Source organism: Drosophila simulans, chromosome 2R, assembly GCF_016746395.2.
Source record: "Drosophila simulans strain w501 chromosome 2R, Prin_Dsim_3.1, whole genome shotgun sequence".
In the NCBI taxonomy this organism is placed as follows: Eukaryota; Metazoa; Arthropoda; class Insecta; order Diptera; family Drosophilidae; genus Drosophila; species Drosophila simulans.
In genome coordinates, this window is record NC_052521.2 from 2,846,008 (window position 1) to 2,918,096 (window position 72,089).

The window sequence follows — 72,089 nt, forward strand, 5'->3', positions numbered from 1 at the left end:
AAGAGCGTGTTTCATAACGAAGGGATATGGTTGTGTAATTTTCCATGAAGGTGATTCACCCTTTTTTTATAAATTTACGTCCGCCCATATGTACACGTTTGAGGAGCTGACGCTTCTCTCTAAGATTGAGGCTTACCTCAATTCCAGATCCAGTACTCAGTATCTTAAAGGACTCCGAGGCGACGATATGGTAGTCGTCAAGCAGGAGAATCTTCCATCATCTTCCATGGCTCAGCAGAATTGGTTCTGTCTCCCCTGGAGCCGATGACCACATTCGGAGCGCAGACAAGCCCGAGGTATTCAATCCTACCTGCTGCCGAGTCTGCCCGGGAATCCATCCTCTTTGGAAATACAAGAAGTTCCGCAAACTGAGTGCTAAAAGGCGCCTTCGAGCAGTACTCATTAATGCTCCAACTGCCTAGCCCATCGGCACTCAGGAGGAGACTGCCGCAGAAACTTTGGCCATGCACCTAATAACACCTACAAAGCGCACAAACCGATCACGCTCACACTTTTGAACAACTTTAAAAAATTATTTCCCATTTTGTTCCTTAATGAAAATTATAAAATTTTGCGTTCGCATTCCCACTAGCTAAGTGCCGGGTATATGATTGTCGGGGAACTCGACTATAGCCTCTTAACTGTGGTATTTTTAATACCTTCTGTAACAATTATCCTTGTTATGTTGGAGATGAAAGAGATCCAACTACCAGTTAAACATTCCTAGTACGGCGAGCTTATGCTGTCAAAGTGGACTCCACCGAACATCAAATGCCCATCCCTTGGCCCAACTCCTTTAAAAGGACAAGTTCAGTATTATAAAATTTGCTTATGAGAATCTGCCTTATGAATTAAATTATGGACTTTTAATTAACTATCCAACCTTTTATATTTTATGGTCGACCCTCTTGAATAATGCTTAATGTCTGCTATAGTTAGTCAAATTAATAAGTTATTTTCTTTCAAATGTTATCATTTATTATACGGTTGCTTGGTGGCTTTCATACAAAATATCATTTTATTTGGTTTTTAGAGTAACATTTGCAATATTATAGCCAGGGATGCCAAGCGGGATCCATACGACAAAGATTATCAATGTTGGTTGCCGATTGAACGAGTACGGAAATCTTCTTATTTTCAATGCTATCAAAATAAGATATTTTATTAAAACGCGTCATTATGATATCCACCGCTGAATTCACAATGTTTACTGAGTGCTCCATACAATTTCCCTCGGAATAACGGTCTTCAGAGCCTTCGATCAGTTTACATTCTCTGAAACCTTTTTTTTGAAGGGCTATTATTTCATCTCTTAAAATAGTTTGTAATATTGAGCATAATTTGTAATTTGGTTGAATAAAACACCGAGCTGTTGCCACAATTGCTGCAGATAAAGGTCCAGTTATTCCAAAATGTGTTATAAATTCACCAACATTCGGAGTCAGGCGAAATGGAACAGGTCTGTGTTGATTAAGCTGGCACTTATCATCATTTACATCAAACTTAAAATAAGATATGTTCATTAGTCCTGAGTCTTGATGAAGGTACATCATATCCGCATTCAGTCGAGTAAGATTCAGAGCGTGTTCGCATAGGAATGCCAAAGCCAACTGCAGGGTAAGCTGAAAAATAAATAGAACATGTTAAGAGATGTTCTTGAATTAAAAACATAACATTTAAAATAAGTATATTCTGGTGTAGGCGTAAGGTGTAGGCCACCTTAATATAAAGAAGACATCCGATATACCTGTTGTAGTGGACTTAGAAGAATAAAATATGTGCTCATGTAATACATGCGTCAATACATATGCACCCAAGAATTACGAAATCTTTCGAAACTGATCAAATCTGCAGTATTAGAAAAAAAAAGGATATTTACAAGGCCCACCTATATACTTCATATGTTGGTATGAATACCTCAAAAATTGCATTACGAGTTAGTCGGTTGCGATATTTCGGACGAAAAGCGACTTCGTGAAGCTAAAACACCAAAATCTGTTTCTTCTTAAATGTAATGCATTTGGATCGTAGCGGTTATTCAGGGTTATTCATTATATACAAGTGAAGATTCTATTTAAATTTTTAATATTTGCTCAAAAATATTTCATATTAATGTTTTGTATATGTTATGTATAGCGGAAAATGATTGAACATTTTATACTGTACTAATAAAGGGTATGTAGGGTATGTAAATTAATTAACTTTAGTCTACTGGAATATGCATGCTAATTAAGGCACCGCAAGGCAAACAGTAAAAAACCGATTCAATGTGGTCCGAGTGTACATATTGTGTACTTAAACAGATGATCCACACTCAAGAATCGGACGGACAAGCGAAATTAATAAGGCTTTGGTCATTAAGGGATCATCAAATTCCTTTGACCACATTTCAATAAAAGCAAGCACACCTCCGGCCTTATTGACAATACACGAAGGAAGGTCTTTAATACAAAAAAGGTTAATAAAAGGGGACCATGGTGGCTCCCTTTTGGGATTCCTGAGGTTACTCGTAGAATACAAGAAAGAGAAGTTTTAAAGATGACCCGCTGCGTTCTGCCATTCAGATAACTTAAAATCCAATGTAGAAGATGAACAGGTAAACCTATTAAATCAAGTTTAATTACTAGAAAATGGTTAACAGAGTCAAATGCTGTACTAAATTGTGAGAAGGAGATCGTGAGTGAGAACGCTCAGAGAAGTTGGTGAAGAGCAAACTGTGGAAGTGTCGGACAGCAAGAGGCCGGCAGGACACGGAAGGAGGAGTACTGCAAGTGAAGAGTGATCCTGGGAGTGGAGGTGAAGGACCTGGCGTGTCTTAAAGGGTCAGTGGAGTCAGTGGTCAGCAAAGGTAGTCCAAGGTCGAGCGTTGCGTTGCCTCAACCCGTGGACGATACACCTTTCCCCATAACATCCCTGGAAGCCCAGGACAAGAAAGGCAAGGTGTCGCAGGAGCAACGCGTACAATAAATCGACTTTAATCAGAACCTCTGTTTGTCCTTTGTCGTGCAATCACGGAAATCATAAATTTGGTGGGCTAACACACAAACTCTCTGAGCTCAAAAATCGATCAAGAGAGTTTCGAATATAATTAACTAGCGACAACGATAGTCGAGCAAGTCGTCAATAAAGTCATGCTGTGCAATAAGGCGAAGAATACTCAATTTTTCTTCTAGGAACCACATTTTGTATATTGGGTATATTAAAATCACCTAGCACTACCAATTGGGCCTATCGGGCAGTCTATTTGAGACGGATTTGATGCCGTGCAAAAGATTTAGGCAGTCTGGGAATTCAGAAGTCGGCGGAATGGAAAAGCACGTGTTATAAACAGATCTGTCCGCAAATGACAGCTTATATGCATATATACGCATATGAATTCTGCATAACGGGACTCGTCAAAAAGTAACTCATCTGGCGTGTAGATGGTAGACCGCCATTAAGACTCCACCTCCCCGTCTGGAGGGACGATTATGCCTGTATATTGTGTACATACCTGGGGAACTTCAGAGTTAAGTATCTCCGACTTTAACCAATTCTCTGTAAACACAATATTATGGAAGACAAAGGAAAGGCAATCCGAAATTAGCTAGCTTAGTTAGCTTGATACTCTTGCATTTTGATAGGTCACGTGTGGTCTTATTTTAATATGAGCTTTGCACTCTTTTACCACCATACTATCCGGCCAAAAATTACCAGACTATAGGGTCGAAAAAAGCTCATTAGGAATAGTTACCTTGAAAAAAGAAATCTTTTCAACTTTATATTATCGGTTTTTGTTTTGTCTTGTATATAAGAAGAAAAGAAAATGCCATAATTTTTATTATATTTGAGTAGGCTTAAACACTCTTTCCTTCACATTACTTAGCATAAATACAAGAAAATGTAAGTACTTTAAATATATTGATCGATTTGCGGCTATGCACGACCAGCTAGCCTTTTCCCTACTCCAGCTTATCTATTTAACAGCTAATCTATTGTTCCCTTACCAAAATCGAAGTCGCTTAATAACTCTTGGAGCAGAGAAGGGAAAAATAGCACCTTCTCTACACCTCGTTATTATACAAAATAAGTCGTTACCAACGTCCGAATTTCTAAAGTAATACGACTCCTAGGTAAGTCCATTTGGTTTAAAGTAACTAGCCTATAAAGCTAAAAGGTGGGGTCAATATCAAAAAGCTTTGCCCATCGTTTGCTCACAAATTTGTTTTATTTGCCCACGTCCAGTTTTCAAGATCTGAATTTTCGAAGATATCTAAATTTTTTTTATAGGAATAACATCGTTTGCCCACCCTTTAGCATTTTGAAAAAGGCTATACTAAATATAAGACATTAAAGACAATCTCGTTCTACACAAAGAATGAAGTGTTTGCCCATGTCTTATAACGCAGTAAATGTTATCATTAACAAACGTTTGCCCACCCTTGTAAAACCTTTAACAAAAACTTTACGTTTGCGCACCCTTAAAAATAACTAATTTCCTTAGCCCATCTCTTAAAAACAAATAATTTCTAATAAAAACATTTGCCCACCCTTTTAAATTTATTTTTATCGTTTGCCCACTCTTAAAAATAATTTATTTCGTTTGCCCACCTTGTAGTAGCCCGTTAGTGGAATCAAACGGATTTTAATGTTACCTATTTTGTGGCAAAACGCAGAAAACCCATGAGGTAGTAGGTACATCTGGAATTTTGGCAGCTACCGTAAGTGTTCGCAAGTCCGGTGCTTAACGCATCGGTTAAAATGCTTTCAATTTAGCGAAAGGGTGATTAAAAAACGTAAGCCAGACGTCGGAATTCGAGCACGATTACGCACATGCAGACTTCATAACGAGACCCAACCTCAGTTGAACCCGTTCTGAGCGTTCCTGCTGTGGGGGAAAAATATCAATGCAACAGCAGGAGGTTGCAACTATGGATCTCGGCCTGCTCCAAGTTAGGAGTGTGTGGAGACATGGCGAGCAGTTGGCGAGGCTTCTCGTTATCTTAGTAAGGACTGATGAAAGTTTCGCAACAAACAACCTAACCTGCAAAAATCTAAATTTGATAATCGGCTCTTAAGGGAGCTAAACTGCGTCGTGGAACTAGATTAGGGTACATTCACGCTTCATATAATCTCTTATAGTACGTCGTTAACCAACATGGGAAGACCTTCAATACAATTATGAAGACAGGGTGAGTGCATAATATGTAAGCCTGATTTTGGTTCCCGATAAGTGCAAGGCACTTATGGGTTAAGACGCGATTTCTACAAACAACAAACATACTCGTAGAAGCGCAGATAGGGGGTAATAACAATTTTCAAATGACACGCCTCACGTAAAATAAATATTAGGCATGATTATGCTATATATAGTGTAGGTGCCCATAGCTCACGGAGACGGGAATTTTAAGGGAACCCTGCCACAGGTTGTTTGGCTAGCTGATATTTGATGGAAATTCATCACAAAGGTCGTCCGTCCGAAAGAAACGAGAATAATCAGGCATTCTATAGCATTCTTTCTTGTTTCATTTATATACCCTATAAATACCACTTGATAAGTGCCGTTTGATTAATGCCGTACTAGTTGCACTTTTTGTACCATTGCTCTAAAAAATCAATATCAATCCTGATGACATTCGAATTTCACCTCGACATGTTTCAGAGAATTAAAAAACTTAGCTTAATAACCTTTTTGTACATATGTGCGCTCAGCAAATGTACAATATTTTCAAAGATTTTAGTCATAATAATAATAATGATATATATACATAATAGCATATTGCTTACCATTTTTCGGAAATGCCAAAAGTCAGTAGCCGCCAAAAATGTTTTCAAAGCCCAATGTTTTAGTAATGTTTTTGGCACCATAGTCCATTGAATTTCAGAAAATATTTCTCTCAGTAGGGTATGTGTAGTTGGAGTTCCTCGTGCCTGTACTTCAGAAAGACGATCATAATACTTAACTATTGGCATGTCGTAGTCAACCTGCATACTTTGACAGCATTTTTTAAATATTTTTAACAATGAAATACTGTTTGGATTATCTTCTGCTAATCTCATTTGTGGCGATATTGGGACAACCCTCGGTACCGTTATGTTTAGAAATCTTCGACTTGTCTCTTTTTGCTTTTCTAAATAGTAATTCAACATGCGTTTCAACTGCAGAACTCTTTCTTCTCGGCGAGCATCTCCCAAACCTGAATCAAGAACTACAAGGTACGGATATATTTTCCCGTTAGTACCTCTTATGTATAACCTACGCGCTGCCGTATTATTTTTCTGTACAATTTCCACACGCGGCATAAATCTTGCGATTCTTACATAATAATGAGATGATAAGGGAATTAACAATTCTCCAGGAAGTTCAACCTCAGCTGTCTTCTGACTAAAGTTTGATAAAAACCTACACTTGTCTTCTATCAAAAATGATGTGGGTAATTTTTTAACTTTAGTCTCAAGGACTTTTATCCATGTTTTTAGTTTCGATATCAAGTTGTGCAATTTCATGGCACCTGGTTTTGAAAAATCGAAGTCATTAGTGAATTGCTCCTTCATTTTTTGAAATACTGGATCTTGAAAAGTAACTTGGGCGCGTCGAGCAAGAGACTCCGAGGCTGCTGAATTCGAAATTGAGGAGGTTACTGATCCCGGAACATTTTCTATTCCAATGCCAAACGTAGAACCCAGCTTTTTGACAAAATGCAACGTGTGAGGGGTTATGGTTGAATGTTGAACAGTGTCCCTTTTTTCAAAGGCTATGGCATAGCATTTAATTAAGCCTTGGCGTAGTTGTCGAAGAACTTCCTCGGTCCAGCTTTCTCTAAACCAAACCATTTGGTCTACAATTCCTTCCAAGGAACTTAATATTGTTGGATGTACTTCTCTCTGTAATTGCATCACCTTAGAGCAGCGCCACATGGGCGGAGTTGCTTTAATGGGATTTATTGATGAAATGTTTCCGTGACTTGCTCCCCTTCCAAAACTTAAAGTAGTTCCATCCATGGTCTAAAAATAATAAAATAATAAAATATTTAGTTATCTTAGGGCTTAATCTTAAATAATTTAGAAAAATAAATCTTTTGGACGTTTTCAAAGCATTTATGTACATATATATATTTAATACCTACATATGTACACATTAAAACGCTGTCAGTAGGGGAATTTAAGCCAGAAATTTACTCAAACCGGTCTCTAATTTTAAAAGCTTCCTACTTGAAAACTTACGGGTAGGGTATCTGATAGTTGAGGAATTCGACCATAGCACTCTCTCTCGTGGAGAGGAATTATTACAGCTAAAAAGTTAAGATTAGGCCTACAAACCACCCAAAACGCCCACACTTTTTAATTTTTTTATTACCTGTGTACGTGTCTATCGATTTGTCACGCTCCCTTTAACTCCAACATACTGCCGTTCTCTCTTCCACTAGCTAAGTTACAGTTATCTAAAACTCTGCGAAATCGGGCTTAGCGATCTCTCTTGTTTTATTATCGATATGCCAAATACAACAAATTACGAGTTGGACACTATCGCGCGCTAAGTCCCCCCAAGATTGCCACGCGCACAATTTTAATTAATGTTATGATGTTTTTACAATTTTTTGTTGGTCTTTCCAATTTCTATCGTAGTTCCAATGATTATACCCATTACCGGTAGAGTAAAAGCAAAGACACTAGAATAACAAGATGCGTAACACCATACGATTTTTTCAGCGTGTCTCTAGAGGTGGCTCCAGGCTCTCTCGAGTTTTTGTTCGAGAGAGAAAGAGCGGAGAGCGCTACAGCAAACAGCTCTTTTCTACGCATACAGTGATAGCAGACACTTGTATGTGTGCACACGTATGCTCATGCATTGTAAATTTGACAAAATATGCCCATCACCTTAGAAGTTCAAGAGGTTCAAGAAGTTCTTAGACGTTCAATGTATTTTTGATTGAATTGTGAAAAATTCTTGTTTTGCATTGCCCTAACGTTATTATTATTTAAATATAGCTTAAAAATAGTAATAGCCGAATCTATGTACATAATATCACAAAATGAATTTCAAAAATGACTTTATATTAGAATATTTTTCATTCGAGTATTCAGCTTGCGACGCGTGAAAAATTAATAAGGCATTGATTGTTGAGTGCTTGTGACCGCACTCCGTTCCTCAAGATATGACTATGCAATAAACAGTTTTCATATTTTGATTATGCATTGTAAACACATACAAGTGTCTGCTATCACTGTATGCGAAGAAAAGAGCTGTTAGCTGTAGAGCTCTCCGCTCTCTCTCTTGAACAAAAATTCGAGAGAGCCTGGAGCCACCTCTAGAGACACGCTGAAAAAATCGTGTGCCAAAAAATCGTATAAATTAGCGTATAAAAAGCGAATAAATTAAAAATATATGCTTGTTGTCTTTTAAAGTACATAAACGATTATTGAACATACAAAAATGTACAAATTAAAAATAATATACTTACCGAGCATGAACTTTTTACAGCCTGTTCAGCAGTTTTATGTTTTTCGCGTTGTTCGATTTTTAAAGTCAAATATAAAGTCCGAATCGGGAAATATACCGCTTGAGGATAAAGGCGTCCAATCTGAATTAATTACAAAAAAAGTTAGATTATTTGTATATTTTAGAAATACATGCAGGTTAGTAAAAACTTATATTATTTTATAGAACCGTATTGCAAACAAGACTAATACCAAGATGAAAAAAAAATAAAATCACTTTTCACAAGTGTGGGCATGGCTGTTTTGGGGAGTGGGCGTGGGAATATTATATGTATAATATATATAATTTATATAGTCGGAAACGTTTCCTTATTCCTCATTCTTTTCATTACTTGTCTTGCTACTGTCTATCGATGTGATTATAAAGAATATTAATAATGCTACGGGTTATTGATTATTTGCCTATTCTCCGCGCCAAAATCGATACCATAGAAAATGGCTTGAATTCGATGCCACAATATCGCATAAATTTCGCAAACATTGCACGAATTGCACGAAAATTCTTTACTCTAACGCAATGATGTGTGGTAAAAGCCGCTGCTATATTAAACTAAACTATATTAAGTTGACTGGCGATCTTAATCCTAAAATGGAATATACATAAATGACACATACAAATGGCATTTGTTTTACTTACTTGGCTTAAGAGATTTAATATAACATCCCCTTCGAACTGTTCTAAGCAACAGAGCAACTGAGGAATCCATGGTAGCCAATAAGAGGGCGGAATGCCGGGCACATACTTTTCCAAAGTACTTATGAGGATTTTAGTACTATTATCATAAGACAGAAACCACAAAACTTTTGCAATATATTTTCGGGTTTTGCTTTCAATTTGATTTCTGCTTGCATGCAAATAACAAATTAAAGCATTGGCAGCTAATGCGATTTGCCTTTCTTTTAAAAATATTTGTTCCATATAGTCACCCCACATTGCCCAGGCTTTGGTAAGGCCATCATGAAGCTGAGCAGCAGCACTAAATGATTTTCCAGCCTCTTCTGATCTTCCTATTTGTGCTAATAATAGCCCCTTTAGAGCATAAAATTCAGCGTTCATTTCACCAGTGAAGTATTTTAAATTGGTGGACTCGATTACTTCCAGGGCTTCATTAATTTCATTTTTTCCAGATGTTGATGGCATTTGCAGGTAGCATTTAACTTGCTGCCGAATTTTCTGCAAATTTAAGAAATTATTATAGATTGGGCATAAGCAAAAGTCGGTGGGTAAAATTATATTGGCATATTGATAGAATACTTAAGTACATTATGAACGTAAAATATTAAAATATTACAAAAAGATTAATTAATAAGCCCCTTCACGTAATAAATACTTTTAATGAAATCTAGTAGACCCTCTCCGAAAAACAAATAAACAAGAGAGAATGCTATAGTCGAGTTCCCCGAATAACAGATAACCGTTGGAAAAGTTTTTTAGCAAGTCGATAGCAATTTAAGCGACTACAAAAATTATGAACATTTTTTTCAAAAATGTGGGCGTGGCAGTTTTCTGAATCTCAACCTTTCAGCTTTTATAGTTCCTAAGATCTCAACGTTCATACGGACAGACGGGCATGGCTACATCGACTCGGCTATTGATCCTGATCATATATATATCATATATATATACTTTATATAGTCGGAAACGCTTCCTTTCGCTCGTTACATACTTTTCAACGAATCTAAAATAAAAGCAAATATAGGGAATTTCTCAGAACAAAATGCTGTCGGACTATCAGCGAGCTTCCACACTCTAATTGCAGATATGAATTTGAGAACTCTAAATCTTAATTAATATATGAACTCCATATTTTTTGATTTAATTACCTGAAAACAATCCACAATCGGAACAGACGGGATTGTATATATCCTGGATAATGTCTCCTGACAAACACCAGTCAAATTGTGTTTCCGAGCTATTTTTCCAAAAGATATTATAGCTTGTGCTGATGCGTGAACTCCTAGCATTGTACTTCCTTGATCCGACTGTTGTTCTAGGTGTTGTGTTATTATTTGATAGTGATGTTGTCTCCATGTAAATATGTCGCTCCAATGCGATAAGTCATCAGAAATAATAGGTAAACGATTACGCCATGTTTTCACGATAGCTTTCATATCGTGGAGTGAATTATTGCGCGATTGAGCTAGTCCCTGGTGGATTTGACTTGCTTCATGAAGCTCCATAATTTGCTGTGATGCTTGAAGATACGGCAAATGAATATGTGAAACTATGTTCGGCAATCGACGCCACTCACGAATACATAAGCTGGATGCAATTTCAACATATCGTTCGATGTTGCCTGTTTGTCTTTCTTCTTGGTGGAGAATACTCAAATACCCTTTGTAAAGGTTGATTTTAAAGCCGTAGTGTTTCAAATAGCATTGTTCTGTTTTAGCCAGCGCGATTTTCATCAAATTCCAATCAGGTACGCGCCACGAACTTTCCAGAATCAAAAACATATTTTTGTCCTTATTAGTTTGGGCATAGTCCAGCAAAATGTCCCATTGGTTCAATTCCTTAGCACACCGCATCCAGTGATTTTCCCACAATATTAATTCACTATTAACATATGTATTAACTACGCCGTTACTTAAATCTTGTTTAAATTTGGTCATTGCTAGATCATAGGCTCCTTGGGCTTCTTCAAAAAATCCCATTTGCTCATAAGAAACAGCTATATTTGTTTCCGGGTAGTGTGCAAATTTAAGCCATAGGCCAGCCCAAAGATCTTCCTCATGCATCGAAGAATACATTTTTGAAAGTGAATCAAATATATTATTTGATTGTTGTACATCCACGTCAGAGAATTGATTTTCACCGCCATCACTATCCTTGGATTGCATTGATTGATTAACGGCCATATCTTCTAAAACAAGTATAGCTCTATGCCATAGGTTATGAGATTTGCCTAGGTAAGCTAATAAATTAGGTGGAATATATATGGGTGGCGCACATTTGGTTAAACTCTCTACAAAAGTATTTAATGTACTTGGATAGCAGTCTTTTTGATTAACGTTAGTTCCAGACGATAAAAAGGGAACCAGCTCTTTTGTAATATTACACCTTTGATCTTCAGTGAATATACTCCAAATACGTGGAAACATAGATAGCCATACGCTTTGAGCTAACTGTGTATCAATATGACATAGCTGGGATGTGGCGACAAGCATCTGGTCGGTCCTAATATTTCGGTTTGCTTCTAAAAATTCAGCTTGCTTGTAAACTAGTTCGACCAGAGTAACACGTCGATTTGGTAGTATTTGTTGACAATCTTCTTTGCGATCAGCAGTGAACTCAAGTGTTAAATCGATATCAAACACGTCGTCTTTATCATCAACAGATTGTATAATATCAAAAGATTCGGAATGAGAGGATAAGAAGGATACAAAGGAATTTTCCTGTGTTTCTGATGAATTTACTGGAATGACTGAAGTAATGCTGGGTATTTTAAATTGTTCATTTGAACATTGAATTTGCATCATTGTATTGGCTGTTAAAATAAGCAATTCAATGCATTGTTTTATCCAATAATGGGAACCAATTGTGTCCCAAGCTTGGGAACAAATTATATATAACAATCGATCGTGAAGTCTACGCCGCATTGATGAGTCTAAAATCTCAAAAAATTTGGAGCGTACGCTTGGATTTTGAAAACGTAATCCGTTTAAAAAAGCTCCCTCCAGTTTGTTTGTTAACTCAGTTTGCTTAAGGATTTCATCTCTATATATAAAATTTATGATTTCCAAGAATTGTATATTAAGCTCAGTTTCATCAGTGAATTTCTTTTCAACGTTTTGCATTAACTTTACCAGCAAGGCAGACTTTTCGCGAATAGAAGGAACTTGGGTCATAACATTTGGCTCTTTCGTTTTAATCCATTCATCGAGCATTTTAATTATACATTTTATAATTTTTACCTCCGTGCTCTTTTCAATTAGACTAACCAAAATGGTGCCTATGAAAAGTTTTCTGATTTCCACACTCATTACAAAGATCCTATTTTTGATTAATTCCAAAGACAGAACTAGGAGTTCTAAAGGTAAAGCATTTGAATCAGGAGATTGGCTAATAACAGTATTACCACCAATGGCGTTTATGTGATCCTTTGTAAGACGATTCAATACCCTTATAAACTGGACTAAAATTCGATCAATATAACTTGCATTATTTGTAGTGCACGCTTTCAAAATCATTAAGGTACCAAAAAGCGAAGAAGCATTCGGTTGTGGACTCTTTTCGTAAAATGTTAGGTTCTCAGCGATCATTTTACTAACAGCGCTATATAATAGATCGAGATCTTCATGCTTATGTTGGGCGTCAGGTGGAAAAATTCCCATTATTCGAGTCAAAAACATATGCATTAACCGCACTATTCGTGTATTTTGATGAATTATACACAAGGACAGGCCTCGCTGAACCGGTCGTATAATTGACACCAACTGATCTGGATTTAGTATAGTAGTTAAAAATGTTAGAAAATCTATTCCAGTACATATGTTGTTTAAGTTGTGATGCGGAGTTTCCACTGTAGCAAGAACTTTATCAAGCCAATTAAGCTTAATATCAAATGGTTGAGGCCAGATCTCGGGACGCATCGCCATTTTTAATAGCATAACGCACCTGAAAATAAAGTTGTTGGTTTTAATATCATAATTATGAAAAAACTTGGTTCCGTAAATTAAATCACAAGTTAAATCACAAGCAAGAGAATGCTATAGTCGACTTCCCCAAGCTATCAGATACCCGTTACTCAGCTAATGAGCTGAGCTCAGCTAAATGAGTTCGCAGATGCGAACGCTAAATTTAATAATTTTTCTGGAATATCAATAGATGTTGAATGTTTTGTATGTGTAAGGAGGGGCGTGGCCAAGCCTTTTTGGTATACCGATAAAAATTAACAAGAAAATCAATAAAACGAAGAAAAACAAAACATTTTTTTAAAATGTGTGAGTGTGGCAGTTTTGTGCGGTTTGAGGACGTTAGAATCAAACTTCAGCAGCTTCTGTATTTATGAATTGACCTCCACCATCAATTGACAACTAAGTGAATTCTGCTGAAAATACAGTACATGTTTTTATGTCAATGTCACCCCAAACCATTTAATTATTGTCCAATTCAACAGAATTTTAATTATTAATAATAATAATAAAAAAACTATTATGTAGAAAGAACATGGACGATTCTTATTTTTTGTATATAGTTGTTTGCATGAAAGAACAGCTAATTAGAAAATCTTACGAAAAACTATTACACTTGGCAGCAGATAAGTGCGTTAAGGATTTGAGCATTGGTTTCGAGCATTGAGAATTAATATTGATCATTTCATTAAGCGCCTTTCGTCAATTTCATTCAGTGCCGAAGTCTATACACAATAGAACCTTGGATAGTATTCCTAAGCCTTGTATTCCGTTTCATGCACTCCATATTTCAAAGGGAAAGCATGTCCTGGTTGATGTAAACCAATGCTAGGAAAATTAACAGAATCTTCTAGTTAGTCCGATTTGTAAAAATTACTTAATAAGGTGGAATTAATTTCATAAATAACGCAGTGTATAGAAGGACCCAAGTAGCGCCTAGTGATTTCGTTTGGAATGGAACTATAGTTGATGAGCTTTCTGAGCACTTTAATATGATAATGACAATGATCAGGATCGATACGAAGTAGTTGATATTGATAATTGCCAGATAACTCAAAATTTAGAGGCGTTTTAGAACCGACTTAGGCCTTAGATAAGTAATTTTAATGAAACACTGCTGCCATTTGTTCATAAAAAGCGTTGTCGATCTGTAGTCAGACAGTCTCTCGAAAAAGCGCCAAACACAAAGACGTGAAAGACTAAAATAGGAAAAAAAAAATTTATCGATATGCAAACCTGTTAAGCTCCGTAGATCCTAAAGGTTTGCATTAGAATTTTTATAATCAGTTCTTGAATAGCTCTGGTATAATGAACATCAAATAAATCTAATAAAAATTAAAAAATATATATATTTTTTATTATACCTAAATATTTCATTATTTAAACATTCTCAGTTTCATCACTGTTATTTTTAAAGAAAAGAAAAGAAAGAAATGAAAACTTCCTTTGAAGTTGTCTTACTCGGCGGTACAGCCACATTTTTTAAACAGTGATAAAGTGTGGCTCATTAATGGATACTTTTGCTATTAATTCAACACTTTTTAAAATATATGTACATGTATATATCTGTCGGAGTCTGATGGCCAGAATAACCCTTTTTCAACTTCCTGTGCCTCTCGGATCTTGGCCTTTCGTTTTCTCGACGACATTCTGAACTATATTCTTCAAACTTCAGTTCTACTGTACGTTTATATGTACACAATCTGCCAATTCTTTGTTTTTTTATTTATTAGTGATGAGATTGATGACATCGATTCAGTAGTGATCGTACTTAACGTTTAAATAAATTTGTGCGCGGCATTCCTGGTATGAATATAAGAAATGGGTACAACATAAATACATACCTTCGAGACAAACTTTCTCCTGGCGAAAGTATTGGCGCTTGCGGGTCATTAACCTGACATGCTAAACGTATCAAGAAATTTAAAACCGTATCACAGTAGGATTTGTCTATTGATCGCAGTATGTCATCAGGCTTAGTATGTGATCCCACTCCTGTATAAATAAAAAGTAAAATATTAAATATTTTTTTTATTATCAGTTCTTATAAGGTTATGTTGTTTGTTCCTTTCAGTACTTTATATGGATCTTTATTATGTTCATATTCATACCACTTGATACTTTTGCTAAAAAGATTATGAAATTAATAAGATTGGGGGCAAGTCAAGTAGTTAACAAATATATTGAATTTTAAATTTTTAAATTAATAACTCTTGTTACACCATTTGCTGCGTGAGTAAATATATTTTGATTTCTACATCTATCAACCCACTTTTCAAAAGTTTGGGCGTGACAGTTTTTTGCGGTTTCTGGGCTTTAGAGTGGGCGTGGCAACATGGGTCAACAAACTTGCGCTGCGTATTTGTCTCTAGAATCACTATGCTGAATCTCAACCATCTAGCTTTTATAGTTCCTAAGATCTCGACGTTCATAAAGGGACAGACGGACATGGCTAGATCGACTCAGCTATTGATCCTGATCAAAAATATATATACTTTATAGCCGGAACGTTTTCTTCTGCCGGTTACATGATTTTCAACGAATCTATTATACCCTTTTACTCTACGAGTAACGGGTACAAATATCCAAAAATTTTTCAAAAATATGGCCGTGGCAGTTTTGAGTGGTTTTAGGGCATTGGAGTGGGCAAAAAGTTACTTGGCAAATCGATAATTTTTTTACTTTCCTTGGACTGTTGTTTCTCTTATAATATCGAATGACTTTTTTCGAGTTTCAACAAAATCGATCCCTGATCGTTTTACTGAGCTTTCCTGTATTAACTCCTCTTCGGTTCCATCTGTTTTAGTTTCTCGATCATCCTTAATACGATGAAGCTCCCATTTTATAATAACTTCTGCTAAGTCCACGGCAAGTTTTTTATGTTCGATAGATGCAGTAGGAGGAAACCCAAGGCGCTGCATATAGTTAATCAAGTGTTGCACTAGTTGATGTCGAACCGGAAAATACACCTGCAATAAAAATTAACTAATTACACTGTTGTTTAAAAAAAAAAACAATTTTTTTCATACTTTATAATGACGAATAATGAGCTGCAAAATATGAAATAACTGCTGCATAGCGTGACCTTCTTCAACTATAATTTTTTTTGTCCAGTGTGTTAGCATAGTATTTCCATCCTCCATTCGCAACGGCATAGCTGGCGTTAGAACATCAAGTGCCTGCTTAACAATAGATCTGGCCTCTAATGCATGTCCTTTCAGCAAGGAATGAAATACTTGTAAAACTATTTTCTTGTGGATGGCCAATCTTGCGATTATATGCGAAAGTAATAAGTGACCGTGGTATCGTGCAGTAGGGTCCACTGAACTTTTACTCAGCAAACAGGGCCAGGCAAAGGTCATGAGGCGCCTAAGCTTGTTACCTTGGCGCTTATTATTAGCATCTCCGTCATGTATGTGCTGAGATGCACGTTCTACCAATAAGCATGCTAGTTGTAACAGAGCAATTCTTACTGCATCATCATATTGTTTATCTGGGTCAAAGACCTTATTGATAAAAACGGACACAATATTTTTTTCATCTTCTTGATACGGGGTCGGAGGAGCCCCAATTAGTTTATTTCCTTCACCTTTATCAAAACTTACAGCAAAACAGGGTATTATGACTGCTGTAATTATTTTAGCTTTTAGCTCTTCTGAAAAAAAGCTGTTATTGAAGTTTTCAACAAAGTAAAAGAATGCGTTTCGTTTCCAGTTAACTGTAAAACTTTGTGCTACCGTGTGTTGCAAGAAGTCTCGCAGGAAATAGACATCCGGTATAAATCGAAAGCATAAAGCCCTTAATAGTTGAAACAGCAGTTCAATGTCATTTGTATTGTTAGAAAAATAATGCAAAAGTATTTTTCCAATCAAATGCCATAAATCACATAGAACGTCTTCAGAGCTTAATGTACTTAAATAATTCTGCCAACAATTTTTAAGGGCGTCAACAATATCTTGTCGTGTTGGTATCCATTGATCGTCTGATTCCATTAATGTAAAAATGATTAAAACGGCTTGGTGCTGAATCTCATATTTGAGTGCTTCTGGAAATTCTGTCTGTGTATTTAAATAATGTATTAAATTATTATACCGACTACTTTTAATAACTGCTCGAAATGATACTCCCGTTTCGTGTTTCAACAAGTATATAAAAAGACGATTCCATTGCGGATCTATCATAAGAGATTCCGTTAAAAATAAATCCACTGTTTCTGTTGGAAATCGTTGAAGAAACTTAATTAGGGCTTCTCGATATGGACTCGATGCCTCAATCATTAGGTTTTTCTCGGTTTTTAAGACAAGTTGGCACAGCTTTTCAATGTATTTTACTGATGCTGATATATAGAAGAACATTTCGATTAGTATGACAATTTTCTGTTCATATTCTCCGCCTTTCGATGATGCAAAAAAATTAACGTTTGGACTTGTGGATTTGTATTCACTAACAAATATTTCCATAATTTTAGAGCAATGTTGCAAAATTTGCTCGCTTAACTTCTCATTGAACATTTGAGGAAAGATCTGAGTAAAGTAAGATAGGCGTTTTATTGCTGGTATTGATAAATTTCTGTGGTCGCCCAATTTTAAGAGCAGTGGGCGCATTGCAGATTGTATCTGAAAAAAATATAAAAATGTTATTATTCATAAATGATAAATGTAAAGAAGAATGCCTTAAAGCAGAATAATACACGATTTCTTTTATCACCCGGAGAGCACAAATAGCGGTGATCATATACAAAAAAAACTAGAGAAAACAAGAAAGAATGTTAAAATCGAGTTCTCCGACTTTGTTGATATTGATCATATACGTTATGAGGAATTGGATAATTCTGTACAAATGCAGAGATCAGTTTGGAGAAAGAGAGTTTGGATACAGTTTGTAAAAAATGAACCTATTTAAGCTTAGCTCAGCAATAGTTGTTAAAACCGTTTCAGATTTTTAAGAATTAGGGAAACTAGACTATTTGGTAACATTTAATTCAATCTTTCGCTTTTATCATTGGTTGCCATAAACGATAACATTTTATAAGGTTGTGATGTCTATTGTGAAATTGGCAATATTTCAAATATCCCAAAAATGCATACCTTTTCTTTTTCCAGAGTAACTCCAGTTATAAAATGCTTCATGCAAAGAAACGCAGTTGTCTGAAGTTCTGATTTATCACTTTCCATTACTTTAAAAATTATATTTATTATTTTTTCTTTGTATCCGATATCACTTATATAGTGGCATGCTGCTAAAGCTCGCAACGCACTAGTCCTAAGTGGTATAAGATTCGGAACGTTTTTGTAACAGTCCAACTTTGCTAATGTGGCATCTTCGGCTTCACTTAGTGTTAGTAACTCGTGAAAAAATAATTTGTGGTAGGTATTCGTCAAATCTGAAAATTATCAAATAAAATCGCAGGTTAGAAAGAATTTTAAACTTGGTCTTCATACAAGAAAACTCAGAATTAAGTTAATTATTTGCAAAGTGCAAATAAATACAAGAGATAATGCTACAGTCGAGTTACCCGACTATCAGATACTCGTTACTCAGCGCGGGATTTTTTTTTTTTTTGCAAATCGATAGAAATATACAAGACTAATAAAAATGTGAAAAAATATCAACCTACTTTTAAAAAGTGTGGGCGTGGTAGTTTTGTGCGGTTTGTGGGCGTTCGAGTGGGTGAGGCAACACATGGGTCAAAAAACTTGCGCTGCGTTTTTGTCTTTAGAATCTGTATGCTTTCTAGCTTCTATAGTTCCTGAGAACTAGACGGACAGACGGACAGGGCTAGATCAAGAATATATTTACTATATATTGTCGGAAACGCTTTGAACGAATCTGCTATACCCTTATACTCGACGAGTAACAGGTATAAATATTAAAAACCAAAATCCTTTTTACGAAATTAATTTAGCTTACCAATTGTAAAAAGTCGTGGCTCCAAAGTTGTGCAGAATGTATTGCCATCCATAAGTCCGATTTGCGCATTTGCAGGTTGATGTCTCAATAAATGCTTCTTTGGCGGTATAATGTCAGCGAGAACGTCTTTATGCGGATCCATAACTTCGGAAACGGTTTTGGATTGTATTGTGCCAATATGCTTAAGTAGTATCATAGATTCTTCTCTAACAATGGTATTAGGGCTTGTGATGTGCCGCACTAGTTCGTGAATAACTTCATAAGTGGCTTTGACTTGTAAATCTTTTAGATCTATATTTTTATAACAGTCGTTTATTGGCGTTAAACAAATTTCCAACATGCTTTTCATATAACTTTTTGTTATTTCAATAGCACCATTAGAAACATCTCCCTCTAGGTCCATTAATACAAACATAAAAGCTTTTAAAAAATTAAAGAGATTTTGAAAGAGGGCTCGCAAAGACATATGTTTGCATAAAAATTGAATAGCTTGGCAACCGCCTACTTTTGAGTACCATGGCCGATCATAGCATAAGGATACCATTTTTTCAGCTAGATACTGTATTATGGGCAATTTACACGCTCTGTCTTTATTACCCATAATATTTGTTGCAGTTTCAAGTATAATACCCATACAAGCTATTCCGGGTTTGCATAACTCCTTTTCTTCATGACCCATGCAAGAGGCCAAAGCATCTATTAATATCATGGGGTCAATTCCATGCGTGGCTTGGTAGCCCTTTTGTGGAAAAGGTCCGGCCTGTTGTGCAATAGCTACCATAGTATAATGCCTGACAACAGCAGCCATTACTGGGCACACTGAATCACGCAAGTCCTTTGTTGCTGATGCAACCAACATACCTATGAGGGCTGTCTGATGAGTTTCTCGTACAGTTTCGTTTCCGACTTTATGTTGAAACGTAGACCAATTCATAATTTTATTTTCAACAAAATCTACATGTGTAAAAAGTTTCAGGAGCATATGTTTTTCATCATCCAAACTAATAAAAGCAGCTAAGAAGCACCTGATTACTTCCCAACTTTGCCTCCTATAAAACTGGTCTGTGGAATTTGATCCCAATGCTCGAAAGGCGGACTTAATCGCCTCATCGACTGGAAAATCTATTGGCGTTTCGTATTCCTGAAAATAAGTTACGATGGAAATGGTAGGCTTGTCGTTTACAATATACGACAAAGCTTGTGGCTCCACCATCATTTTTCGATTGCCGCCACCAAATTTTCCTAGAACGCGAAAGGCAACCAAGGCGGCGTTATCCTGATTTCTTAAAGTTTTCCACAGTGCTTGCATTAATGCAGCTCTTACTGGTTGTATATGATCATACAAAAAGTCTGGTTGCAAATTGTCAACGCAAAGCTCTAAAGTTCGCAGGCCCTAAAAAAATTTGTGGAAATTAAATATTTTTCGTTAAAATTTCAAAATATTTGTTCGATTTTTGAATTTTCCTGATTATGTTCCATTATTAAAAAAACAAGCATATACATAGAAAATGGAATAAAATAAAACAAAAGAGAAAACGTTATAGTTGAGTTCTCCAACTATCAGATATCCGTTACTCAGCTAATGGAAATGCAAACGCGGTTCTTATTAGCTAAAAAGACACTCTTAAAGCAATCAATACTATCTTTTTTTTATTTTTTAATCTTACTAATATTTATTTATATTTATATATTTCCGCGTTTACTCTACTCTTTTCTATAACGCATCTATCTTCTCGCTAATCGAGCCGTACAATACACGACAGCGCGCCTCGGTTGGTCGGTTGGTTGGGTAGAAAGTGTAAGCAAGGGACTCGCGCGCAAAAAAAAAAATAAAAAAATAATATAATATAATATAATAAAGGGGCTTGGTGGATGACAGTTTCCATACACCAAGCTCTATTCGCTTGCCGAAGCTTAGCCAGGTCTTTCGAGATGTTCAAGGCTGTATAGACTCAGAGATCGGAAATTATATTTTCAAAAGGTCGCTCAAAAGGTTTGTTAACGTTAAGAACGACTTTCGATATGTAACCGGACTATTAATTGAAGCTCTGTTTAATTAATTAACGTTTAAACCTCTAATAGAAATTATATATAGAATCATCATATAAAAAAATAAATCGATAAAAAGTGTTTTTATAGTGATATTACTTCTGGCTACACATCCAAAATGAAATGTTATACATGTATATATTTAATGATATATTTGGATCAGACTTTTTTTTAACTGTAATGAGTGTTAATCCAGTCTGGAGTATATGAATTTATTTGTCATTGGTTAAACTATTAAAAAAACATTACCACAAATAAACTAGTATCGGTTATAGAACTGAATCTTGTAATAGGGTTTATTTACCCTACCCTACCAAACCTACACCTACCTAGCCCTACATTTCAACCATTCCATATTTAATGAGCTTTCATAAAAAATGTTTTCAATATGGAATTTTCTAATTTGAATGCCGAAATCAAAATTTTAAATTATTATACCTGTCGTGTCTCCAAGCCGCATTGTTATGTGAAAGCATGCCAACGTTGGAGACATAGTTCAACTTTACTGCACCTGTGCAGCAATATCATCGTTATCTATGTAGTTCTCCCCTTCCGCAATCTATCTCTTTGTCTAGTCACATTTGTTGGAAATTATGAAGACCATAGAAAGAATTCTTGATTGGGATCAACAGCCGAGTCGATCTGGCCATGCCCGTGTGTCCGTCCGTTCGCATAAATTTGAGATCTCAGGAACTACAAAATCAAGAATGTTGAGATTAAGCATGCGACGCAGCTCAAGTTTGATTACTCATTTTGCATGCGCAAAAACCACCCAAAACTGCCACGCATACACTTTTGGTAAATGGTGTGTTTTTTTCACTTTATTATCAATTCTTGTAAATTTTTATCGATTTGCAAAAAACAAATTTATGCCACGCCCACTTAACGCCAAAACTTCCACACTTTTGAAAAATGTTTTGATTTTCCTTCGATTTATTGTATGTCTTTTAAATGTATATCAGTATACCAAAAACACTTTGGCCGCGCATCTCCTTACACTTACAATGTAAAAAACATTTTTTTTCATATTATTCCTCAATATCTAATAATCGCTTTCACATTTCCACTAGCTAAGCAACGGTCGAGAAACTCGACTATAGCGGTATCAAAACATAATGAAAAAATAATTGTAAATTTAAAGGCATATGTAATTACCTGACTTATTAACGTAGGAGATCCGTTTAACGCAGAAACTAAAGGGTCCATTAACATTGGTAAATAGGGCAGTAAAGATGACAAGCGGACCGGAACTGTAAGGCAGAGTTCCACGAAAAGATCTCGCATGTGCTGTTTATGAAATCCACTCTGCAGGCGATTTAATCCTTCTAAAAGGTTTGGTAAAAGTGGCAGAAACTCTTGGTATAATAGGTCATGGCTTCCTCCTCCAATCGATCTAAACAATGCCCTCAGAAGTAAAAAGTAGTTATACGGCTCTTCCGATATCAAAGCCAATTCCATGGATCGATTGACTATTTTATGGAGATGTGGACGCAACATCTGTTCATTTTCGACCGGAAAAAGACTTACGCTGCCGAATACCAACTTGAATAACCGCAGATACAAGTTGGAGCGTTCCAAGTTGGATCCCATTTCTTCCATTTTGTTCAATAGATATTCCACTAGCACAGTGGCAAACAGAGGTGAAGTAGTAGGATTTGCTAAAAAGGAGTTCGCTATCACTTGTAAGGACTGATTTTTGTAGATCCTTTCCACCAAGAAATTAATTGTAGTTGAAAATATTTCTTGAAAGTTTTGGGAGTGCATCATTAAAAACTGTTGAATAAATAAAAAGAAGCAATTAGTAAATATAATTAAAATAATGTAAGCTTAGCTTTGGTTATCATAGAAAAAGGACCCTTGCTAAGAGCTTATATATATAATCGAATGCTTACTCGTCAAGGCTTTGGAGCTTTTAGAATCAAATACAAACTATACAAACAACGCAAACTATAATTTTAAAAACATTAATCGTTAATTAAAACTCCAACCAGAGGTAATGCTAAAGTTGAGTTCCCCGACTATCAGATACCGACAGCTAGTGTAAGTGGCATATAGATAAATGTTGGAGAATATATGGAGAAAATTTGAAATTTACAAGACTATTATTGGAGGAATAGTCTTGTAAACGGCATACTACAGAGGCTATGCTGTCTATAAGGAGCTAAAGAGTCACATGCGACGAGCGATAGCTTCGCGTCAACCAAACGCGTCATTCAACGCCAGACGTAGTTTTCGCCAAAGCAGCCAGATTAAGTGCATCTCCTACTCCGAAGCTTTACAAACAGCCATGGAAAAACCACTCCAGCCACACTCAGAAAACGCTCAGCATGCCCCAGAGGGCTTTGTCCGCAGTGCTGTTTGGTGTTGTTTAGTTATGGTCGGAATCGCTTCCTTCTGCCTGTTACATACTTTTAAACGAATCTAGTATACCTAGTATATAGGTATAGGTATAGGTATATCTAGTATATCTAGTATATTTTACTCTACAATTACCGGGTATAAAAATACCGGCTCTCAGACTATCTGACTATGCTTTATGTCTACTGTTACAAGAACCATTTAAACCGTTTTTAGTTCCAGTTCGCACTGGACCCGAAATAGTTTTATAAATTCGTTAAAACTAAGAGCAAAGCTATTTCGTACCCTTCATCGCTATTTTTTGAAAATAATACGGTAACATCGGATCCGGCAGTAGCCGATCTATTCGCCAAGTTCTTTTAAACAACGTATTCTACGTTACCTCATTCCGAACAGACATACTCTTATGCGGTATCTAAGTCGAATCTAATATCCCACCAAACCGAAGCTCAATACTTTACGATCTTCAGCGTGTTAAGCCAGTCTATTCTGTGTGCTGTGTGCGCAGATTCTGTGCGGAAGCCTTGGGAAGGTCTCTTCTTAAAATGTTTACCTTATCTCTGAAATCTTCACAGTTCATGGAAAGCGTCCTTTCTGATTCGTCTCTACACAAGAGGTAATAGATTGGATGCAAGCAATTACAGAGGAATCTGTAAATCGTCGCCTATCCCAAGTTTTATTTTAAATGCAGCACCTTTGCAGGTAATCTCACAAATAGGTGTCCCACACGGGAGCCAAGCCAATTTGGTCCGCTTAATCTTAACTCATTTATTAACGACCTTCCCTTAGTAATAAAACATTCAAGTGAACTTCTGTACGCAGACGATGTTAAATTATGCATTTCTTGTCATTTAGACTTACAATCCGATCTACAGGGTGCGGCAGCAAACGGACCAACAGGGCCAGATCGACTCGACTAATGATCCTGATCAAGAATATATATACTTTATATATACACGGACGGACTGGCAAACGGACCTACAAGGCCAGATCGCCTCGACTAATGATCCTGATCAAGAATGTATATACTTTATATGGGCGGGATCGTTTCCTTCAACCTGTTTCATATTTTTCAGCGAATCTAGTATACCATTTTACTAAACGAGTAACGGGTATAAAAACTTCATTTGCTTCAATATTTGGAGCCAAGGGAAAATATTATCACATTTGACCACCTACCAATAAATGTTAAAAAAATTTCCAAGCTAAATGTATTCCGTTGTATTACTTACTATGCCACTAAAGTGCTCCAAGACTTCTTTTTCTTCTTTACTTCTCGAAATCAATCCAGAAGTTCTCTGTTGATTTGGATTAACGTTTATAGTGTATATATCTAAAGCCTCCATCGCATAGTAAACCAAGTCGATGTAAGAACATACAATTTCAGGTCCAAAAATTTTTTCATGGCTGGCAAGAATTGTGTCAGTTAGCTGAAACTTTATACAAAAATATTAAAAAAAAAAACGAACCAAATGAATTCTTTTACCTTTGAGTTAAAAAAACCCCAAGTTATTGTTTTTACTCCACCAACAAGAGTTTTTACTAAGCTTCGAAATTCAGCGACATTTACGGAATAAATCCATTGTGATCCAGATGCAGATACTTGGATGTTGGATATGTCCTAAAATAACATAGCTCACTTAGTATGATTTCCATCACATTCATTAATACGTACGTCTTTTAGATCTGGCGCGTTAATTTGTGACATGGAAACGTTGCCAGATGAATTTACTATGGCTCCAGAAATTGAGTGTCCTTTGCTTTAAAGAAGAAAAAAAAGGCCAACAAAGGTTAGTACATTGAATAAACAGGATCTGTTGTCCCTATGAACGTGATGAAAAAGCTAGTAAGTTTGTGAAGCGTACCGCGCACAACAAAAGAAAAATAATGAATGTAACCAACAAACATAAAAACAAGAGAGAATGCAATAGTCGAGCTCCCCGACTATCAGGTACCTGTTACTCAGCTAGTGTGAATGCGAACGCGAAATTTCATAATTTTTCTGAAAAATCGATAGATATTGGGGAATAAAATGAGAAAAAATTTAAAAATTGTTCAAAAGTGTGGGCGTGGCCGGTTGTCGGCTTTAGGGCGTTAAAGTGGGCATGGCCAAATAATAAAATTATAAAAATTTCGAAAAATGGTTAGAGTAGTGCGCTACGTCTTTTTCTCTAGAATCTGTATGCTGAATCTCAACCTTCTAGCTTTTATAGTTCTAGAGATCTAGACGTTCATACGGACAGACGGTTAGTCGGACGGACAGACAGAAATGGCTAGATCGACTTGGCTATCGATCCTGATCAAGAATATATACGCTTTATATAGTCGGAAACGCTTCCTCCTGCCTGCTACATACTTTTCAGCGAATCTAGTATACCCTTTTACTCTACGACGGTAGAGTAGAACGACCAAATGTTGCACAGCAGGGCTGGGAAGCGCAGGAAGCCTGAGTACATAAACCTTGCCAACGGATCCAGACAAAGGACGATGGGAATGTTCGAGGCGAGAATCCGATTTGGAGGAAAAGCATTCACAGTATTGTCCCTAGTACTGGAGAAGGTTACAGCTGGGAATAGATTCCCTGACGGGACACAGCGATCTGAGATGCGCAAATCTGCAGATAACAGGGGGTGGTTAGGACGAACAGAAGGAGAACCAAGAAGAAGTGGACGAGCCGTGGACAAACAAAGACCAGTATTCGAGAACATAAACAGGGTTAGCAACACAAGGTATACCTTCAGGATGACAAACCAATAAAGCTCAAGTAGAGTAGTTGTAAAGAAGAAGAACGCCGAGTGGAGAATTAGCATAGACTATCGCTTATTGAACGACAGAACAGAAAAAGATGCCTACCCAGTACCTAGTATGAACTTCATTCTGGAACCACTAAGAGAGGCAAAGTTCATAAGCACCAAAGATCTGAAATCGGTATATTGGCAGATCCCGATGGAAAAGGATACTCGGCAGTACACAGCATTCACGGTACCAGGCCGCGGTCTATTTCAATGGAAGGTAATTTGCAAACGGACGCCAGTGATTTTGGTATAGGGGCGGTCTGTCTTGACGCAAGACGGGGATAACGGAGAGGTGTAGGTGTAACGGAGGTATTGCGCGACGCAAAGCGAAGAGACATGGAAAACAAGACAAGCGAACCGGAGTATCGACTATAAGCGGACAGGCTGTATAAACTGAGCGGAGCCGAGAACGACCTACAACCATACAGGCTGTGCAGGGGAGGCGATCCAACAACTACTCACGGAGAACCACAGCACTGCAGAAACGGGACACTTGGGCACGTCAAAAACACGTACAGATTGCAAGATTGCAAAGAACCCTGGGAAACAATATGCGTGAATTTCGTTGGGCCGCTACCCAGAACAAAACACGGGAATACAGCCCTCTTGGTGATCGTCGACAAGTTTTCGAGATGGCTGGAACTGGCGGCAAGAAGGCAGGCCACGGCAGATGCGTTCCTACGGGTATTCCAGAAAAGGATAATCTCGTCCGCAATGGAGAAATGGAACGGACGAACCGAACGGTGAAGACGATGTTAGCGAACTGAGGAGCAAAGAAAGTGGGACGAGCATGTACCAGAGCGGCTGCTGGCATACAATAGCAGTACATCAGAAGCCACACAGTTTAGCCCAGAACAGTTGATATTCGCGAGGGAGCTAAGGTCACTAGGCACGATATTCGACAAGGTGACAGATGGCTCGGGGCTTATGGAGAATACTGTAGATGGAAACGGATGCAGGGAGTGCAGAAGGAGGCCATGGGACATATGGAAGAAGCGTCACAGCAGCCGAAAAACACATTACAATCTGCGGAAGCGATATTGATTGGCCGAGCTGGTCTGCTGCAAAACAGAGTAGATAAGCAGGAGAAGCTACAGCAATATATTTGCAGAGCGACAATAGAGAAAGGAAATGGCGGCATTCGTTGTGTGAAATTTAGCAGAGACAGCCGCAACAGTGAAGAAAAGGCGAAATTGGTTTGAAAGAAACCAAAACGTTGTAATAATAACGTTGTAAGTTTCAATTGTTAACTGTAATATCAATATTTTATTATTATAATATATATCTAAGTTTACATTTATATATAATTTATAAATTAAAGAACCAAAACAGACAGAAGAAAAACTTTGAACTTATGTTTTCAATTTTTCAACTTTATTGCACAGATATTTGAGACCATATTCAGCTCGACCAATTCGATTGACACCATTTGTCAAATGCGGCGGAGAAATTCAATGCAAAATTGGCACCAAAGTATGACGGACCCTAGAAGGTAATATGATTTACTTCACAAGTGACCATTGCGGTCAAGGACCCAACAACCAAGAAAACAAAGCGCGTGTACATCGAGGACACAAAATCATACTAAGGGTCAAATGGAGCATAACCGCAGCAATAAGCTCCGGAAGGAAATTGGAAGACAAACAGTGCGGGAAATGAAAAAAGTTTTTAGTCACGGTTTAGTTTCATGAACTGAAACGTTGTGTCTAAAAGGATGGAAGAGTGTGACGCGTACCGCGCACAACAAAAGAAAAACAAGAAAGAATGTAATACTATAATTCCCCGACTATCAGATACCGAGCTATCAGGAATACGAGCGTGAAATTTCATAAATTTCTGGGATATCGATAGATAATTGGGAATAAAATAAGAAATCATTTAAAAATTGTTTAAAACTGTTGTGTGACCGTTTTGAAGATGTGGCCAAGGTTTTTTTTTTGGAATACCGAAAGAAATTGGGAAGAATAAAACGAATAAAAATTTAAACATTTTTCAAAAGTGTGAGCGTGTCAGTTTTGAGCCGTTTGTGGGCGTTAGAAAAGGCGTGGCAGCATTGGGCAAAAAACCTTCGCTGCGTCTATGTCTCTAGAATCTGTATGAGTTCTAGCTTTTATAGTTCCTGCGATCTCAACGTTTATACGGACAGGACAGACAGATGGACCAGGCCAGAACGACTCGCCTTTTACTCCTCATAAATATATACATACATATATAAAAAATGATTAAAAACGCTTCTCACTACATATCAGAAACTATTTAACAAATGTTACTAAAAAAGTATAATAAAAGCTTAAAGATATAAAGTTTTAACTTTTCCGATTTTTTTTTAAATAATTGCTGTTCATTTTTTATCCAATAGGGACGCTCGAACTTTGAAAGCTCATTGGGGTCATGTTGTTTGAGTGACAGATGTCAATTGATGTGTGTTATATTCATTTAGTCCTCAAAAACCAACATGGCAGGTGTCGAGCAGCACGTGCAAATCATAAAATTGTTTTATGAAAATGGGTCTTCAGTTCGATCAAAGTTTCGCGCACTTCGCCATAATGCGTTGCGTTAATGTAATAAGAACAAAATTTCGAAAAATTTATTCAGGTACATTTTTTTTATTTCAAAGATTAAGCGCCCCAATGAAAACCCATTTTAATCAAAACAATTTTCTAAAAAGTAAAAATGCCAGTAGAAAATGGCGGTTACCAAAAAAAATTTTTTATAAAGGTTTTTCAAATATTCTCAATTGTTTGTTTTTTTAGCCAAATTTTAGGAAAAGCTAAGCTAAATAAATGAATTCGACCATTTCTCGAAAACGGTTACGACTACTTGCTATTTTGTTATTGTAATGTCTTTGGTAATAACAAAGAAACCAGAATAACAAGTTGCGTACCGGCCATACATTGGTTTGTCACTATGCAGCGACTTTTTTGGTGACGGCCAAAATTGTTCTCTGTCCACTCGCTTACGCTGAGAGCGTAAGAAGTCTAAAAATAGAATTTGCTTGCTTGTGTGTGTAAAAACGATAGACGAGAACGTGTGTATGTGTGCGTACTTGTGCTAGAAGACGATTTTCGGGCCGAAATCAATTCTGATCGAAGAAACGAATTTACATATTTGGAATTTTGGCCAATTTCGTAGCAACATGATATTTCGTTTATTTTGTCAAATTTACAATGCACACGAATGCTCAGTGTGCACACATGCAGTTGTCTGTCATCACTGTATGCGTAAAAAACGAGCTGTTCGCTGTAGATCTCTCCGCTCTTTCGCTCTTCAACAAAAATTTGAGAGACTGGAGCCACCTCTAGAGCCACGGCAAAAAAAGCGTGTGCCAAAAAATCGTATGGCGTTACGCATCTTGTTATTCTAGTGTCTTTGGTAATAGGGTATACTAGATGCGCTGAAAAGTTTGTAAAAGGTAGAAGAAGAGTTGTTCGACTACATAAAGTATATGTCGCATCATTATTAGTCTTATTTTTATTTTCTATGTTCCATCTCTAATAAATAAAATTAGTATCGAGCTGTTCTTGTCTTCGTTTCTTTTTGATCGCTGTTCGCTGTGTTCCGTTATGCGAGTTTAACGGATTTTGCTCTGTTCTACATAGCCTCGGTTCGACGATGCGTTAGAGTGAGACAAATGCTTGTCCTGTGGTGAGTTCGGACCAGCATGTATCAAGCGAGATAGAGCGATGTTGAAAAGTACGCGGGTCACTTATGTTTGAAAACTCCGAGAAGACAGACGCGTGAATATGTCGCAACCGAGGAAATGTACGACTCGCGGGCGGTGCGCGGCAACAGAGGACCCCGAAATAGTTAACTTCCCGACATCAGAAGTGGGATCGCCTCAGCCCCAAGCCATCACTGATGATCGCCTGTCCACAATTTTAGAAATGCAGCATCGTAATCTATTGGAAATTGTAAATGCCGTGAGGGGCTCGCAGACTACAAAAGTAGTTGTACTACCCAAGTTCAACCCTGAGTCCGCCGGTTCAAGTGCAGCCACTTGGTGCTCTACAGTGGACCTTATTGTAGGAGAAAATCCTCTGGGTGGCAGTGCTTTGCTCATGGCCTTAACCAAATCATTGGAGGGCAGTGCTTCTAATTGGCTGTCACAAATTTGTTTCGCCGGAATGACTTGGAGCCAATTCCAAGAAATGTTCCTTCAGCAGTATGAAGGCAATGAGACGCCAGCAGCAACAGTCTTTAATGTATTAAACGGGCGGCCAAACGACGGCGAATGTCTTGCGCTGTATGGTAGCCGATTAATAACAACACTTATGGCAAAATGGAAGTCTATGACCGCAGAAGAAATTGCAGTGTCCGTTGCCCTGGCACATGCTGCAAATATAGATGGTAGGCTGCAACGCACTGTGTTCACAACTACTGTCAAAACACGCAACGAGTTGCAGAACGAGCTAAGAGCGTTTTCGTATGGCAAGAGGAAGGACCATCCCATCCCAGAAAATTCTACCAGCAAAAGAGCTCGCCTACACCCAAATGTTAAGTGCCACTTTTGTGGAAAAATTGGCCACAAGATAGCTGACTGCCGCTCCATGAAAAACAACTTAAAGAATCAACAAGGATCTAGTTCGAGTATTGGGCGCTTATCTGACTCTAAACCTGGGTCAATTACTTGCTATAGATGTGGAAACCAGGGGCATATGGCGTCAGCTTGCCCTGCAAGACAATCGTTGTCAAACCAAACTAAAGCCGACGAGAAGCGTGTCAACGTGTGTCGAGCCAATTGGGACATTGATATCATCTGGTGAGTCGTATCCATTTTATTTCGACTCTGGAGCCGAATGCTCACTTGTAAGAGAATCTGTGTCCACCCAACTCTCGGGCACACGAATTAACAACATTGTAGTTTTAAAGGGTATCGGAAATAATACTGTTACCAGTACATTACAAATTTTGTCAAACGTAACAATAAGTGGTTACTGTCTCGAAGTGCTTTTTCACGTAATTCTTAATGATTGCATTAATTATAATATTATAATTGGACGTGAAATTTTAAGTCAGGGATTTAGTGCTACTATAACAATAGATAAAATAGAGTTATGTAAAACAAGGTCTGTGCAAACCCTATCTGCTTTGAGTAGTAGTTTTAGTCTTGAAAATGTTAATACCGAATTGTGTGGCGAGGATAGGAAAATCTTGGTAAATCTTTTGAATGAATTCTGTGACTCATTTATAGACGGTTTTCCCAAAAATCGTGTTACAACTGGCGAATTAGAAGTACGCTTAATTGATCCAATAAAAACTGTACACAGACGACCGTACCGACTTAGTATAGAGGAAAAACAAATTGTCCGAAACAAGGTTAATGAGCTGCTGTTAGCTAACATCATCCGTCCTAGCAGCTCACCGTTCGCCAGTCCAGTTTTACTCGTTAAAAAGAAAAATGGTTCTGATCGTCTTTGCGTGGATTACCGCGAACTAAATACAAACACAGTTGCAGAGAAATATCCCTTACCACTAATTAGTGACCAAATATCTAGGTTGCGTGGAGCAAGTTTCTTTAGTTGCTTGGATATGGCCAGCGGGTTTCATCAGATACCTATTCACGCAAATTCAATTGAGCGCACGGCTTTTGTGACACCTGACGGCCAATTCGAATTTCTAACTATGCCCTTCGGGTTAAAGAATGCCCCATCCGTGTTCCAGCGTGCAGTTATGAAAGCTTTGGGTGAGCTTGCCCACTCTTACGTTATCGTTTATATGGACGATATAATGATTATCGCAGAAACAAAAGAAGAAGCTTTTGTAAGGTTAAGGACAGTTTTGAAAATATTATCGCAGGCTGGGTTTTCTTTTAATATCGGAAAATGTTCATTCCTGAAATCTTGCGTTGAATATCTGGGGTTTGTGGTAAAAGACGGCGAAATAAGACCAAATCCATCTAAGATAAAAGCATTAGTCGCTTTACCTCCTCCGCAGTCTGTTACCCAAGTAAGACAATTTATTGGCCTAGCCTCTTATTTTAGGCAGTTTGTGCCAAAGTTTTCAGAAATCATGAAACCCTTATATAGACTGACCTGCAAAAACAAAATATTTGAATGGAAACTTGAACACGAACAAATTCGTCAAAAAGTCACTAAATTGCTTACAGATGAGCCCGTCCTTGTTATCTTCGATCCTCGGCATCCCATTGAACTGCATACAGATGCCAGTATGGATGGCTACGGAGCAATTCTACTCCACAAAATAGATAATAAACGTCGTGTAGTTGAGTATTACAGCAAACAAACATCCTTGACGGAATCTCGATATCATTCGTACGAGCTTGAAACTTTAGCTGTGTATAACTCCATGAGACACTTTCGTCACTATTTACATGGGCGACGATTTGTTGTTTTTACAGACTGTAATTCCCTAAAAGCTACTCGCAACAAGACTGAACTAACGCCGAGAGTACACCGTTGGTGGGCATATATGCAGTCCTTCGACTTTGACATAGAATATAGACCTGGTGCCAAAATGGCACATGTTGATTTCTTGTCACGCAATCCACTGCCAACTGCTCGGGTTATTACTGGTGAGGAAGAAAAACATGTTCTATTGGCCAAAATAACGGACAACTGGTTACTTGCAGAACAACAAAAGGATTCAGAGATTTCCACGATTATTGTTAAAATACAGAACAATGAATTGGGTGAGAGCTTGGCAAAAAGTTATGAATTACGCTCGAAAATGCTTTTTCGCAAAATCCAAAGGAACGGTAAAACTCGTTGCCTGCCAGTTGTCCCCAGATCATTCAGATGGTCAGTAGTGAACCATGTCCATGAAGCAGTTGTACATCTTGGGTGGGAAAAGACTTTAGACAAAATGTACGAATTTTACTGGTTTGAGAACATGGCCAAATATGTTCGTAAGTTCGTTGATAATTGCATTACGTGTAAGTTAACTAAGCCTCCGTCAGGAAAATTGCCAATCGAACTCCACCCCATACCAAAAGTAGAAATTCCATGGCACACGATCCATATAGATATTACGGGAAAATTAAGCGGCAAGAGGGATCAAAAGGAATATATTATCGTTCTGATTGACGCGTTTACAAAGTTTGTTTGTTTGCACCACACGGTAAACATTAATAGTGAGAGTTGTATAGACGCCTTGAAGGCGTCAATCTCCGTATTCGGTGTACCAACACGAATCATTGCAGATCAGGGTAAATGCTTTACAGGCTCTTGTTTCAGTGAATTCTGTTCCATGCAAAAAATTCAACTACACTTAATTGCAACAGGGGCTAGTCGTGCCAATGGACAGGTAGTACGCGTTATGAGTGTGCTTAAACGCATGCTTACGGCTGTAGAGAGCAGCCATCGTTCTTGGCAAGATGCCTTAGGAGAGATACAACTAGCTATAAATTGTACTACAAATCGCATAACGAAAGCCAGTCCTCTTGAATTACTAATCGGAAAAGAATGTAGACCATTTAATATGTTACCAATATGCGAACAAGTTAATAAAGTCGATGTAAATATTATAAGAAATATCGCGAGAGAAAATATTAAGAAGAACGCCTTGTATGAAAAAACTAGATTCGATAAGCACAAAGCCAAATTTGATAACTTTAGTGTTGGCGATTATGTTTTACTCAAGAACGAAGAAAGGCACCAAACAAAATTAGACCAAAAATATAAAGGACCTTTCCTCGTGACAGAGGTACTTGAGGGAGATCGTTATATTTTAAAATCTTTAACTAATAAGCGGACTTATAAGTACCCACATGAAGCTTTGCGCAGTATGCCAACAGAGGAGATCCCCAAAGAGTTAGATCTATGTGACGATCAAGAAAACGTTGAAAGAGACGTTAGAAATCCCTTGGTGGATTCCAATGTGGATGAAAACGTTGAAAGAGACGTTAGAAATCCCTTGGTGGATTCCAATGTGGATGAAAACGTTGAAAGAGACGTTAGAAATCCGTTGGTGGATGCCAATGTGAACGAAAAGTTACTAAGTTGTTTGAAGACTCAAGTGAATGAGAGGCATTGATGGATTTCAATGCGAGATTAGGAACACATGCAACGTCGCCAAGTTGCCAGTGCTAGTAGGTACACGTGTTACTGTGTTGACTTATTTGATGTCTGGTGACTGGCGGCGTGGCGGGTTGAATTGTCCTAGTGTGTTGCTAATAATAACAAACGATCTTCTTGGTACTTCTGTCACTCGAGTTGGTCGATAACAAGAAAAATAAAATTAAAAAAAAAAAAAAAAAAAAGAGAACCTTTACTAATACTCTGAATTACGTTTAATGTTATCTTTCTAGATTAAGCTTGTTTAATTTCAAAACTTATATTACACACGAGGACGTGTGCTGGTCAGGAAGGCCGTGTCGCATCATTATTAGTCTTATTTTTATTTTCTATGTTCCATCTCTAATAAACATGTCATCTCTAATAAATAAAATTCGTATCGAGCTGTTCTTGTCTTCGTTTCTTTTTGATCGCTGTTCGCTGTGTTCCGTTATGCGAGTTTAACGGATTTTGCTCTGTTCTACATAGCCTCGGTTCGACGATGCGTTAGAGTGAGACAAATGCTTGTCCTGTGGTGAGTTCGGACCAGCATGTATCAAGCGAGATAGAGCGATATTGAAATGTACACGAGTCACTTATGTTTGAAAACTCTGAGAAAGCAGACGCGTGAATATGTCGCAACCGAGGAAGTGTACGACTCGCGGGCGGAGCGCGGCAACAGAGGACCCCGAAATAGTTAACTTCCCGACATATATATATTCTTGATCAGGATCAAAAAGCCGAGTCGATCCAGCCAAGCCCGACCGGCTTTGCTTTTGAGTAGTAAGCAGACCAATTGTCAGGGAACTCACATGCTGTTTAAGTTTTTTGCTTAACCTATTTGCACTTATATTACTTCATTTCTAAAACTCATTTAAATCCTTTCAAAAATTAATAGATAAATACCTTACTGTCAACCTTAGAAAACAATGATCGCACCACTATGGATTTACGATGTATTTCTTAGGCTACTGTAAAAATATATGCACCGACTTACCACTTTTGAATTATTAATGGCAGCTGAATTTTTGCTATAGTTTCAAATTTTTTTACAAACACTTTTAACAGTTTTGAGAGTAACGCTTTTGATCTTTGGGGCTCTGTTTCACTGTGATGTCGTAAACAATCAACGAGATTTAACAAAAGCTTGCAAGACATGGTTTGTATTCCCACAGCAAGTGATTCATCATGAACATTTTTTGAAAACAGATTCACTGCTTTTATTAAAACGTCTATATTTAGGCTTTGGCGAACGTGGTGAGCTAGGTCAGCTAAAGTTGAATACGCCAATGGCCGAATAGAATCCAATGTAACTCCTTTTCCAATAAGCAAATCCTCATCAAACAATTGTTCGATTGATGGAATAAATTCTAAAAAAAAGTTTAAAAGTAAAGAAAACAGTAAGAATTCGATTGCATCAAATGGTTTAAGAATCAGCGAAACATTTAAAATTAAATTTTTACCACCATTGAAAGAGTAATAGAAGGTAACATAAGTTTGGATAAGTTTCCGCAGAATTAACAGCTCTTTCTTGGGTTTTTCTATGCATTGTATATTGTATAACAGCTGGCAGCGTAGGTCATTCTTTTGTACTCACTTTTCGTTTCTTTATCGCTAAGCATAGATTTCGGCGAACTTTTTCGCAGTCAAATACCTCTTTTGTTGTAGCCGCTACTCTTAGCGCAAATTCGCAAGAAATCAAATTTATAATTAAAAAAAAAAACAGGCTGAGTTTTAATTGGATAATTAAGATGCCAAACAGCTAACAGTACTTGTGTTATATAAATTTGTAATATTAGGAAAATCTAATTTTGAAAACAAAGAGAGAATGTTTTAGTCGAGTTTGTTAGATACCCGTTACTCAGCTAGTGGGAAAGCGAACGGGAAATTTCATAATTTTTCTGAGATTTCGATATATATTGGAGAATGAGAAAAATTCAAAAATTGTTCAAAATTGTGGGCGTGGCAAAAAGTGTTTTGGCAATTTAAAAGACTTATTATAAATTTATAGAAAAATATCGAAAAGGGTTTCAAAATATGGGCGTGGCAGTTTTGGGTTGTTTTAGGGTGTTAGATTGAGCGTGGCAAAAGGTTTTTTGCGAATCGATAAAAATTTACAAGACTAATACAAATATGAAAAAATATCAAAACATTTTACATATGTGTGGTCGTGGCAGTTTTTGGGCGGTTTGTGGGCGTGGCAACATGGGTCAACAAACTGGAGCTGCGTCTATGTCTGTGGTGTCTGCATACTTTATCTCAACCTTCTAGCTCTTATACTTTCTAAGATCCCGACGTTTATATGGACGGACATGGCCAGATCGACTCGGCTATTGATCCTGATCAAGAATATATAAACTTTATATAGTCGGAAACGCTTCCTTTTGACTGTTACACACTTTTCAACAAACTATACCAAACTAGTATACCCTTTTACTCTACGAGTAACGGGTATTAAAATATAGTTCATTTGAGATCGAACTATAAAAGAGACAAAGGCGCAGTGCAAGCGCCCATACTTTTAAACAATTTTAAAATTTGTTTTCATTTTATTCCCCAATATCTATGGATATCTTAGAATGATGAAATTTCGCATTCACCTCCTGTTTTAATTATGCAACTTTTATTTTAAAACTTACTTTGACGTAAATCTGTAGCAAATATATGACGGGCAGCAATTAAAAGTTCTTTTCTGAGATGAGCAGCTTCCTTGGGACAATTTTTCATTAGGTTGAGCATTCCGCTGGTTACAGATAATGAACTAGCTATTACCACTTCCTAAAATAACACAAAATAAGTAAGATATATTAAAATAAATTATTTTATTAACTATTTACTATCGAAATATAAATTAGTGCCGTCCGCAGTCTATGTAGAGAGGAAGCCCACGAGAGACTGCTTCATTCATAAACACGAAGCATGAAAGAAAGCTAGCCGAAGTTATTTACCCTTGCAGCAAAAAAATACACTTATAATAATGTATACCGTAAAAACAGTATTTCTTACTATTATTTTCAATAAATTTTCAGTTGGGCATGAAGGACATGGATATAACTGATTATGAATTGCATTCTTTTTATATGACCCCAAATGTATCCTGTAACAAACTGATTTTTCTATTTTTGCTCGCTACGAATTGCAACGGCTAGCTCAGAGAGTTTGTGCGTTCGTCCCACCAAATTTATGATTTGTGTGATTGCCCGACCGAGGAAAAGCGGATGGTTCTTATTATAATCGATTTATTCTACTGTTTTATGCCTGACTCCTCCTCCTGATCTCGCTGCTCCTGTGGCGTTTCTCCTGGAACGCCTTGCCTTCGGCCCGGCCGGGATTATGTTATGGGTCAGGGTGTATCGTCCACGGGCGAGGCAACGCTCGGCCTGGGACCACCTTTGCCAACCACTGACTCCACTGTCCGTTTTGGAGCACGCCAAGACCTTGTCGTCTCCTGTGGAAGACCTTCTGCCGGCTGAAATGGGTTTAGGATGTTATGGGTCAGGGTGTATCGTCCACGGGCGAGGCAACACTCGGCCTGGGACCACCTTTGCTGACCACTGACTCCACTGACCCTTTCAGACACGCCAGGATCTTCTCCTCCACTTCCAGGATCACTCTTCCCTTGCAGTGCTCGTCCTTCACTTCCTGCGGTCCACTTGCTGCCCGACGCTTCCACTGTTTATTCTTTCCCTACTTATCCGCCCGTTCTCACTCCCGAACCCCTTTTTTAACGCACCATCTCACTACTTCCTTTCACGCGCGGTCTGGTTGACTAAATCCACTCCTCCGCCTTCAGACTCCGTTCCGACTACGCAACTGCGCGGCCGCGTCCTGACCGCGCGACTCTCCTCGACTATTCGTGTGTTGTGACTGACTGGTACAAGGGTACAAGTTCCAACTCATGTGCATCATTGTGCATGTCCCGTTACCGGTCGACCTCCGTCCCCTTGGCCTGCTCGAGTCCCGGGTCCGTTAGCGGTACCGTTAGTTCACGGTCCCACCGCTTTGCCGGGGTTCAAGGTCCAGCGCGGTACCGTTTGACCTGACCGCCCTTGACTCTTTCTGCATCGCAGCCGTCTTCGCTGTTGTTGGCCACACCCCGGCACCCAAATTTGTGAGGACTTTTAAGACTCCTCACAATCCTGTGCTGCTCTAAAATCAATTACAAAGAACAGTATAACTGCCGTGATCTTAAAATCAAAGGCCTAACCAAACCATTAAAAAAAACAGTTTGCGTTGACTTTTTCCGTCAATCGGATTTTAGTAGGTCTATACCTACGGCAGGTCTATACTATACGAGAGCGCTTAAAAAAATTTAACGGAAAACGCTCAAAAAAGAAACAAGCATAGTGAAATGAAACGAAGTTTGGTGTTCGCGTTCAGCTCCCATATCGAAAGTCTATATCACCAGATATGGGTGGTTCCGAAGAGGAAGTGTGAGGAGTATGAAAACCCATCATCGAGGCGTTGGAAAGTCTAATATTTCGTTTACTGTCAGATATTTGCCATGCGTATTACAAGGCCCCTATACTTCATCTGGGCAGTAACTAAGAGGGTATCCACCCAGCGAGGATACGGAAGAGGGCAAGGACCTGGCCCGGTCAGAAGGGTCTAGAGTCATGGGCTGGTGTCTTGCGACAGGAGCTGTCGCGGGTGTTGGAAAAGCTGGTTCTGGGAAGTGCTTTGGTTCGACCTAACAGAGGATAACCTTGCGGCCCCGCCACCATAACATCCTAGGTCACATTCAAGCCGGTGCAACGCGGTACGACGAAGGAATGACGGCACGACGCAGAAACCGAGTATTCTAATCCAAACCGAGTGTTAAACTTAAAACCCTGTTTTCTCCTGAGTCGGGAAATCAAAATTCTCTGAGCTAGCCGTTGCAAGTCGTAGAGAACAGAACCGGACGGTAACGTTTAATGGAAGCTGTACGTCTTTCCTGGCGATACGAGACCTACAACATATTGCAGCTGAACCTTCCGATGGCGGTCATTCGTAGGAGGCTGATGCGTCCATTTGCTGTGTTTGCTGCGATCATTCATGCGAGAACTTTCGTTTAGGACCTAGGCGATGATTTGATAGCTGCAATTTATGTGCGAGTTAAGATGGGGCACAAAATCATAGCTTAACTAGGCAATGCTTGTAAAATCTGTGTGTCTCTCAGGGCTTCAGATATGCGGGAGGTGGGCACTGTTCTCTTAAGTATGATAATGATCACCTTTAACCCACAATTTTAGACAGACTCCATCATTGTTTTGGTAAGCAATGCCAAGTCAGATTGTCGCTGGGTAACAAGGCCAGCCTGGAGACGACAATCGCTGCATTCACAGAGGTTAAGAAACGGTTACATGTTCAGGCCGAACAACATTCAGCTGTGCTGCATTATGTCTTTTGCTTTCGAATGATTATCCAGACAGACGGACATTGCCACTTCGACTTGGCTATTGATCCTGATCAAGAATATATATACTTTATATGGCCGGAAACGCTTCCTTATACATGATACATGCTTTTCAATGAATTTGGAATATACCCTTTTGCTCTACGAGTAACAGGTATAATTTAAATGTATACATTTAACATTTACATAAATAATATTAATTTACCTGAAATATTCGGACAATGTACGCCAAAAATGACAGAGTTTTAATTTGTGCACCCATGAATTCTACATATATTTCTTTCTGAGGAGAATTTCTGAAAAGATAGTTTTGAAAAACGGATTACATTGAAGCCAAAAATGTTTTTTTTAATATTTTTAATATTTCTTTCATAAATATTTTACCTTAAATGCTAAATGAACTATTTGGTATTTTGGAAATATGTATTTTAAAGAATAAATGTTTTAAAAATAAATTTTAGTTTATTCAACCTACCATAGTTTATTTGTTTAAAACTTTGGCTCCACCTTCGATTTCGATCGATAGAAATTTGAAAGACTAATTAATATATGAAATCTTAATCTTCTAGTTTTTATAGTTTCTGAGATCTCGACGTTAATACGAACGGACAGACATACAGATGGACAGACGGACGGACAGGGTCAGAACACCTCGCCTATTGATCCTGATCAAGAATATACATACGTTATATGGTCGAAAACGCTTCCTGTTACATACTTTTCAACGAATTTAGTATACCCGCTTACGGGTATAATTTGTAAGGATGCTAATAACGGGCCAGGATAAATACTCAGCCAGTCCAGGATCCTCCACAGAAAATATTTATTTTGTGAGACAGAATAAAAGGGGCCTATCTAGGTCTCCATTCCGGTAAGGTGCGTATTCACGGGGTGAGAAGGTGCGAAGCGCTGCGAGGAAGGAGTCTCATCATTAAGACAGCTGCGTATTTGCGGGGCCGTTTCCTTTTCTAGTTATACTAACAACTATATAGTGACGTATTCACATAATTAGCACTGTCCAAAGAAATAAGAATGTGCTGAGTGGCAAAAACCACACAATCCACACCAACTCATTGTATACAATCAATATACCCAGCGGGCGATCTCGCTCCAGAAATAATGTCTTTCTAGACGTGAAGCAAGCGTTTGACAAGGTGTGGCATGAGGGCCTTCTATACAAGATGAAAGCTCTCCTTCCTGCTCCCTACTATGCCATCCTGAGATCGTTCATCTCTAATCGGACGTTCGACGTTGCAGTGCGTGATGCTCGATCCAGCCTGGAAGAGATTCACGCAGGAGTTCCACAGGGAAGTGTTCTTGGGCTCTTCCCGCAAACAACGCCGAAGTCCCCCCGGCTCAGCTGCTCCTGGCAACTTACGCCGATGACACTGCCATGCTGGCGTCTCATCCCTCACTGCAAACTGCCTCCAACGCAGTCCAGGAATAGCTGCACACAATCGAAAAATGGACTGCCAAATGGAATGTGGCCATTAACTCCTCAAAGTCAGCCTGTGTAACTTTTTCCCTGCGACCCGGAACCTGCACAGATCTGACCTTCGATGGAAGCCCTATCACCAATGCTAGTTCGCACTGCTACCTAGGAGTTCATCTAGATCGGAGACTGACCTGGAGGGCCCACATCACGTCGGTCAAATCTAAGTCACTGGCGAAGCTAAAAAAGCTCGACTGGCTCTTCCACTCCAGCAAACTTCAAATGAGCTCTAAGGCTCTTTTAATCAAAGCCATTCTCGCTCCAACGTGGAGTTATGCCATCCAGGTGTGGGGAACTGCCGCCAAATCCCAGCTTAATAGGCTCCGTGTGGTCCAGTCGAGAGCTGCACGTCACGCATCTGGGCTCCCCTGGTACGTGACGAACATGGTCATCGAAAGAGATATGAAAGTTACCCTTCTTGGGGATCAGATTAATTTCCACAGCAGCCGTTATGCCGACAGGCTTATGGCCCACCCGAACCGACTAGCAACTATCCTAGCTGATCCCATCTCCCTCCGAAGACTGAAGAGGGTACACCCCAGCGATCTCCTTACCCGGAGGATAACATAACATATTAAATTTTAAGTAATTGATAACTAGTCTAGATCTTCCTTTCTTTTGTACTTTATAATTAAGATACCACTTGGTCTCATTTATATTTATCACACATTAGGTTAAGTTCAGAGGAATTACTGAACGATTCCTTTTGAAACCTTAATAAATAGTAACATACTTGAAAAAAAAAAAAAAGAGACTTTTTCTCGATTTATCGAACATTAATTACTGAAACACATAATCTGATGCTCACAGTCACAATTGTTAAGTCAAATGTTATTGTTCTGCAATGCGAGAGATTTATATTAAATGGTATGTATATAAAGTTGAACGTTTACCTTCTTATCATGCTCAGGATTAAATTGAAAGTAATTTCAGTGGGAAATTTAAAAATTTCCTAGACTTCTGAAATTTATTTGGAAAAAATCAGAACGCGCACACAAACTCACAAATCCATCCCCACTTAATATTGCCGTCCGCATCTCGGAAATTTCCGGTTGTGAAAAAAATTGTATAGCGTAGAAATTGAAACATAGAAACTTCACATTACTCAGATTCGGAAGCTAAGGGCAGAGTGGTTCCGTTTTATTGCTTTCTCGGAAATGAATTGAACACCGACGGCACCATGAGCTGGGTGCATTATCGCCCTAGTACTACACCGAAAGCTGGAATATCCACCCTAAACGAATCCCAATGTGGGAATTTATTGCCAGGCAATCAGGTAGGTTAGGTAAAATATCAATTAAGCGTAGGTTCGTCTTCTTTGCAACAAAATTCTGGGACTCACTTTATTATTGTCAGAGAATAAAAACCAGACCTGGTCTTAGGTACTCCAAGAGAAGAGTGGATTACGTGGCTATTAAGCATAGAGCCCACCCAATAATAGAAAAATAGAAAAATAGAAAAATAGAAACCCCCCGAAAAAAAAAAAAAAAAATAATGTAAACAAAAGGGCAGTATAAGAAAGATTTTTGTCACTAATATATAGTCTTAAGCTGAGATCAAAAGAATACGAGAAAACTATTTCTTTGATAATTCTGTATTTCTGAGCGTCTTCGTGCATATGCACGTGAAAAAACTCGTTTCTGAAATTTAGTTTGGTAAAAATGACTTTTCAGAAAGTTTATCAATAAGTTCGTCTATTAGAGGGGTAGTTTGATTATAAACACATTTTTCTTTTCTTAACTAGAACAATTGGTAATGCATATTCTGACTCGTTTGCACGTATAATCCCGTCTTTTATGTAATCGTCTAACAAATTCCGATGTTACATTTTCTCTGCGTATGATAATCGTCTTGGAGGGTAGTTGAATGGTTTCGTTTCGTCAAAATTGAGTCGATTGATGGGACTTCTGTACGTTTTGCCTTCACACTTCTCGTATTCAATTGATAGTATTTCTAACTCAAAGTTGTCGTCATATTAAGTACATGTCTTGCTCTCATTTCCACAATTTCGTTCAAATTTTACGTATTTCGTATTATTTAATTTTTAGTTATTATTCATTACTCTGTCATCTTCAAATATGCTAACAAGATCATTTGAGCAATAATTTTCCGAATCTCTATTTGAACAATCCTTTTCTGAAAATCGATCATTTGAACAATCTTTTTCACAATTTCTATCATTTGCTACATAATTTTCTCAATTATTATTATTTTAACAATAATTTTTCTTACTATCTTAAAGTTACAAATGTTTAAAAAATCTCGTCCCAAAACTGTTCCTTATGCCATTGATCTGTTTGTCACAATTAATAACTCAAAATGTAGTATTTCTTCATGGATAATGACATAACATAATATTTTTCCAATTATATATAAAGGGGTAACGTTTAAGCCAACGTAATTTGTAGGAATCTTTTCATTTCACTTAATGTCTTCTTTTTTTTTTGATTTAGTCGATTCATTGTCTATCCGAATCTGTGTAGCCAGCACCGTTTTTTCTTTGACGTATTTGGAAAAATCTTCTGACGGTTTCCATTTGCACTTTTGAAACTTGGGTCGAGATATTATTTATTGAGCATGGTCCTTTAACTTGGACATCACCAGCATGCGAATTACATCGTAACCTAGCTTAAACATCGTTGTGACCGCGTTGAGCTGTGCGATCCATGTGTTGACATTAAGTTTGTTGTTAGAAGCACCGTCGAATATCGGAACCATTTCCTTGGCCATTGCTAGCAACGTTTGCTTATTTGGAACTGCTTCCTCCGATTTGCCATCTTCGCCAGCGATAACACGATCTTGTGTGGCACTATTGTATTGATTTGGCAGCAATGTTTCGATCTAATGGGGAGCATTTTTTCGATCCTATGTGGCAGCATTGATGCGATCCGATGTGGCAGCTTTGATTTCGAGCACATTAAAATTTCCTCGCTTACAAACTCCCAATCGCGGTGGTTGTTAACTGATGAATGCATGGCACCGTCATTAGCATTCATGTTTGGAGCGTTGGTGTTGTTTTTGCGGCTTGACGGCGCAACTCCGGCGGCGACGTTTTCGATCCTGTTACTTGCGCTTTCCATGTCGTCGTCTGGAGCTAATTCACCGACGTTGTTGTGCTCCAAATCATTGTTAGTACAATGACTTCCAATTCACCAATCGGCGGACAACCTCCTCGGGCTTCAGGGGGCAACCCGTTCAAACGAGCCTCAAGAGTGGCCTTATTACCGCTTTTCTGCATATTTCGTTTTTCTAACCAATTGCGCAGTTTCGAAGCCCTATAATCGTCTGCACCGATTTTTTCCATTTGATAAAATGTACTATTTTAATATTTTTTTGTTTACTGTTTTTCCTTTTCTGAAATTGTAGGAGACGATAAATGCGTCAAACCGCTTCTCTATCCACGAAGTGTTCTTTATTCTTTTCATTCCATTCCATTCTTAGCCTATTACTTATGTCTATTGGTGTGTCGGTTGCTGATCCCGCAACAAAGTGAATCGGTAGTTTTTACAGTTAAATGTGACTCAATCGGTAACTGCCACAAGAACCTGTGTGTCCTTAACCAAATAACTAAACCAAAATACTTCATCAGTTTATACGCCAGCAATGTTAACTACAATAAAGAATGGTATGACATTTAAACTGTTCAAAAATGACGACGAATTGCCCAGCAAGAAGGCAAGACCCAATTTCCAAAATAAACAAAATATACCAAATACAAACTCACTAAACTCATGTATTGATACCAATACTAATATAAATAAAAACAAAAACTCTCACCACAATCAAATATTCGTTACCCCCTTTAATCCATTCATAAATCCCACGAAGATAAAAAAGACCAAACATAAACAACGAGACGCCTTATAAACAACCTCTTCCGTATAGACAACAGCAAAACAGCAAAAACAGAAGGTGTAGACGTGACAGTTTTGGGTGGTTTTAGGGCGTTAGAGCGGGCGTTGCAAAAAGCTTTTTGGCCGCGGCAAAAAGTTTTTTGCAAATCGATAGAAATTTACTTAATTTAATCTAAGTCGAATCTAATATTTTGCCCCACTATAAACGAAAGCTCACTACTTAACGATCTTCAGCGTGTTGAACCTGTCTATTCGCCAGGTCCCGACGGAATCCCTGGCTGTGTGCTCAGATTCTGTGCAGATGCCTTGTGCAAGCCCCCACTGAAGCTGTTTACCATATCTCTGGAATCTTCACAATTCCCTCATATATGGAAGGAGTCCTTTGTGATTCCTCTTCACAAAAAAGGTAGCAAACTGCATGCAAGCAATTACAGAGGAATCTCTAAATTGTCGGCTATCCCAAAACCTTTTGAAAATGTTATCACTCCTCATTTGCAGCACCTTTGTAGATCAATCATATCAACGTGTCAACACGGGTTTATGAAACGCAGATCAACAACCACTAACCTCTTGGAGCTAACTTCTTTCGTAATACAGGGTTTCAAACATAATCTTCAAACAGATGTCATCTACACTGATTTTAGTAAAGCATTTGACTCTGTTAATCATTACCTTCTAATAAGGAAATTAGGTTTCCCTGTTGATCTTCTAAATTGGATTTCAAGCTATATGAATGGCAGGACGCAACAGGTCCTCTTTGAAAATTCTTTATCTTGTATTCTCCAAATCACATCTGGCAAAGACACTAGATTAAAAAGATGCGTAACACCATACGATTTTTTCAGCGTGTCTCTAGAGGTCTCCAGGCTCTCTTGAATTTTTGTTCAAGAGAGAAAGAGCGGAGAGCTCTACAGCGAACAGCTCTTTTCTACGCATACAGTGATAGCAGACACTTGTATGTGTGCACACGTATGCTCATGCTTTGTAAATTTGACGAAATATGCCCTTCACTTTAGAAGTTCTTAGATTTTAAATCTATATTATATTTGATCAATTGGCACCATTCGAAAAATTCTTGTTTTGCATTGCCGTTATTATTATTTAAATAAAGCTTAGAAATAGTAATAGCCAAATCATAATATCACGAAAAAAATTTCAAAAATGATTTTATATTAGAATATTTGTCATTAGAGTATTCAGCTTGCGACGTGTGAAAAATTAATAAGGCAATGATTGTTGAGTGCTTGTGTCCGCACTTCGTGTCTCAAGATATGACTTTTGCAACAAACTATTTTAGAAATTTTTATTACGTAAATTTTTAATATTTCGGAAAACTAAAGGCACCATGTGATTTTTTTTTTTAATATTTGTAAAATACACATTAAAGTTTTTGAAATATTTTTAAAAATAATAAAAAACAATGTTGTATAAAAAATTGTATTGTTGAGCATTAAGTGCACAAATAAAACTAGTGCTTTCTCATTATTGTTTTATGTAAATAATGAATGTTATATGTATATATTACACATAATTAATTACTAACATAAATATAAATATGAAAAGGGTAGCTAATTCGAGCGGCGATTTTAACAAACTAATTTAAAAAACTTTAAAATTATAATAGTTAGGGCGTGAATTATTAATTTTAATTTTTTTCATCATATTGCCAAAACTGCAAATATGTAAATTCGTTTCTTCGATCAGAATTGATTTCGACCCGAAAATCGTCTTCTAGCACAACACGCACACATATACGCGTTCTCGTCTCTTGTTTTCACACAAGCAAGTAAATTCTATTTTTAGATTTCTTATGCTCTCAGCGTAAGCGAGCGGAAAGAGAGCAAATTTGGCCTTCACCAAAAAAATCGGTGCATAGTGCCAAACGAATGTATGGCCGTTACCATCTTGTTATTCTAGTGTCTTTGCATCTAGTGTCCCGCAAGGGAGCCACCTTGGTCCGCTTCTTTTCACCTTATTTATTAACGACCTCCCCTTAGTAATAAAACTTCGCGTGTACTTATGTGCGCAGACGATGTTAAATTATGGCTCCAGCGCAAGGACATTTCGAGCCATTTGAACTTACAATCCGATCTAGACAGCTTTTAAATATGGTGCCGTTTTGCTGATCCTAACACGACCAAAACCTTAATCCGTCCGATTCTTTAGTATGGACCACATGTCTGGAGTCCTCAATACGTAGTTTACTCATACCACATTGAACCGGTCCAAAAAAAACTTACTGCCTAGCGGCGCCTACATTGGGATGCAAACCGTATATTACATCATCATCTTCTCGCGAATCGAGCCGTACGATACACGGCAGCGCCCCTCGGTCAGTTGGGCGGGAGGTGTGGCCGTGGGACACGTGAAAAAAAAAAATTAATAATTACCTTCGTGTTACTGTTGGTTGCAAATTAATAGTCGTCAGTATAAGAGGAATGAATTCAGAAACTTCTTGATGCACAGCGTTTTTATATATTTGATACATTAGTACAACTATTATAGGTAGCTCTTGTAAAACTTTTAAAGACAATACTCCACGAGGAAGGAGATTATACTGAAAAGAAAAACAGATGATTAGTAAATATTGTTACAAAATAGGACTTTTCTTAAATTAAGTGAGATACTACAACAAAAATAAAGAGAATGATATAGTCGACTATCAGATGCCCGTTACACAGCTTATGGGAATGCGAACACAAAATTTTGTAATTTTTCTGAATAAAATGAGAAAAAGTATGAAATTTCGTGTTCGCATTCACACTAGCTGGTAGTCGGGGAACTCGACTATGTCATATTCTCTTGTTCTACTCTACAAAATACTCCTACTAAGAAGTGGTTGTGGAAACATTTTTTTTTAAATATATTTTGTGTATTCACAGTTATTAGCTAAAAATACTTACAATTTGTTGTTGAGAATTTGAATCCAGTGCCTTTTCAACATGGATAGTTCTAACAGAATATGCTTCGGATAAAAGTGCTTCCAAATTTAAGTCCTTTAAATCGGTAACCCAAACATCATTCGATGTTTCAAATATAGATGTAAGATGGTTAGGAAGACTTGTATAGATTTCCTTAACAAATCCCAAAAAAAGTTGAATCTAAAATAAATAAGAAGTTTAAAAATTATGATTAAAAGACAGAAAACAAGCTTCAGGAAGCCGGAGATTAAGAGTAAAAGGTTGTAAATGGTGGTGTCGCGGAACGGTTTAGGGCTACCGACAGTTAGTCAAACCTCAATTAGATTCGTTAGAAGTTTAGAGATAATCGTGACAGGATTTCGATGTTTATGTAAGTCCGGCACACTAAATCTGTAAAAGCAAAATTATTTTTGTCGGGTAGAATTTCTGCATTTTGAGCTATCACAATGAGAGGGAAAAGAATCTGCGGTACGCAAGATATAGATTGTATTTTGAGTTAAGTTCAATCAGTGCGTATTCTACAGAATAAAAACCCAGAATGTCGAATTCGCTTGCATAACTTGTGGACGTTTCCAAACGTACCCTGCAAAGAAGCACATGAATTCACATATTTGGAACGTGCAACAATATCAGTGCACCGATATTTTACAAGCAAGGCTCTTCGACGAGTAGTAAAGGCTTCTCCGTTACTACTGTTTGTGGTCATTCAGTTATGGGGTTACTCAGAAAGGGCAGTCCATGGGCCGACAAAGGGAACTCGTTAAGTTCGTTGGGAAGAGCTCCTCGAGAGCAAACGAGCATTGGGAATGTAGCGCCATTCCATTTACCGATCAACTCCTAAATTCCCAGTCGGTTTGCTACAAACGCGTTAAATCTTAAGGGCTCCTCCCGGATCCATTGAATCACCACAGTTGATGATCGCAAAAAATATGAATCTCCAATTCAGAGCTTGGAGAAAGGGAGTATGGCATGCGGAATTTGTTTAAAACTACAGCATATTTCTTGCCCTTCTGAATCGTGTTCCAAGGGAAGGCTTTTGTCCCAGGACAACTTTTCCTTGCACAACAGCTGAATAAATATATTGGAGTTTGTGATTACTGGGTTTACTGTTGCAATATGATCTACTAAAATATTATTTAAAAATTATTGCCATGAATTATATTTTTTTTAAATAAGTGTTGGCAAATAATTAAATACCTTTTACATATTTACATTTATTTTACAATTAGCAATGTGTAATATGTCATTTCCGTTGTTTAAAACACTGACGATCTTGACGGCTCAAAACTGAAAATACAACTGAATAGAAACGTAATAAACCAACAGCATCCTTTTCGTCATTTGGTTTTTGTAAGCGTAAGTACCGTTTCTTTAAATTCTGCTTGCCCTTCTTCCATTACTATAGTGATAAAAAATATAGCGACTGGCACATGCCTACACAATAATACACATACCACATGTACATGTACAATGTACAATGTTTGGGTGTACAACCCAAACACCACCCTACACTCCAAGAATGTTAAAAGATTCTCAAGACAAGGTTGAGTGGATAAACCCAAACTCTAGATAAGTCACCCACTGGTAGACTAAACATCCGTTGCCTAATTTAAACATTCCTTGCTTAAGCCCTCGCACCATCGGCACGTTCCCAGGTTCAAAGCTCGGACTCGAACTACAAGAATTATAATATAATCGGTCGGTTTTAATTTGTAATATAATGCATCTTCATATTCTTCATATAATTTTTAAATGAGGACATTGTAAAATTAAAATAAAACTTAAAAATAAGCTTATTCTGCAGACTGTGTGACCAAAGACACTAGAATAACAAGATGCGTAACGGCCATACATTCGTTTGGCACTATGCAGCCACTTTTTTGGTGAAGGCCAAATTTGCTCTCTTTCCGCTCGCTCACGCTGAGAGCGTAAGAAATCTAATAATAGAATTTGCTTGCTTGTGTGAGTAAAAACAAGAGACGAGAATGCGTATATGTTGCGTGTTGTGCTAGAAGACGATTTTCGGGCCGAAATCAATTCTGATCGAAGAAACGAATTTACATATTTGGAGTTGTGGCCAATTTCGTAGCAATATGATGAAATAAAATAAAAATTCCCTGACTATTATAATTTTAAAATTTTTTAAATTCGTTTGTTAAAATCGCCGCTCGAATTAGCTACCGTTTACATATTTATATTTTATTTTTATTTTATTTATATTATAAATAAATAAATATGAAATAAATATTTCATAAAAATAATAATTATTTTTTAATTTCATAAAAAAATAATAATTTTATTCAGAAATAATAAAAATAATATTTCATAATAATAATTCATAAAAAATAATAATACGTAGTAGAAAATAAAAATTAATAAAATAAATAAAAATATGAAAACAGTTCGTTGCAAAAGTCATATCGTCAGGCACGAAGTGCGGACACAAGCACTCAACAATCATTGCCTTATTAATTTTTCTCACGCCGCAAGCTGAATACCCTAATGACAAGTATTCTAATATAAAGTCATTTTCGAAATTTATTTTGTGATGTACATAGATTCGGCTATTACTATTTCTAAGCTTTATTTAAATAATAATAACGTTAAGGCAAGACAAAACAAGAATTTTTCGCATGGAGCCAATTAATCAAAAATAATATAGATTTAAAGTCAACGAACTTCTAAGGTGAAGGGCATATTTTGTCAAATTTACAATGCATGCGCACACGTATGCACACATACAGTTGTATGCTATCACTGTATACGTAGAAAAGAGCTGTTTGCTGTAGCGCTCTCCGCTCTTTCTCTCTCGAACAAAAACTCAAGAGAGCCTGGAGCCACCTCTAGAGCCACGGCCAAAAAATCGCGTGCCAAAAATTTGTATGGCCGTTACGCATCTTGTTATTCTAGTGTCTTTGGTGTGACTGTGTGTAGGCAACAGTGTTCGGGTTGTACCCGAATGTGCACGATTTTAAAAGTACGAGCTTTTCGAGTATGGGTTTTGAATATTCTTAACATATTTAAAATAATAGATCTACTAAATGCATTAGCAAAAAGTGTTTTGTTAGCGTTTTTATTATTAATTAACATAAATATTTTCTTTTCAAAAAATAAAAAAATCGGAAAAGTTTTTTCTGCTGAGAAGCGTTTATGATCCTTTTTTGAATTTATCCGACAGCTCACGAAGAATTGAATCAGAACCACTCTGGAGTGCTCATAGCCCCAGAATCTCAGTGGCATGCGCCTGAAAAACCAAATGCCGATTAGATAATCTGTAAAACTTCCACTTCTATCCGTAATTTCCAGATCCATCGGAAATGCTGCAGCTTTCATACGTTTGTGAGATCAGGATGGCTATCTATTATCGTCGTAAACAGTTTAAGAGTTACGAGAATGTCATCAAACTTCTCACTTAAATAACTTTCAATTTCATCAAAGTCCTGTTCCTTGAGCAAGTTGATATTTTTTTTTAATTTTTGCTGAAGCTCATTGATCAGCTCCAACCTCACACGAAAATCCGACTTATCAAACCAAATTATGGCACAGCTTACTAAGGAGTCCGCTCAGCGTTCCACTCTTTTATAAATTTTTGTTGCCTTGCGTCTTAAAAATGGCACCCTGTTTGCATCACGCGGTAACATTTCCAGAATTTTCAGCAGCCATAGCAACAGCAACGAAGACGAGCGCAAAAAAAAATTAGCTGCAGCTTTCGTTATTTGGGTACGTAAGCGCACAAAAATAACTCTATATGTACACGCAATCTTGCGTAACCAACGGAGTTGCTTTTAATGCTCACTGCCTTGTGAAAATATTCCATCAACGAACTCAGCAACAACAGCGAATTAATTAAAGTTAAAGCTTTAAACAGATTTGAACGATTTGCACTATATTGTTTATAAACAGAATCACGTCGGGGTCACCAAAATGTTAATATGCCTTTTTATTAGCTATTATGAGCAATAAAAAGACTAATTGTGGGTAGAGATTTCAAACGATTTATCGAACGCTATTGGTTTTAGCGATCGAGATTCTGCATCGATGCGCGCATGAATATTGAATGAATGGAATTGCATTGCGAACAGCAGAAGGTGCGGGAGAGTACAAGATAGAGGAGAGCTTAATTGTGTCTACAATGTTGACAATAATTGAAGACAAGTTAAGGTGTTGCTGGCGCCTGCGAGACCTGACAATGCATTTTTTTGACATCAATGTGCCTGCGCCATGCGTGTCTTCTGTCGAGGTGTACTCCTAAGTACGTCACCTCATCTGCTTTCGGGGGTGGTATGTTGTTCAACAAAAGTGGTGGCCACTCTTTTCTGATTTGCTCCTTCGCCAGTCAGTTCGTCTATGAGGTGCAATGCCAGCTGTGCTGCAGCTTGGGTAGGGGACCTTGAATGGCTTAGGATAGCTGTATCGTCAGCTACCGTGGCGAGTATTTGTAGGGATGTCGGCTGTATAGATGAGGCGTACAGAATGACCAAAAACGCAGCCTTGCAGCCTCAATTTTATGATCAGTGGCAGTGACAGTGTTGAACAGCAAACTTTCTGTCATATGACCTTAGAAGTTTGTGTGTGCTTTCGGGTAAAGCTGTCTTAACTGTAAACATTAGGCCACCAAACCAGTCGAATGCTCGGGAACACATCTAAAAATACTTCCGTAAAGTATTTTCTATTTTCGAATCCTGCTCATATTTAAGCTATAATACGTTTCACTTGCTCAGTGGTTCCGTGGCTTTCGCGAAATCCAAATCGATGGGCTGGGATTTTGTTGTGAGCGCTCAGATGTAGATTAAGTCGGATTAGCAGTCATCTAGCCATGTCCGTCTGTCCGACTGTCCGTATGAACTATAAAACTATAAAAGCTAGAAGGTTGAGATTCAGCAAACAGATTCTAGAGACAAAGACGCTGCGCAAGTTTGGTGAATAACTGTTTGCCACGGACACTCTAACGCCCTCAAACCGCCCAAAACTGCCACGCCTACAATTTCAAAGTATTTTTTTTATATATTTTTTTTTTTCTTAGTCTTGTAAATTTGCCAAATCGACTTGCCAAACAAAAATCGCCACGCACACTCTAACAACCACAAACCGCCCAAAACCTGTACGCCGCACCTTTGAAAAATGTTTTGATTTTTCTTCGTTTTATTGTTTGTTTTGACCATTTCTACCGGTAATACCAAAAACACTCTGGCCTCGCCTCTTCTAACGCCATAAAACCGCCCAAATCTGTCACGCCCAGCACACATTTTTAAAAATTTTTTTTAATTCTTTCATTTAATCCCTTACATCTATCGTAATGCCGAATTTTTGCGTTAGTATTTCCACTAGCTGTGTAGTCGGGGAATTCGACTATACAGTCTCGGTTGTTAAATAATAAAACATTTTTTGTTTATGAACCATAAGACAGGTTATATGAATTTTTGAATATCGAGTATTATGAAAAATCTTTACTTACTTCAGAATTAAATGATGGTCGAAAATGCTTATGCAGTTCAATTATGATGCGCAGGCATACAAGGACATTTTCTTCGTTATCAGTTTTAAGTATTTTAAGCATCATTGTTATTATTGTCTTTACATGTTGCCTTAAGCTTTCCGTTATAGGCAATCGATGAATCATCTCTAAAATCAGCTTACGTATCTGCAATTAAAATGGGAATGTTATACTTTTGTGTTATTTTTCATTTAGATTATTTTTCGATGTTAAGCAACCTATTTTTAGAACGTGGCTGTGCGGTTTAAACTTTATTTATTGTATTTATGTATTTAAGAAAAAAATAAAAACAGTGTACAACAGGATACATTGAAAATGATTCCGAGGCCTTATCATTCATCAATGGATCAAAGTCAACCTAACACCATAATATTCTTCTCAATTTTTTGCCAACATTTCAGGTATGAACACCACACCCCAAGCACAGAAGAGGAAGAAGAGCAATCAATTTATGGCTGTCCCACCTCTTTAAAATTAACAAGAGAGAATGCTTTAGCTGACTTCCCCGACTATCAGAACGCGAAATTTCATAATTTTTCTGTGATATCGATAGATTTTGAGTGACTAGTTGGCGTTAGAGTGGGCGTGCCAAAACCGTCATTACCACAATTTTTTATTTTTTTTTTTTTTTTTTCACATTCTTACTTCCATTATCTGAGTAACGAGTATCTAATAGTCGGGAAGTTCGACTATAGCACACTCACTTGCTATACCCATAAATCGTAGTGTAAAAGGGTAAACTACATTCGATAAAAATTAAGTGACAGGTAAAAGGAAGCGTTTCCGACCATATAAAATATATATATCCTTTATATTTATATATAAGTAAAAAGGATCGGTCGTAAACGTCGGGATCTGAGGAACTATAAAAGCTAGGAGGTTGGGAATAATCAAATAGATTCTAAAGACATGGTAAGTTTGCTGACCCATATTACCAGGAACAATTGTTCATTGTAAGGCCTAATAATTTCGGGAATATAAACATTAGTATAATACACTCCCTAGAAAATAATTCTGCCTGCAACATCTGAAGTTATAAGAGAAATCGCTGTTTATTTAAAATACGTCCACTAGAAGGCCCGCCAAACAACTCTTTGCCATGCCCACAAACCGCCCAAACATACCACGACCACACTGTTAAGCAATTTTAAAATTTGTTTCTCATTTTATTCCCCAATATCAATCGATATCCCAGAAAAATGATCACATTTCTCGGTCGCATTCACACTAGCTGAGTAATGGGTATCTGACAGTCGGGGAACTCGAATATAGCATTCTATCTTGTTTTGTATCTGTTTTTCATGCGTTGTCAACTGTTATTTGCACATAAAATGCACTGTGCACCCATTCTCTCGCTTTTCCGCACAAAATCTTAAATTCTACGCGGACAGACTGCTCTTTTGCGGTACAACCGTACAATATGGATACAAATGTTGTGTGCTATAAAAAAAACGGATTACAAAGCCTGACCAGAAAGAAATGACGTTTTGGCTATGTGATGAAATGGTACACTAGGTGAGCTGGTTTAAGAGGCCGAAATCTTAAATACTTTTGTGATGATTGCGTAATCGGTTATCCGCCAAACTAAAGGTGGCTTGAAACGACTAAGCAGCAGTTTTGCATGGCTAGAGATAGTTTTTGTCGAGCTGATGAATTCATTTCCACGCTAAATTTGCAGCCTCTAGAAAGTGGTCAACATGACTCCACAGCTGATCAGCTATCGATCGCTGAAAAACCTCAAATGTTACTAAAATCGGCAGGGAGTTCAGTTTGGGATCGCCAGAGATTCCGACTTTTCTGTAATGGTTTCTCAACCAGTGATCCCCTCCGGATTATTTTACCACCACAGTGGAATGGAGTCCGGACTACCTGCTCAAGTTGGCCCTAATTGTCCCAAACTAAATTGTATACAGAGACTTGATTAAAGCCGAAGGTATATTGATTAAAGTCCCAGGTATGTTTACAATATAAAGGTATGATCGTCTAACCAGACGGAGAGGTGGAGTCTTAATTTTCAGAGGAGTTACTTTTTGACGAGTCCTTAAAGTTACAATTCATATGCGTTAAGCTGTCGTTTTCCTATAGATCTGTTTATTTTACGTACTCTTACGTTCCGTCGACTTCTGAATTCCCAGAAGATCTAAATCATTTGTCCGCTATCCAATCCGTCTCAAATAGACTGTTCGATAGGGACCAATTAATAGCTTTAGGTGTTATTATTGTACCTGGCACTGGTGGTGTCTTAGAGCAGAACATGACTTTATTGACAGCTTGCCCAATAGCTCAAGAGGGGGCATCGATGGTGCGATCACGAAGTTCCAAACGGAATTACTATTAGGCAGCAACAAGGTAGAATTTCATAATTTGTCCCACTCGAAACGAAAGATCACTGTTTTACGACCTCCAGAGTGTTAAGCCTGTCTAAGCCTGTAGGTTCCGATGAAATCCCTGGCTATGTACTTAGATTCTGTGCGGAAGTCTTTAGCAAGCCTCTACTGAAACTCTTAATTTTATCCCTGGAATCCTCACAGTTCCCCCTCTGTGATCACTCTTCATAAAAAAGTAATAAATTGGATGCAAGCGATGACAGAAGTCTTTTAATTATCGGCTACTTGCTTTTAAAATGTTTTCACTCCTCATTTTCAGGATCTTTGTAGGTCAATTACATTACCATGTCAGCACGGTTTTATGAAACTCAGGTCAACAACCACTGACCTCTTGCAGTTTGTCCTCTTGAGAAATTCACTTGTATTCTCCAGGTCACATCCGGTGTCCCACAAGGGAGCCACCTTGGTCCGCTCATTTTTACCCTATTTATTAACGATCTTCCCTTAGTAATAAAACATTCGCGTGTTATTATGTACCCCGATGTCGAATTATGCCTTCATTAAAAGGTAATTTCTTGTCATTTGGACTTAAAATCCGATCTAGATAGCTTTTAAATATGGTGCCATGATAGCCTACAAAACTTAAATGGCACCAAGTTTAAAGTTATGACCTTAAGTCGTGTCAACCCAATACACGCGACTTACTCTTCAAGTGGTTGCTCCTTGGACAGAATAACACGGTTTGAAAATCTTGTGGTTCTTTTGTGGTTCCGTAAACTAACATTTTCAGATCATATTTCGACTATTGTCAATAAGTTTTTATAAAAAGGTGGTGAAATAAATTGAGATGTCAATAATTTCATGGGACTGAAGCGAATCATATGTCCATAAATAAATGTCCATGTGGACCTGATATGTAGCAGCGTCGATTCCCGGGTGAATATAAGAAGACAGATTATACAGCTTATAATCCGTGCCAGATATAGCCACCGCCAACTGATCCGAAATGGAGTCATTATCGAACAGTTTGATGAGTGTATTACAGTAAGTGCGGCAAACAGGCAAAAGTTAGTGTTAAGCCAGGTTTCAATCGTTTTTAGAGCCCAGTGTAAACGGTGCTACAACTTCCTTTAAACCGACCTTTCTTTTGAAATACTCGCCACCGACTGCCCCGTCTGGCGCGTTCTCATTTTCTTATGCTCCGTGTGTACATGTGTGAGTGAGCTAGACAAACATTCTTATTGCTTAAAGCTAGCTTATAAATAGGACCGAGATGACAATATAATTCTTATATCTACCGTACGTAAACTATGCTACTGCACGGTCCAGGGGCCTTTTGATTATCCATCCTACCACACCAGGAAGACTAGTTGTCTCTTAATTCTCATGTCAGCCTTGTTTTGAAAATATAAGTTCAGTTCTTCTTTTAGATGAATTAGATCATGTTGATGTAATACTTGCCAGGAATTAATAAGAAAGTGTAATGCATTCCATTTAAACTCTAAATTTTTTTCAACTTTCCTGTGTCGGTGTAGTAGGCATGTCGTGGGCCGAGAAATTTCCGAGCCTATGGGATAGGGAATTGGCAAAACGGTCCACTTAACATATAAACATACATATTTTACGTTTTTGCACGCTCCAGAATTTTTGAAATCGTTAAAGCCAGCTCAAGTACGCAGCGGATCGTGTTCTCAAGTATGGTGTTACTAACACCACAATTCCTTTCAATTTTTGGGTTCATACACTTGCCAAAACATGTATGTGTACACAGTTAAATCATAACTTTGATGATATAGATTTCATTTTATTATACTCGTTGCTGGTAGAGTATCGAGTCAAACTAATGTCCCCTCAGTCGACCAAGGTCAACGCTAAGAATAAACAAAATGAAGACGTAGTTTTCACGTCTTTATTCATTTGATCCCAGCTGAAGACTTAAACTGGTGTTGAAAATCTTACGTTTACTGCCCTTTTGTTTACATTATTTCGGTAACAACGCTTTGGATATTGATTGTATACAAAGAACGGATATGGATTGTTTGCATTGGAAGGACCTCTCTGCTTATTCTTTTTTCTGAGGACAGTGCTGAGCAGGCGTGACAACATGGGTCAAGAAACTTGAGCTGATCAGGACCGCTAGCCTAGTCTTGAAATTAAGCATGACGTTTACAGAGCCTTACCCCGCCAGCAAGCTGCACAAAACACCAATTTCTTTAGTTTCAAGTTTTCCAAACATAATACTAGCTAAGAAAGCACATAATAAATAATAAATGTGTTTAAAATTTAAAAATTAAATGATGTTTATATCGAAAATAAAAATATACTCTTTTTGCAATCAGTTTTGCGTTGAATCATACTTCTACTGGCAATGTATTTATATTCTCCGCGCAAAACTAAGTAGCTGCCTAGCATAAACACAATGCACGGTCGTTTTGAATATCAGAAACAGCGGTTTTCAGTTTTGAAAGATTGTTCCTAGGGCACCGGTAGCTCTCTCTATCGTACATACGTAATATGCTAAACATAAATAAGTATTTAAAAAATATTATACAAACATAAAAGTGCTGATTATTGGGAGTTACAAATGTAAACACAAAACATTTTCATTTTTTTAAAGATAACTATATTATGCCCAAATTCATAGACAGTTATTACAAACAAGTATTAATTAATTTCTTAATTTAAGACTATACAATGCTAAATTTAAAAACTTACGTGTTGCATTGTGTTTTCTTGAATAAACTGAGGTTCACCATCCTGAAGTATCCGCATAAATATTTTTAAAGAATTTTCTAAGAACGACGGATATGCCGGACTTTGCATTATCATTTCAAAGTGTTCACTCAGCTCTTGAGTAGCTTTAAGCTTAAGTTCATCTTTAGAAGAGGAATCATTTAAAATATTTAAATAATTCCGAAATGTATTCACCGGCACATTTTCAATAACCGACATTGTAGAATGTTAACTTGTTAAACAACAAGACCGCTGTAAACAATAAGGAATCGTCGGAAATTCTATGACCGATAAATTCGATTTTATTTCTTTTCAAGATTTTTTGCATATTAGAAATTTTGAAAAAGGTACACCAAAATATTTTACAAGAATTGCAAATTTTTTGTAATATAGAGCTCCCACTGAATGCATCTATATGCATCTTTGTTTTCATAACCTTCAGTGTTAAAAATTGGCACGGTAATAATTCCATGTTTTTTGCATTTTTACTGCAGGATACAGAGTATATCTTTAAGTTAAATTTAAATGTTGTTTTATTGCTATTTTATTTTAAAGATTGTCTAAATCTATCAATATTTACGTGTGGAAAATTCAACATAATAAATTCCATTTCTATTCTACTTATTTATGGATGTAGTAATAATTCTGTATACACTAGATTATTAATGATGTAAAATTTTTCTTTGATATATGTCGGTCGAAATACTCGGATTATTACTTATATGGTATAAATAATAAAATAGTGCCAATAGTTCAATATAAATAAATTTTAAGACTGCATTAATACAAAATTAATAAATTCACTTAGATCCCCAAGATTTTTAAAAACTCTATTTGACTTTAGTGCGTTTGTTGCGGATATGGTCACTGATATGTTTGCCGTTTTTGTAAAAAGAATTTAAAAATATACATTTAATTATGCAAATTAAAATTGTTACTATTTAATAATTTAAAAAATAGTTCTCCTTTTTATTATTTATTATTTATTCTGTGATAGACTTTTTCACTTATACTATTACAAGACACTTAATTACTAGCTTATCTTTGGTTTTATGTTGTTCACGATCTCGATTCAGACTGATCTTCTAATCCTTAATCCTGATCCACTCAACCTCGGCCAGAAGCTTTTTATTCAAACTTTATCCAACTTTCAGTTATGTTTCAGATAAAAGCTTTATGCTGAAGTTATTTCAATGCATTGTGAAATTAAAATTTGGTGACTGATGCAGTTTGATTGAAGCGCAAAAAGTTGATTGATTAATTTTGGTTATTTACCGGGGTGCTAAGTATTGGCGCCAAAGAAGGGCAAAGGCAAGCAGCCTAAGGCAGCCCTAAGTGTTGGTGACAAAGACAAGGGCAAAGGCAATGCTGCTGAGATTGGAGTTTGAAATTTGTTTATTAACTGGGACAGATTGCTATATTTATAGGTTATATAGCTTGCATATATTGTTGCAGACGTGGAACTCACCAACAATGACAAGTCTTAAGATCATTCCACACTTAAGGATGATGACGAAAAGATTCGGTGAAACCAAAAAAATTTTTTAAACTATTTTTACTAATATGTTTGCGTTTCATATATAACTTACGAGCGGAGAAGGCTAAGATCTAAAATACTATTATATAAGTAAATCAAGTTGTTATCCTTAGGATTATGACCCAATAATAAAAACCCAAGGAATAACGTGTAAAAATTTCAGAACCATAAAAATTAATCAACTCAATTCAATGACATAAACTTTGAACCCTTTGAAATAAATTTTTTCCAAGATCCCAGTGATGACCGGCATTGCCAACAAACAAGCATCGGAAAAGCGTGAAGAGAGAGTGAGAGGGAGAAGACAGTTTACTCTAGTGCAGTCGACCAAGGAACGCGCTGTGTCAATTGCAAGACATATTGGTAATAAATTGGCTTCCACCGAAAGCCAAAAAGTGTGTTACGTTACTGAATAATCGGGTCATTACATTGGCGACGAGTGACAATATCGGTAAATAATAATATTAACTAAAAAAATTTGGTAAATTTGCCAATCAGACAAAGAAGAAGAGGCCGAAAGTTTGTGTGCATTTGAAACTCTAAAAAAATAACCGTTTTAAATGTGTCAGCCGGCATATACATGGAAATAATAAGGAAAAGGAGAGAAGGAGTAAGCAGAGAGAATGCAAATCGGCACTTTGCCAACGAAACCAACTTCGAGCACAAAGTGGAATGAGTGGTTTTGCATTACAAGCACTAAAAAGAGGAGCTGAGTAGTGGTACAAGCCAAAACATATAAGAAAAAGAAATTTAGTAATGCACACAAACAAATAAATCAAAAAAAAGAGAAGAAATTATTACCATCTTTTAAGAAAAAAGCTAGGGAATTAATCTGAGTTGCAAAAAAAAAAAAAAATTTAAAGGTCGGGTGAAGCAGGCTACCTTATGCAAGCCAAATAAGGAAAAACAAACAAACGAAAACAGCTAAACCTCAAATGTAAATTGGGGATATTATTGAACTGAGGCTGGGTAATAATTACAAGCCAAAATATAAATCTAAAAGTTGTTTTCGTTGAAAATCCTAACTCTCGGTCCCATAATGAAAATGACTATATAAAGTATATATATATATGGTGCCGTGATAACGTATTATATTTAAATGGCTCCAAGTTTAAAGTTATAACCTTTTGTCGTGCCAACCCAATATGCACGACTTACACTCTAAGTGGTTGCTCCTTGGACATAATAACACGGATTGATGATCTTCGTGTTCTTCTGGACCCTAGACTAACGTTTTCAGACAATATATGGACCATTGTCAATAAGGCCAGGGGTGTGATTGGTTTTATAAAAAGGTGGTCAAAGATATTGGATGACCAAAGCCTTATTTATTTCGCTAGTCCTTCCGAACACATGTTTGGAGTCCACAATACGTAGTTCACTCGGATTGCACTGAATCGGTTTACCGATTCACCATCGTGGTGATGTTAATAGTCCCGAATTGTCCCCTACAGAGTATTATGTTCTTTCTATAATAGACTTTATCCTATTCTCAGTAATTTTGCCTCTGCCGCTCTTAAAGCAATCAATTCGAACTTTTTTAACACATAATAAAATCGTACTAATATTTATACATTTCCACGTTTATATACTCTTTCATATATCGCGTTTGGCAGCTTTAGAGCGTTAGAATGAGCGTCGCAAAAAGTTTTTTGGCAAATCGATAGAAATTTACAAATCTAATAAAATTATGAACAAATATACAAAAAAAATATCCAAAATGTGAGCGTGGCAGTTTAGAGCGGTTTGGTGGCGTTAGTGGGGGCCTGGCTAGATCGCCTCGGCAATTAATCCTGATCAAGAATATATACATATTATTTACATAGTCGGAAACGCTTCCCGTTTCCTCTCCTGTTTTTGATTGTTACATTCTTTTCATCGAATCTGGTATATATGTTTTTTTTTGTTTACACAAATGTTATTATTCCTAATAATTTATACTACAGAGATTTATAATTTCTAGCGAGTATTTACATATGTACATACTTAAACGTAAATAGGGAGTCTATTAATTAATAAATATATCAGCTTGGCAGATCTGTAGGGTGAATGCGGTGAAGCCTGCTATTCGCCCTTAGTCCCATTACACATCTCCTCTTCAGGAGTTTTCTAGCCAACTGGTTCGGGTGGTTTCCCAATTTATTTACTAGCATGTCATTGGGATCTGTAAGCGACATGTCGTGCGTAAGCAGCCTATACAGTGTTGGACCTAATACACTTCCCAGGGGTACGCCTCCTTTGACTCTCTTTGTTTGGGAGGACAGCTCCTCCTGTACAACTTTAAAGGAGCGCACGTGCCGGAAGCTTTTAATTATCAAAAGGAGCTGAAAGCCTGCTGGATGTTCAGATAAGCTCCATCGACGTACTCCTTTCCATGGAAACCCTCCAGAACAAAGTTCACTCCGCGGTGTAGCTGCTCAGGTGTGCCATGCCTAAGTCTAAAACCAAACTGAAACTTTGGGATAGCTTTTTGGACCACTCGGGACTTGAGTAATCTTCTCAGGATGCACCTCTCAAGTAATTTGCCAAATGCTGAAATCAGGCTTATTGGGCGATAGTCTACTTCCTACGCTGGCTTGCTACTTTTATGGAGCAAGTGTCCCAGTCGACGAGCAGAGTTGAAAATCGGTTCAAAGCATAACAAAGCTTTATGGGGCAACAGCTTAATGTAGCAGTTGTCGATGTGATTCTCACCTTGTTATTGCGAAGGGATTTGATATAATCTTTCAATTCCGTGAGTTTAATAGGCTTTACAGGAAGAGTTAGCTCCAATGGGCCTTCTAGGGTTTTAGCAACCAGTTGTACTCGTCTTGGCGATGCTCTCTGGAACGGCTTAAATCTTTTCTCAGGGTTTCTGGCAAACGCAGCTCTGTCCTGAGGTGATTTTGCCCAAGTGCCATCTGGGCCACGAACTGGAAACTTAGAAGCAACTTGCCTCTTAAATCTCTTCGTGACCTTCCACAGCGCAATTTTTGAGTTTTCGTCGGCAGTAGCTTTCCCCAGGAACGCTAGATACGAAGATACTTAACTCCAAAATCTTCCCAGGTATGTACACAATATAAAATATATCGATTTTCTGTTTCTGCTCGCTACGAATTGCAACGACTAGCTCAGAGAGTTTGTGCGTTCGTCCCACCAAATTTATTATTTGTGTGATTGCCCGACAACGGAATAGCAGATGGTTCTTATTATAGTCGATTTATTCTACTGTTTTATGGCTGACTCCTCCGGTGATCTCGCTGCTCTTGCGGCATTTCTCCTGCAACGCCTTGCCTTCGTTGTCCTGTGTACTCCTTGACAACGGACGACGTGTGGGCCCGGCCAGGATAAGGATGTTATGGGGCAGAGTGTATCGTCCACGGGCGAGGCAACGCTCGGCCTGGGACCACCTTTGCCAACCACTGACTCCACTGTCCCTGTTGGAGCACGCCAAGACCTTGTCGTCTCCTGCGGAAGACCTTCTGCCGGCTGATTTGGGTTTAGGATGTTATGGGGCAGGGTGTATCGTCCACGGGCGAGGCAACGCTCGGCCTGGGACCATCTTTGCTGACCACTGACTCCACTGACCCTTACAGACACGCCAGGAATTTCTCCACCACTCCCAGAATCACTCTTCCCTTGCAGTGCTCGTCCTTCAATTCCTGCGGGCCACTTGCTGCCCGACGCTTCCACTGTATATTCTTTCGTTACTTGTCCGCGCATTCTCACTCCCGACCACCTTCTTTCAACGCTCCGTCTCACTACTTCCTTTCACGCGCGGTCTGGTTGACTGAATCCACTCCTCCGCCTTCAGACTCCGTTCCGACTGCGCGGCCGCGTCCTGACCTCGCCGGTACTCTCCTGGACTGTTCTTGCGTACGTACGGCTCCTCGCGTGTTGTGACTGACTGCCGCGGGCTGCACTTGCGCCGTCCCTTTATAGGGCGCAGGGATCCCGTTATTTCCCCTTTTGAGCACGACCCGCTCGGGTACAAGGTCCATCTCATATACCGTTAGTTCACGGTTCGTCCTCTTTGTGCATTTCCCGTTACCGTTCGACCTCCGTGCCCTTGGCCGGCTCGAGAAATATGTAATTTTCTGATAGATCTGTTTATATTACGTACAGTCTTCTGCATTCCGCAGTCTTCTGTATTCCCAGAATATCTAAAACATTTGTCCGCTATCCAATCTGTCTCACATAGAATGTCTGATTGGGGTCAATTGGTAGTTCTAGATGATTTTAATATACCTCTTACAGATACCAATGTGTTCCCCAGAAGAAAAGTCGAAAATCTATTTTCCTTTCGACATGAATTTATTGACGAAATTGTTTTGGTCAATTTTTGGATCTATGTCTTGTAACAAGTCCTGAAAGTTTGTTTTTGTCCAGAGTAGCACCTCCTGCTCAATCTGAAGATAGATATTAACCTACTTTCGTGGTGAAAATCAACATAGTTACCGTAATAAAAAAAAAGGCAGAGAAGTTAACCACGCGAATTCATTGTTTTCGCAAGCCAAAATTTCTGAGGATAAATAATTACACCCTTTACTATATATAGGGTATACCATATTCGTTACATACATATATAGTTTTGTAACAGACAGAAGGCTGCGTTTCCTACCATATAAAGTACATTTATAATTGATCAGGATCAAAAGCCGCGTCGATATTGCCATGTCCGTCTTTCAGTCTGTCCGTCCATATGAATGTCGAGATCTCATGAGCTATATATACAGCTGCGGCTAAAATAATAGCAATACTGCAGGTGGAAAGTTGATTTCCTAAAAAAAGGTATTGAATGTTTTTTTTTTAAAGTCCGATTGCATGAATAATAAGTACCGTATGTTTTCTCTCTAAGCAAGAAATTTTTAGTCTCTCAATGTAACGGTTCTTTTTGTTTTTTGGCACTTTCTGCAAAAGGGCGCTAAATGAGGCGGAAACAAAAATAGCACTGACCACGTTTTTGCTAAATAAAATTAATAGGATTGATTTCTTTGGGATTTTTTCGACAAATTTTGAAAAAAGGAGTTGCATTAAAGGTTTTAATTGAATTTTTTTCGAAAGAAGACCAAAAATTCTCTAGTTATGGGTCGGGGAAAGCATTTTACCGTCGAAATTTTTTTTTTTTTTTTTTTCGCACGGGTCCCACGGCCACACCTCCCGCCCAACCGACCGAGGGGCGCTGCCGTGTATCGTACGGCTCGATTCGCGAGAAGATATAGACGCGATATAAAAAATAGAATAGGAACGAGGAAATGAATATAATGTGGAAAAACTATGTTAAATATTAGTGTTAGTGGGATCTAATTATGTAATAGAAAAGATAATATCGATTGCTTTAATAGCGGCAGAGAGTCAAGATTACAGATAATAGGATAAAGTCTATTATAGTCAGAACATAAAACTCTGTAAGGGTCATGCAACTCATAATTAGATCTACAATGATTTAAGATAAGGGGTATATAGTTTCTAGTGAATCTACTTGGAACCGAGAAGTTAAGCCGACTAATCAAGTCGGGACTCTCAACATCCCCACGAATAAGCTTACAAATAAAGACTGTTCCAAGCATAGTTCTACGGTTAGCTAGGGATGGTAAATTAATTAAAAGTAGTCTACTGGAATAAGGAGGTAATATATGGTTTGCATCCCAATTTAAATAAGGAATTTGATTAAAAACATGATCTCTGAAGGTAAAACCTACGCTAAAATGGGACGGTTTGTTGGTTTTTCAAGCAATATGATCCGCAATGCATTTCTGTTTGTCGAAAAGAACGACAAACCCGAGAACCCCTTAACATCCAACGTGGAGATCAAGCGCTTGGATCGGCAAAGCAAGAAGGAGCCTTTTGAGCCGGCGATGGGACTGAAGAAGGAAAGCTGCAAGCGTAGAAACAGTTCGCAAACACTTAAGACAAAACAACCTTAATGTGTGCAGTCCCAGAAAAGTCCCACTTCTGACTGCGAAGCATGTGGCAAAGCGAATCGAATATGCCAAGATACGCAAGGACTGGCCTGTGGAGAAGTGGCGCCACATTTTTGTGGTCAGATGAGAGCAAAATTGTCTTGGTCTTATGTTCGGCGTCTACCACGAGCTGAATATAATCCTCGCTTGAGCTTTAAGACGGTAAAGCACGGGGGATCACACATCATGGTATGGGCGTGCTGTTCATACTATGGAGTAGATCCGATTCATATGATTCAAAGCATCATGGATCAGCACATTTACACAGATATCCTGGAAAATGTGATGGCGCTATATGCCGAGGATGAAATGCCGTTTTTTTGGACATTTCAACAGAATAACGACCCAAAACACACGAGGAAGAAGGCTCGAAAGCGGTTTGAGCAGAAATCGATCCGAGTAATGAAATGGCCTGCTCAATCACCCGACTTGAATCCAAGCGAAAAACTTTGTGCGGACGTGAAAAAAAGGTTTCTGAAGCCAAACCCAACAATATCGAGGAACTTTGGATTCATGGGGGATCGAGGATCAAGGATTCATGGAGCAAAATTCCTCAAAAACGGTACCAGGACTTGGTGGACTCCATGCCAAGAGGATGCGCAGCTGTCATTGCCTACAATGGTCACGCAACCAAATATTAAGATTCTTTAAACATAGTTCTTAAGATATAATCCATTTGTTGAACTCCTATTTTTTTTTTTATTTAGTTTTTGGAAAATACGAGAAACAGTGCTATTTTTGTTACCGCCTAAGTTTTGAGGTTTTTTTTTGTTTTACCAATTATTTTTAAAATATCCATTAGCAACAAATTTTCTGAGCCTGACATCACTCATCTTCTACTATAGTTTTGATGAAGGAGGACAACATTCCACCTTTGAGATGGCAGCTTGGGCTCATCCAGGAAGTCATATCCGGCGGGGACGGCGTCATCAGAGTAGCCATCGCCGAACTAGCCGTTCTGGCCATATATTCCAATATAGTTGGAACCGTAACCCTTTCAATAAGGGGATCTCATCTCGCCCTTCTTTCTTCTCTTGCTAAAACAGAGCATAAATATACATTAATATAATCAAAATATAACCCTAAGAGTGGCATATATAGTTGGAACCGTAACCCTTTCAATAAGGGGAATATGTTCGAAGAACATCGCTAGCGCATAGTCATGCGCGCATAGGTCTCATCTCGCCCTTCTTTCTTCTCTTGCTAAAACAGAGCATAAATATACATTAATATAATCAAAATAAAACCCTAAGAGTGGCATATTGGTTGTCTTCCCCGTAAACAATTTGGTTTATGAAATAACGTGGCAAATAGATCGGTTATTGCTTGATTTAATGTTACCGTAGTTTTTTTTAAGAAATAGCGAGGAAGGGTACGAAATTGGTTTGGAGGTATGTTAGAGATTGACGGTTAACAAATTATTCAATTCCGGCTTTCGCAATAAAATTATTTAACCTCCGAAAGATGGCCTTGCGAAAACAATGAATTCGTTTGGTTGACTTCTGATTTCTCTTTTATTACCGTAACTATGTCGATTGTCACTCGAAAATAGGTTGATATAGATCTTCAGGTTGAGTAAGAAGCGCTACTCAGAACAGAAACACATTTTCAGGACTTGTTATAAGACATAGATCCTATAATCAACCAAGAGAGGTTTGGATATAATTAACTTGCATTTTGATAGGAGACAAGATTAATTTGCGATAGCCATAAGCCGAGCCAGGCGTCAAAAAAGTCATAAAGCCAATAAATTTCTTTAAGAAGAGAAGAAGATAATGGAAATGGATAGGCACAGGCAACCGGACTCGAAAAGAGATACTTGGTGCCTGTTTTGGATTTACGTTCTCGATTGAACTTTATATCCGAAAAGTTCTCCCAAAGGCTTCCACTGTCACGGAGCAACCTATAGATTCGAAGCATGGGTGAGAGTTTACTTACGCAGGAGCAGCGATACTGTGAGTAGTTTTAAATAGTCTTGGAAGTTCGACTGCCCTTAAAATTGTTAAATACCGTTTTCTGGGCCTCGTTCGACATTTCCAGGGCGAGATTCCTATCTCTTGATCGCAGACTATGCAAGAGGCCTAAGGTAAGCCCGAATATGTAAAGACCTAGGACACATGTGTGTCGTAAGTCATCCACAGTCAAACACTCCACATAATTATATTACTCACCACTGCGTGCTCAAGCCTAATATCACTTCAATTAAACTTAGAGTGGTTTTTAATGCATCAGCCACGTCCTGAAACAATCAACGATTTTTTATAGATCGGACCTACCACAATTAAGGCAAATCGTTGTACATTTTTCCATCGATTTCGTATACATCGCTATGCGAAGTATCACTGCTGATGTTATTAAGATGTTCCGCCATATCAACGTGTCAGCCGAGGATCGCAGCTTCCAATACATCCTTTGAGGAGCTTTGCCATTGCAATCATTGAGCACCTTCAAACTGAGGCTAAAGCCATAAAATCGCCGTTCTATGTGAATGACTTACCTGGTGGAGCGAATACGGAAGTGGAACTAAATTAAATCAAAAGGGAAGTTACAGCTATTCTACAGAATGGCCAATTGGCCTTAAATGGGACCAAGTACGAGACATATTCATGATTTCGTTCTCACCAAGAATTGATTCAGACAACATATTCTTGCGTGGCTTGCGTCATTGGAGTCTGTCGAGATACCACGATATCGTCTCCAGGCAGCGCACTCTTCAGATACACGGCTTCTGTGACGCCTCCATAAGTGCTGCTGCATCTACGCACGCATACTGAAATGTGTCAAAATTCAGAGTTGCTCCCAACAAGAAACTATCTCTATCAAAGATAGAATTTTGTGGAGCACATTTGTACGCAGAACTCTAGCAAAATATCAAATCAATCTTCGCAGACAAAGAGCCAATCTAGTACTTATGGTGCGATTCTCTCTATATTGGAGGAGTGAGGAGTTAAAACTCTGCACAAACGCAGATGTCAACTGCGGAACGAGGGCCTACCTGTTGTCAATTACGCAACAAATCAGCCCGTAGTAACGTCATTGCAAGAGTGATGGTTTGGAGAAAGGGATTTTATAGAAACGGAATTTGTAAAGAGAGAGTTTGGAGAAACAGAGTCTGGTCAATTGGAGATCGAGAGTCTAAAGGGACAGAGTTTGGAGAAATTCAATGGGGAGAGCGCGAGTGAACCTGAAAAAAATGAAGCAGGACACCAGTTAAGAAGAGGGTACATGCCTGCCGATACGAAGCTGAACTTTGGACGATGCTAACAGTAATGCCGTGGAGTTTGGATCTGTAGGCATCAAGAAATAATGGCTAAGGGTGGTCTATATAAGCAGGCTGAGCGCTGGAAGTCGAGAAGAACGAGAAAACAAACGAACAACTCGAAGCTACTTTGTCGCATCGCAGTCGAGAAGGAGGCAGTAGCGGGACAGGCGAAAAAAACGCGAAGCAGCAAGGGAGCTACAGCCGTGAAAGTCAACAAGGAGGTAAAGCGGTTGCCCGGAGCATTCGTAGGAGCTGAGCAGTCGTGTTACCAGCGCGACCGGTCAGAGCAGAGATTGGTGGCGTAAACCAGGCAATTGCGTGGAGCATTAGTGGAAACTGAACAGGCGGCTGGCGGGAGCGGCCGGGGCAGGACAGGAGGTTACAACATTTGCCTTTAGAGCACGGCACCTGTTCACCCTAGTCTGGTAACGGTCACGCTTCCCTAAGTTCAACAGCCCTTCACGTTTCGGCGGCAATTCCTATTATCGCTGTCTACTGGTCATCGCTTGTACTCGTATGTACAAGTTTATTCAGCGCTACAGTAAACTCACGACATTTCGCCAACGCAAGCAGAATTGCAGACCAAGTACCGTTGTTTAGTGATACTAGTATAGCACATACACATCCATGCAGAATCTCGTTGGCTAAATCCAATAACAATATATCGTTCAAAATTACTACATAAACCTCGACTTTTAATGCTACAAATATCTAATAAATAATCAAAACCCCGACGTGATTTGTGCATAAACAATAAATAGTACAAAACTTGAAAAGCTGTTTAAAGCTTTACCTTGCTTTAATTCCAATTGTTGCTGAGTGCGTTGTTCAAGAATTTGTGTCTGCAATATTCAGACAAATTAAATGCAGCGAACATTGAAAGTAACTCCATTTGTTACGCATATAAATATATAAGTAAGGAGTTATATTTGTGCGTGTACATAGCCAAATAACTGCAGTTTCCGCTAATACATCTTTGCGCACATCTTCCTGCTTGAACAGAATTTCGAGTCGCTGTTTCTGCCCTGTACCGCTGACGCAAACAGGGTGACATTATTAAAGCGCAAGGCGGCTGCAATTTATAATGTGATCGTTGAGCTTCACCAAATAATTAAGAAAATTCTTAACGAGCTTGATTTTGAGGCTGAGAAATTTGATGACATTCTCGTAGCGCTTAAGTGCTATATTCGGGGGGTGATCTTAAAAAGCGCATCGCAAATAAACTCCCACTCAACTTTTGATGACGGAATTTCTCCGTATGATTGTGGCCACCAGCAGCGTTCACTAAGGATTATGGTACTATCGCTGTCCTCTTTTGAGTTTTCTTAATTCGCTGGAGGCTATGCTAACTTGGTCAACATGGGTCCACACACTAGGAAGCTGCCGGAATCCCAAGTCCTTCAAGACGGCCGGCCCGGGGTAAGGGACAGGGTGCTAGTGGTGCAACGGAAAGCGGTGAATCGGAGCGAGTATCGCAGGACAACGAGCTCATCCGGAATGCGCCAGCAGAATCAGCCCAGAAGCAGCGATCGCAACAGCACGGATGAGTTCAGCAATCACCGCCGCAACAGGGAGCGTTCCATCTCCAGAATTGCAACAAGTAGGATCCAGTGAAATGATTAAGCCACTTTACGCCATGCCACATACACCATTACAGGGTGCGGGTCGAAAAGAGGGCCAGGGTTCACTCAGTGGCATGATATCTACAAAGCCACCGCCTATCCCAGGACACGCAATGCAGCAAAAGCCCTTGCAGCAGAAGCCTCCCCGCGTCAACACCCACATCCCCATCAGGATCCGCAGCACCAGTATCCGCACTGCATGCTGGCCAATCAAACTGCCCCCGGTGGATACGTTCCCCAGCTGGTGCTAGAGCCCAGCTGGTGAAGAAAGAGCCTTTTACATGACAGCGTATTGTACCGAAGAAAGTGTCTTACGAAGGCGGACTGTCCGATGGATCCTTGGCGCATATTTATGGCCCTGTGATCTGGTTTGCAGACCGATAGCACTTGGGCTGTTCTTTGGAATGTCAAACCTGCCGGGCCTGTTGACTTTGCTGCTGGAAAACTTTCTCCCCGAGATATCATCCGCTTTGGTGGCGGAAGATGCTGATGACGACATCATCAGCAGTTACAAGTCGGCATAATGAAGAGATGTAGTCGAGTTGATAGGCTGAGGACACTATCTGGATTGACGAAGCGGGCAGTGAATAAGCTGTGACTGCTACCCCTTAGGAATTCTGTTAAAAGCCACGATTCCAACGTGGAAAGTCTGTATGTCGGGTCACCCAGCCGCCAGCAATTCCTAATTTATTTTTTTATTTGCTGCCAACTTAGTTCTACGGCACCTCTGTGCAGAATTATCTTTTGTTTTCCCCTCCCCGCTTTCACGAGCTCTCTCTTGTCCTCTCTCTTTCACCTACACTTTTGGCCTAGCGTTCTGCTGTTCGCAATGCAATAATTCTAACATTTGCTTTTCGTTACCTATACATATCGCATCTATGCAAAAATTCGCTAGCTAGAACCAATAAAAACATCAATAAAAACATATAAACCTTTTGATCAATTTTTAAATTAGATATCCTAGAAATATTCGCGTTCTCTATCTGATAGTCGGGGAACTTGACTTTTGCATTCTCTCTGGTTTTGTCTGTTCTCGGTAAGTTTTTTAATTTAATTTTTTTTTTATTATCTGCGAGTCATAGATAGGCGTCCCTGCGTAAAGTAGAATTTAAGCTGGTATCTGTCCGGTTGTATTATGTTTAGTTTTATGGTTGTATGAGTATAAAATTGTTTCTATTCTTGTTTCCATATTTTCTCTATTATCTTTAGTATTGATAATTCGTATTTTTCAATTTATTGTTTTGTGAAGGCATTTTACATCTGCTACTCC

General features: G+C 38.2%; 2 protein-coding genes across 5 annotated transcripts; both read right to left on the reverse strand.

Moving 5' to 3' along the window:
- Nucleotides 1-952: 952 nt before the first annotated feature.
- Nucleotides 953-58,791, reverse strand: LOC6736189 (transcription-associated protein 1). Of its 4 annotated transcripts, XM_016167494.3 has the most exons (21): nucleotides 58,439-58,789; nucleotides 53,358-53,543; nucleotides 47,885-48,082; nucleotides 47,372-47,538; nucleotides 39,841-39,931; nucleotides 36,877-37,015; nucleotides 35,235-35,607; nucleotides 25,106-25,190; nucleotides 24,917-25,051; nucleotides 24,663-24,866; nucleotides 22,228-22,845; nucleotides 19,024-20,416; nucleotides 18,201-18,496; nucleotides 16,143-17,729; nucleotides 15,800-16,082; nucleotides 14,958-15,108; nucleotides 10,303-13,096; nucleotides 9,116-9,652; nucleotides 8,442-8,561; nucleotides 5,767-6,984; nucleotides 953-1,622 (listed from the first exon to the last, which is right to left on the reverse strand). In XM_016167494.3, the coding sequence occupies exons 1-21, from the start codon at nucleotides 58,673-58,675 to the stop codon at nucleotides 1,050-1,052; spliced, it is 11,385 nt and encodes a 3,794-aa protein (XP_016026009.1). In that variant the 5' UTR covers nucleotides 58,676-58,789; the 3' UTR covers nucleotides 953-1,049. The 4 variants fall into 4 exon arrangements, 3 of the variants coding, with proteins under 3 accessions (XP_016026009.1, XP_044778556.1, XP_039148716.1); XM_044922621.1 differs by lacking the exons at nucleotides 953-1,622; nucleotides 5,767-6,984; nucleotides 8,442-8,561; ... (4 more) ...; nucleotides 16,143-17,729; nucleotides 19,024-20,416 and having other exon boundaries at nucleotides 18,343-18,496; nucleotides 58,439-58,791; XR_006541601.1 differs by lacking the exons at nucleotides 953-1,622; nucleotides 5,767-6,984; nucleotides 8,442-8,561; ... (8 more) ...; nucleotides 24,663-24,866; nucleotides 35,235-35,607 and having other exon boundaries at nucleotides 58,439-58,791.
- Nucleotides 58,792-63,197: 4,406 nt separating this feature from the next.
- Nucleotides 63,198-63,695, reverse strand: LOC123327128. The gene has a single exon (XM_044922625.1). The coding sequence runs from the start codon at nucleotides 63,693-63,695 to the stop codon at nucleotides 63,198-63,200; it is 498 nt and encodes a 165-aa protein (XP_044778560.1).
- Nucleotides 63,696-72,089: the final 8,394 nt, after the last annotated feature.

Coding starts and splice junctions, on each gene's coding strand:
- LOC6736189 (XM_016167494.3), bottom strand. CDS start 58,675: ATGTCGGTTATTGAAAATGTGCCGGTGAATACATTTCGGAATTATTTA. Junction 53,544..58,438: donor AAGAAAACACAATGCAACAC/GTAAGTTTTTAA, acceptor TTTTAATTGCAG/ATACGTAAGCTGATTTTAGA. Junction 24,867..24,916: donor GGGGTTTTTTTAACTCAAAG/GTAAAAGAATTC, acceptor TTTTGTATAAAG/TTTCAGCTAACTGACACAAT.
- LOC123327128 (XM_044922625.1), bottom strand. CDS start 63,695: ATGCGCGGACAAGTAACGAAAGAATATACAGTGGAAGCGTCGGGCAGC.